At 36.2% G+C, this 72,089-nt stretch overlaps 2 protein-coding genes and 2 pseudogenes across 2 annotated transcripts; all 4 read right to left on the reverse strand.

The window, feature by feature from the left end:
* Positions 1-32: 32 nt before the first annotated feature.
* On the reverse strand, positions 33-1,001 carry LOC140513642 (olfactory receptor 4F15-like). The gene has a single exon (XM_072623494.1). It carries the CDS (start codon positions 969-971, stop codon positions 33-35), a length of 939 nt encoding a protein of 312 aa, XP_072479595.1. The 5' UTR covers positions 972-1,001.
* A 10,093-nt stretch (positions 1,002-11,094) lies between these two features.
* Positions 11,095-12,034, reverse strand: LOC140514623 (olfactory receptor 4F6-like; annotated as a pseudogene).
* Positions 12,035-40,390: 28,356 nt separating this feature from the next.
* Positions 40,391-41,329, reverse strand: LOC140513310 (olfactory receptor 4F6-like). Its single transcript, XM_072622921.1, has one exon. The coding sequence runs from the start codon at positions 41,327-41,329 to the stop codon at positions 40,391-40,393; it is 939 nt and encodes a 312-aa protein (XP_072479022.1).
* Positions 41,330-61,842: 20,513 nt separating this feature from the next.
* Positions 61,843-62,781, reverse strand: LOC140513692 (olfactory receptor 4F15-like; annotated as a pseudogene).
* Between the last annotated feature and the right edge of the window lie 9,308 nt (positions 62,782-72,089).

Raw genomic sequence — 72,089 nt, forward strand, 5'->3', positions numbered from 1 at the left:
AGTTTAACATATTCTGGGAATTTTTGAATTATTTACAAATTTTTCCTGGAACTTCCGAGTTGAGTGATCAGCCTCTTCATGGCAACTTTCATCTCTTTGTTCCTGAATGTATATATAGAAGGATTTAGGACAGGGGTGACAATAAAATCAAGAATAAAAAGAAATTTATCCACTGGCATTGTGGGAAATGGCCACACGTAGACAAAGATACACGGACCAAAAAATAAGACAACTACAGTCATGTGAGCTGACAAAGTAGAGAGAGCCTTGGACAAACCATTTGAAGAGCGTTTCTTGACAATAAACAAGATATATATGTAGGAGATGATCAAGAGGAAAAAGGTGCCTATGCAAATGAAACCACTGTTACCAGCAACCATGAGCTCCAGCTTGTAGGTGTCTGCACAGGCCAATCTGATCAAGCGAGGAAGATCACAATAAAAACTGTCAATTTCATTAGGGCCACAAAAAGGCAAGTTTACCACAAAAGCTAATTGGGTCAGTGCGTGTAAGAGACCAATGATCCAAGAACCAACTATGAGAAAAATACACATTCTTGGATTCATAATGGTCAGATAGTGAAGAGGTTTACATATGGCAACATATCTGTCAAAGCCCATGGAAAGCAGCAGCATCAACTCAGTTCCTCCAAAGTTATGAATGAAGAATATCTGCATAAGGCAACCCAGGAATGATATGGTTTTATGTTCACAAAAAAGGTCATAAATCATCTTGGGAACAGAAACAGAAGAGAAGCACAGGTCAATGAGAGAGAGGTTAGACAATAGAAGATACATGGGAGAATGTAAGTGAGGGTCAAAGATGACTGTGAACATAATGAGGAAGTTCCCCAGCACAATGGCCACATAGAACATGAAGGAGAATACCAGGAGGAAAAGTTGCATGGCCCATGACCTGGAAATCCCCAAGAACACAAATTCATACACCATGGATTTATTCACTTCATTCATTGCCCTGAGTAAAATGTTACCTGAAGAGAAAGAATTGAAAGAGAACTATTGTGAAAAAGTGTTTCTTTTTTAAATTTTACTATTCAAAATAGTTCTTCTTGGTGGTTCAGAGAGCTTTTAAACATCTTTAAGTTATGCAAAGCTTGGAATGCCTATATTTTACACATTATAGAGAAAAAATCATTTCAACGAATTCTATATTTAGATATGTATGCATCCCTAAAGAACTTTCACAATCATCCTACCTTTGAGATCTCAGAAGTGACTTTATCTTATGATCACTTAACCCAAGGTCTTATGGATTTCCATCCTACCACAACTTAAAACAGTCCTTTGCCCTACACTTGAATCAAAGGTTCTTTCGTCTTTTTTGCAGTGGTTCTGTTGTTCAACTATATCAAAGTGTTCCTAACTCCAAGGACTTATCGATGTCCTATTCTTGCCAAAGATACTGGCATAGTTTGCCATTTACTTCTCCAGTGATCCCCATTTGATTAGCTAGTAAAAGAAGCAAATAGAGATTAAGTGATTTGCCCAGCATCACACACCTAGCATCTGAAGTCAAATTTTAACTCAGATCTTCTTGACTCCACACATGGTACTCTATATGCTGCACCACATATCTTTCTTCCTAGCTCTCCATTTTCACCACTTATTCATGTTCTGTAGCCTAATACGCAACTCTAACTAGATGAGGGAACCATAAGGGGCAGGTGTTTCAGTTGAGGAGTAAAGTTAGGCTGCATCATGAGGGGAATTAAGAAGGGGTCGTTTTGGGAAAGCATCATTCATGCTGGCATTATTTGATCTTGACACAGTTATGAAGATATAAGGGAAAGGAAAACAATTTCAAGGATGCAACAGGAAACAGGGTCAGATGTACATCTTCAAAGATGATGAATGGTTAACACTTGATCTGCAGCTAAGGAGGCCAATGCATTGCAAAGAAATACAGTTAAAATACAGCTCAATAAACAAACGTGCAAACAATGAAACTAAACAGGAAATGAAGCTTCATTAGTATGAAACTGATTAACCAAGCTGTCAAAACATCCATAAAGATTATGTGAAGCTCTGAACAAGGAACTTGCCTGTGAAACACATATTAACCTAGATATTATTCTTTCCTGTGAGAAGCAACTTTCCACAACTTCACTCTCAGAAATATGTCCAAACCAATATTCAAGACTTTGCCTGCATCAGACAAACCCCAACTGCAGTCCAGAATGTTTGTATTTTTCTTCCAAGATACTATACAGAGTACCAAGTTGAAAACAGAGATCTCTGGATATCGTGCAAACTCAAAATATCCTGTATGGATATTCCTCCTAAACTCTTTTCTACTTGTTTGTTGCTGGTAAATGTTTAACAATCAGCTTTCAAAAAAAATACACACATGCAGGATAGCCCCTGAAGTGTAACTGTCATTATTAACATTTTCTCCATAATTGTCTTAAGATTAAGCAATTAACAAAGCAATGATTAAAGCCCCGATTTGTAGTGTTTCCTGATTTCTGATGTACAAACACATTGAAAATTAAATAATAAGCTTTTTTCAGTTTTTGCTGATTCCAGCATATCACTGCCCCTTGGTCAATTAGGAATTTTTAGCAAATTAAATGGTTCTGACAAGTATCAGGATCTTTTCTTAGATTCCAGTGAATGAATTAATGAAATTAATGTTTTCTTTTATTCAATGCCAATATTTTTAACTGGTAAGAAGTGATTTATTATAAATGATAAGATCCTTATGAGTTCTCTTACCCTTTGACCTTTTGTCCTATTATCCCCATCATGAGTCACACATTTCACTCATACTGTTTTACTCACCATTTCCCAGACTTGCTTCAATTCATTTAATGAAACCATCTCCTTGACTGAACCCCCTTTACCCTGTTCTTTTCCAATCTAATTCCTTGTTTTTTCTCAAAGACTACCTCAAATTATTCTGTCAAGCCTTCCTTGATAAACCCAGATCTCAGTGAATTCTCTTGCCATAGTACTTAATGTCTGAACCACTGATTTGGTGCATCAGAAATGCTAGACTATATCACTGTGTGTACATATCCTGCTTTTCTACATATGTTATAATATCTTTATAGTCAAGGTCATGACTCTTTCTTCTCTCATTCATCTCAGCCTTCATCACTTTGATATGGCTGCAGTAAACATTTAATAAATATAAATGGACAATATTTTCATAAATCCCTTAATACAAAGTAAAGAAATGGAAAGGTGAAATGAAAGTAATGGGGAAAGTCAGAAAATAAAAGGAAGCTAAAGAAAGAATATGTGGGAAAAGGACTTATATCAAATAAAGGAGAGGAGAGGTTTTATGGCCAAAGGACATATTATTTATAAGGTGCTTATCATAGTGCCTAGCACTTATTAGGCAATTTAATGCTTATTTCCTTCCTTGTAAAATTATTAGTGAAAATTGAAACATAGGACATAGAACTCTGCTAAAACTGAAAATTTTATTAAATGGAATTTTTTTTCTATTCCTCATGACTACCATAGCTAATACTCATATAAGGAGATGCAAGTAAAGCTCCATATGGGTTGGCAATCCATGAGAATCATCTGAAGGGACTCTGTATCACAATAGAACACTGGTAATGGCATTTAACTTACCCATGACAATGGACTGAATAAACTCATCTTGTTCAGTTCAGAACAGAGATTACAAAAGAAGATCTAGCCTCCACTTATCCTATACAAGATCTTCTACTTTAAATGACACTCTCCCTTGTAGCAGATTTGGCTGTATCAGTTAGGGTCTGGGAACTTTAGCAGTAAATGCAATGAGACAGAATCTCAAGTTTGGAAGGAACCTAAGCAGCCACCCAATTCAACCTACACCAACACAAGAATCTTTATGTCAACATTCTCTCAAGTTTTTGTGCATCCACCAGTTCAGTAATTCTATGAATGAAGTCTCTATTATCTTCTAGGGCATCACATAACACTCTGGAAAAACTTTATTGGGACTTTAAACAAATTTAGGACACTCCTCTTAGTTCTAAAATCAGAGTTTGTTTCCAGATATGACTGTCTACAAAGACTTGAATATTTTCATCAAGTCTTTTATTACCTCAGTCTAGAATTTCTCTCTTCATTCAACTAATCTTCATATCACATCATTTTAAGTCCCCTTACCATTTTCGGTACCTTTCACTGGATGATGTCTAGCTCATCAAAATCCATGCTAGAATATGACACTGAAAAATTGAATGTTACATTCCAAATGTAATCTTACTGGGTAAAAGGATCATCACCACTGTCATCCAGGACCCTATGTTTCTCCTAATTGAAAGGACTAGCTTTTTTGACAGCCCTGTTACAAAATTAACTCATCTAGAAGTACAATGTTGGGATTTATTTTCCACAGGATTTCTTGTTTAGCCACAATTTTCCCTACATCCTCAGTTCTGAACTCTTATAGTCAAATTTTGACCCCAAATATGGGACTTAATGTCTATCTCTATTTAATTTTTTTATTCAACCATCATTTGAACCATTTGAGATCTTTTACATACCATAAGCATAACTAAACATGTTAAACATCACTTCTAATGTATGTTCTGCAAATTTGATAGTAATGGTAGAATTTTTCAGCAAAAGATATCTCAAGAGCTATAGGTCAGAAAACTGAGTTGGAATTACACCTTTTTCTAGTATAGTGGTGTGAACCTATATGAAATCGGGAATTTTCTAGGGCATTTGTACATTTACTACGTTCAACTTTCAAACATGCATCTCTCAACTATTCCTGAATTGTGTTTTATTTATTCTCTTAAGTCTCTATTTTCTATTGTCACATAAGTGTCTGCCTCTGACTTTATCTCCGTGACAACTTTTCCTGTCTCTAAATCGTTTTAGATCGCACTTTGTCTACACATTCAAAAGTGTTTTATCTGTTTCAATTAAACTGAACAATAAATGAGACATAAAGTGACTACTAAATAGTTATTTTATTTAACTGTCTTGTCTCTTAGGTGATGAAAATATCCTATAATCATAGTAATAATACCTCATCCTTCATCACATAGCCATTCTCCAGCAGGTTATCATGACCGTCCAGCCAGGTGCTGTCAGCATTGACTTCACAGCCAACTTCAACATATTATTTGTGTACATACATTTCTCCAAAGTCTCCTCTTCAAAAAATGAAATCGCTTTCCTAGGATCTGTTGCCACATTTTTCATACTCCCCTAGATGATGATGATCCTTGGTCACTTAAATGCCATCATATTAAAACCAAACTAAATTTGCAAGTCATAAAGTCAATGCCTCACCTCTAGAACAATTTAAATATCAGTGTCATTTTTATTTGCCACAAGCCACAGAGAAATGTGCTGGACTTCAAGATACAAGCAAAAATCAGTTTGTCTCCAATCCAGAACAAATACTACTCTTACATGTGTCCCAAACCTATCAGGAGACCTTAGAATAAATTCTTATAAGTTATGAGAATTTAGTAGAAGTTGGGCATTGATTTATTTTGAGACTATCTGCAACTGGTGTATAGCTAAAAATAAGTACATCATTGTTTAGATAAAGTCTAGTAAAAGACCTCAGATTCTATCTTCCTCTACCCTTGGGTTGTGGTTGAAAGAACAAAATCAACCTACAAGCCAGTCTGTCCTCTAAATCTTCAGGGGCAGGCTGGTTTACAGGATTCGAGGTTATAGATCTGGTAACCCACAGTCATTCTTGTCTCTGCCAAAGTGGTCCTGAGAACCCATGAACCTGTCTCAACCATCTTCAAAGCAAAGGGTACATTCTAATTAGGCATTTGAAGTCACTGAGCCAAATACAATATGCTGGCATGGACCTCTCTAATCCTGAGAGGAACATAGTTTCTTTCCCTCAAAACAATTGTAAATTCATCACTCCTACCTACCTATTTGGAAGAAGAACATGAAGAACATAGTATTATAACATCTTCACAGATTTCTGATGCATTTTTAAAGATATGAGTAATGATTGGACATGGCTAACAGGATTAAGTACAACTCCCACACCGACATCAGTGATGCATCCCTAGGCACAACATGGCCACCATGAGAATTCTCTCCCTTGAGAAACTTTGTATTTTCCCAGAACTACTAAAGTAAACTTTCAAATTTTGGACACATTCTAGACAGGTACCCCAAGAAGAACACAAGTAAAAGAAAAAGACAACTTCCTTATGCCTTCCTAAATGTTTACAGAAGCATATTTTGTGGCACTAAAAAAACCTGGGAACAACGAATTTCAGTTTGACTACAAAAAGTGTGGCCTGTAAATATAATGGCATATTACTGTGCTCTAAAAAACTGCTAATATGATGAACAAAGAGAAGAATGGAAAGACAAGAACTGATGTTGAGTGAAGTAAACAGAAGCAAGAGAACCATATGCAATTTAAATGAGAACTGACAAAATAATGGAAAGTGAAAATTGCAAAACTACAAGGAAAATAGTGGCCCCAAAGAAAAGAAATAAGAATACATTCCATCCCTTTGCAGAGGAAGTCACAGGAACATTACATCCATATTCAGAAAAAATAATTGTATAGCTCTATTTTGTTGATTTTTTTCTCTTTCTGGTTTTCTCATGCTGATCACCAAGGATACAACAAAAGATTAAAGACAATCCTTGCTTTCAAACATCTTGTATTCTAATGAGGAAGGCAGTGTACAAACACCTATGAACAAACAATACATAAAGATGATAAATTGGGGGAAATCTCATATGGAAGACAGTAAGGGGAATGACAAAAGCATTTTTGCATAAGTGGAACTTTAGCTGGGCCTCGAAGAACACCAGGGAAACTAGAAGGCAGAGATGAGGAAACAGAGTTTTTCTGGCAGGACAGACAACCAACGAAAATGCTCAGAATCAGAAAATGAAATGTCTTGTGCAAGGAACAGCAAGGAGGCCATTGTCACTGGGGAGGTATGAAGTATAAGTGCATTGGAAAAGTAGAAAGGGACTAGGTTATGCGTAGGGAAAGAATGCTTCATAAGCAAAAACAAAAGCATTTTCTGTTTGATCCAGGAGGAAATAGGAATCCAGTGGAGTTGATTGACTGAATTGGGAAGGATGGAACACGCTCAGTCTTGCACATTAAGAAGACCAACTTGATAGCAAAGTAGCAAATGGACTAGACTGGAGACATAGTTAAATCATGGCATAAAATAGTCCAGCAATAAGGTGATGAGGGCATCTACCAGGATGATGACTATCTCAGAAGGGAGATTAGGCATATGAGATGTTTCAGAAGTAGAAACAACAAGACTTAGCAATCAGCTGCATGTGAGAAGTGAGACAGCATAAGGATTTAAGGACGACACCAAGGTCACAAACCTAGACAACTAGGGGAACAGTGGTACTGTCTTTTTAAAAAATCAATAAAAAATTGTTTTAGAAAAGAAAGTTTGATCCATATAACTCATAATGATGCACACACTACCTTCTACCTCAATAGTTTCCTAATTGGACTTTCTTCCTCAAAAATCTCTCTGCTTAAATCCAAGTTTCTCAGCATTATCAAATTGATATTTTTAAAAATTCATATCTCACCATGTCACCCCCTTAATACAAATGATAACAATAAATATGGACAAATTAATGGAGGAATACATAACTAAAATATACATCGATAAATAAATAGCAAGACAGATAAATAGATAAATAAAAGAATGAATTAATAGTACTCTGTTGCTTTCACCTAAAATACAAACATCTAATCTGGTATTTAGTGTCTCCACATTCTAGCTACCACCCACATTTTCCTGACATATAATTCTCCTTTGCAAAAACTTTGTCAATTTCGCCTAGCTATTACTACAGACACATGACATTCTATCTCCTACACTTACTTATTTGCAACTGGGGTAATCCCTGTCTAGAGTGAATTATTTCCTCAACTCACCCTCATATAATCTGTAATTTATACATAGTACATTTCAAGCACAACTTCCTAAAATTTTGCTAACAAATTGTTAATTGGCTTCCAGTGATATTTAGTGGCCTTTCCTGCTTTAAGTTGCTTTCTATGTATTTCTATTTCCTTTTGCACAAAGTGTATTTTTCCCTCCACCAAAAAATATAAACTTCTTAAAGGCCACTCTAGCACAGGTATCAGGAATCTATCATCAAGTGATATAGCTCTGATCTAAGTCTCACTGACATGTTCACTGTAGGCATTCTAGCTTTGTATTGGCCTTTTGCTCAGAATTTCAAAGAAAAATAGCACTGAAAATGTGTTCCAGAGACGAAAAGATGTAGAATATCAATATGGGGTAAAGTTTTGGAGAGGGGAATGAGGTACTGTGATAGGGATAAAGTCAGACAGGAAATTACATCCCAAATACTGTACTAACTCATTATGCAACATTTATGGGTAAAAAAATCAAAGCAAGAAGACCCTTACCTCTTGCTAGTTGGATAGTCTTAGGCACCTTCTTTTACCTCATGGTCTCATTTTATCTATGGTCCCATTCATTTTACTTCTTTTTGTCATTGGTACTGACAGTACAGATATGCAAAAAGTGATAGGGAAATCTTTCATGAATGTTTGCCCCTTGGGAACACGCTTTAAAATCATTCAACTTCTTAGTCAACCTTACAGAATGAAAGCCATCTACCTTGGCCTTAAACTTCACAGAATCACTACTGATGAAAAAAGTAAGGCATCTATAAAATAGTTCCTTCCCAATTAAATTCACACATAGTTAATCCTCTCTTTTCAGTGCCATGGATAGCATAGAGAAATTGAGGGGAAAGATGGCATTGAATTGTGTGGGATAAAAGGCCAACTCATGACAAACTATAAAATAGATGTCTGTCTTTCATGTCTCCACTCCTTTACATGATTGCTTCTGCTTTACACAACACACACACACACACACACACACACACACACACACACATGCATACTCTCAACTCCAAATATAACATATATATATATATATATTATACTCCCTGGCATCTCGCCACAGCACTGGTGGTGACTATGGTATGCCAGCATAGTACTCAAACATAAAGTATGAAAGAGTCTCCACATAGAAGGCAGAAGAAAACCATTTATTTAGACACCAGAAGGCCAAATTCCAGAACCAGGAAGCTAATTTGTCCTGATGACCAAGAAGCTAATAAACATGATCATTGCAGGGGACAAAGCCATTCCCAAGCCTCTTTTCCTCTGCCAGTGCCTTCTCACAAGCAAGCACTCAGGAGCCTGAGCCTTGCCATACCTGCCTGTCTGACTGAGTCCTCTCTTCTCTGCCCTGACCTTGATCACTCACTTCCTCCCACTTCTCTATCACCCTTCCTATTCCTCCTGTTCAACAAGCTCCTCCCATCACATGTGACTTAGTCTTCCATATGATTTAAGCAGGTCTTATGGGCCTATTAATGAATAAGAAAGATCTTTCCATTTAAATTGCTAATGCATTCAGCCCCAACACTTTCTTATTCATTGCATAGCTGGGTGGGGAAACAGATATCAACAGAATTGTAACAGGAATAACAGAAAACAAGCTTATAAAACACTATCTTAGGTAAAGGGTGTCATTGGAACTTTACAACAGTATAACAGGGATAACACAAAAAGAGCACATAAGACAATTTCTTAGATTTCAGCACAAGCACTCCATCAACCTCCTTGAAACAACTGGGGCTTAAAATTGTGGGGTAAGGGACAAAGGTCTCTTCTTCCATAGCTTCTTCTAACTGAAATTGATGTAAAGCTGTCCCTGCCCCAAGAGATCCTATCTGAGAGATCTGTTCTTTAGCTAGCATCTGGAGCTTGATTGACTTCAGGTCCAGAGATGATACATCACAGCCTTGGATAGGGGGTGACATTCAGCTTAAGCCATCAGTCATCATCTGCAGGTGCAGGGTACTAACCCTATGGGAAGCAAATCTAGCAAACAAGTTTAACAGACAAAAAGACGAAAAAGGAATAAGGAGACAATAACTAGAAGCAGGGTGGATATAGGGGCAGCCAAGCTTCTGGAGTCCATGAACATACTATCATAGCCTCATTCACAGTAAAATATATGAGATAAGGGTACAATTTGGTCATCATCCTCTCCTGAATAAACAACAGTTATGATACTATTTTTCCCATGTGCTATAAATTCTGTGACCTTCTGAACATCATCTGGCTTCCTTTAACCCATACTTTAGCTCCTAATTTTATCCTATCAGTAGAATCCAATCTTTCAGTTCCTCTGCTAATTATTGAAGAAGGAGGTTCAACTTTCACAAGTGGTATTACTTCACAAGGAATGATAATCACTAGAACTATTCTACGAGTTTTACAAAACTGTATGTGTTCATCACCTAAATTTTGGAATGTCACAATAATTTCTCCTTGATAATTAGAATCTATCATTCAAACCAATAAATGTGTTTCTCAAGCTGATAATCCTGATTTAAACAATATTTGTCCAAAATTATTCTTAAGGATTCTCATACATATTCCACTAGAAATTGTTCTTATTTCTTCCCTATCTCACCAAAAGTACTCTAAACAATGTAAATCATATACTGCCAAATCATGTGTCCTTAGATATGGTGCTGGGACTCGCAATCCAGTATTCAACATTTGGGATCTTATGTGTTTGGTGTTTACTAATATGCAGATTTGGGGACATCATTCTGGCTAGAGGTGTAATTCCTCCCAATTATTTAAATTACACAAAGCAATGAACAAATTATCTTTCCAATGTTGACAAGAATTATTAGAACTTACTTAACTGTTCTTTCAATAATCAGTTCATTCTTTCTATTAACCCAAATGCTTCTGGATAATATGGAATGATATATCCATTCTGTTTTGTTTCACACATAATATCTCTTCATTTCAATACCTTTTAAATGTGAAACAGTGTCAGTTTGAATCCGCATTGAGTTTGTAACCAAAGGAAAATACTTAATATTTGGTTACTTTTTTTACAGATGCATCGGGAGTCAATGTGACTTTTGACCCACGAAAAGAATCTTCAGATGAATGTAAAGAGGATTGAAATGGAATATGTTGTCATTTTTAGCCCCAGAATGGAATGCAGTCATCCGCATGTTGCATGGTGTTCAATTACACATACTCTGTTACTCTGAGAGTTATTTACAATTTTTTTGAGTTGAATTTGAGTTGAGTGATCAGCCTCTTCATGGCAACTTTCATCTCTTTGTTCCTGAATGTGTATATAGAAGGATTTAGAACAGGGGTGATAACAAAATCAAGAATAAAAAGAAACTTATCCACTGGCATTGTGGGGAATGGCCACACATAGTTAAAGATATATGGACCAAAAAATAAGACAACCACAGTTATGTGAGCTGACAAAGTGGAGAGAGCCTTGAACAAACCATTTGAAGAGTGTTTCTGAACAGTAATCAAGATATATATGTAGGAGATAATCAACAGCAAGAAGGTGCCCATGGAAATGAAACCACTGTTAGCAGTGACCATGAACTCCAACTTGTAGGTATCTGCACAGGCCAATCTGATCAAGCGAGGAAGATCACAATAAAAACTGTCAATTTCATTAGGGCCACAGAAAGGCAAGTTCACCACAGAAGTTAATTGGGTCAATGAATGTATGAGGCCAATGACCCAAGAACACAGTATGAGAAGAATACACATTCTTGGATTCATAATGGTCAGATAGTGAAGAGGCTTACATATAGCAACATATCTGTCGAAGGCCATGGAAATTAGCAGCACCATCTCAGTTCCTCCAAAGATATGAATGAAGCATATCTGGGTGATACAATCCTGGAAAGATATGACTTTGTGTTCAAAAAAAAGGTCATAAATCATCTTAGGAACACAAACAGAAGAAAGGCACAAGTCTATGAAAGAGAGGTTAGACAATAGAAGATACATGGGAGAATGTAAATGAGGGTCAAAGATAACTGTGAACATAACGAGAAAGTTTCCCAGCACAATGGCCACATAGAACACAAAGGAGAATATCAGAAGGGAAAGTTGCATAGTCCATAAACTGGAAATCCCCAAAGAACACGAATTCATTTACCATGGAATGATTCACTTCATTCATTGCCCTGAATATGATGTTACCTGAAGAGAAAGAATTGAAAAAGAACTGTTGCAATAAAGTGTCTCAATTTAAAATTTAGTAAATTTTAGAAAAATATTATTCTTGACAATTTAGGGTGCTTTCAAATATCTTTTAGTTATTTAAAGCTTGAAAGATATATATTTTCCATGTAGTGGAGGAAAAAAATTATTTCAATGAATTCTGTATTTAGACATGAATACATCCCAAAAGAACTTCCACAATCACCCTACCTTTGAGACCTCAGAAGAGAGTTTGTCTTATAATCACTTACCCAACGTCTTATAGATTACTATCCTATCACCAGCTGAAACTGCTCTTTGTCCTAAACTGGACTCAAAGCTGCTTTCTTCTGTTTTGTTATTGGTGGATCCAATTCTTCACGACTCCATGAACCAGTCCTAGGGGTTTTCTTTGGCAAAGATGCCAGAGTAGTTTACCATTTCCTTCTTCAGTGATCCCCATTTTGCAAGTGAATGAAAGAGTCAAATAGAAATGAAGTGACTTACTCAGGATGACACAGCTAGTATCTGATGCCACGTTTTAACTCAGGTCTTCCTGACTCCACACATGGTACTCTAGCCATTGCACCACATATCTTTCTTCCTAGCTCTCCATTTTCACCACTTAGCCATGTTCTCTAGCCTAACACCAAACACTAACTAGATGAGGGAACCATAAGAGGCAGGTATTCCAATTGAAGGGTAAAGCTTCATTGCTTCATCAGGGGATATAAGAAGGGATCCTTATGTGAGAGCATCACTCATGCTGACATTGTTTGCTCTTGACATAATCATGAAACCATTAGGAAAAAGGTACCAATTCCAAGGACTCAACAGGAACCAGAATCAGGCATGTATCTTCAAAGACGATTAGTGGTTAACACTACATATGCAAGTAAGTAGGCAAATGCGTTGAAAAGGAATACAGCTGAAATACAGCTGAATACATTTGTGAAATAAACACACCTGCAGACTTTCAAACAAAACAGGAAATGAAACATTGTTAATATGAAAATAAGTAAGTTGTCAAAACATTCCTAAAGATATAGGAAGCCCCCCAATAAGGAACTTAACTGTGAAATAAATATTACTTTAGATATTCTATCCTTTTAAAAACAATCTTCCAGAACCGCGCTCTCAGAAATATGTCCAAACCAATAGTCCAGAATATCCCCATACCAGGAAATCCCATCTGGATCCAGAATGTTTGCATGTTTCTTCCAAGATGACACACAGAATACCAAGTTGAAAACAGAAATCTTTGGATATCACAATTACTTCAAAATATCCTGTATGAATATTCCTCCTAAATTCTCTTCTCCTTGTTTCTTGCTGGTAAATGTTTAGCAATTAGCTTTAAAAAATATATATGCGAGATATCCTTTGAAGTTTAACTCTTATTCCTAACATTTTCTCTGTCACTTTCCTAAGACCTGGTAATTAGAAAAACAACAAAGCTGTGGTTTTTACTGTTTCCTGATATCTAATGTGCAAAATAATTAAATGTGTAAATGCACTGAAAATTAAACAATAAGCTTTTATCAGGCTGTGCCAATTCCAACATAGCACTGCCCCTGGACCCATTAGGAATTTTTAGCAAATTAAATGGTTCTGACAAGTACCTTGATCTTTTCTCAGACTGCAGCAAATGAAGTATGTAAATGATGTTTTGTTTCATTCAATGGTAACATATTTAATTGCTTAGGAGTGATTTATAATGAATGATAAGTTATTAATAAGTTCTCTCTTACCTTTTGAACTTTTCTCCTACTATCCCCATCATGAACCACATACTTTGGTAACACTGTTTTACTCACCATTTTCAGACTTATTTGAACCCATTTGTTCAGACCGTTCTCCTTGCCTCAACCTTCTCTCCCCTACTCTTTCCAATCTAAATCCCACCTATTACTCAAAGACTAGATCAAACTCTTCACTGAAGCCTTCCTTGATAAACCCAGATCTCAGTGAATTCTCTGTCCTTTGAGTTCATATACTATGTAATATCTGAGCCACCAATTTGGTGACCAAAACAGAATATTTGAAAAGTATTTATCACAGTGCCTGGCACATAGGAAGCACTTTAATGTTTGTTTTCTTCCTTTTAAAATTATTATTGAAAACTGAAACATAGCATAAAAGACTCTGGTAAAACTGAAAACTTTATAAAAAGGAATGTTTTTTATTCCTTATGGCTGACTCTACCATAGCTTATGTTCATATACTAAGATGCAACTAAATCTCCATATGAGTTAGCAATCCAGGATAATCATTTGAAGGGACTCAGTATCACAAAAGAACATTGGTAAGGGCATTTACCTTACACATGGCAATGAACTAAATAAACCCCCTCATGTTCTGCCTAATTCACAGTGATCACAATGGAATATATTGCCCCATTTATCCTATGGAGGATCTTCTACCTTGAATCACCCCCTTGTACCAGGTTTGACTGTATCAGTGAGGGTCTGGGAACTTTAGTAGTAAATGCAGTATGACAGCATCTCATGTTTGAATGGAACCTCAGCAGCCACCCAATTCAACCCACATCAACACAAGAATCTTTTTGTCAGCATTCTGTCAAGTTTTCATGCAGTCACCAATTCAGTAATTCTAAGGATGAAGACTCCATTATCTTTTAGGGCCTCACATTCCACTTTGGGACAATTTTGTTGGGACCTTGAACAAATTTAACCCACTTCTCTTAGTTCTAATGTCTGAGACTGTTTCTACGTATAACAGCTCAACAAATATTTGAAGATGTCCATCAGGCTAGAATTTCTCTGTTCCTTCAACTGACATTCACATCAAATCATTTTAGTAACCCTAAATAGTTTGGGTGTCTTCCACTGAAGATCTCTACTTCATCTAAATCCATGCTAGAATGATACTCAAAATTGAATGTTGTATTTCAGATGTAATCTTACTGGGTGAAGGGATCATCACCATTATCATCCAGGACCCTATGTCTCTCCTAACTAAAGGGACTAACTTTTTAGGTAATCCTGTTGTGCAATGAATTCATCCTGAGCTAAAACTTTGGGATCATTTTCCCCACAGGATTTGTTGTCTAGCCACAACTTTTCCCTACTTCCTCAATTCTGATATCTTACGGTCAAATTTTGACTCCAAATATAAGATGTAGTATGTATCCCTATTTAAGTATATTTTATTAGACTATCTTTTTAGCCAATTAAGATCTTTTTACATACCATAGCTATAATGCAATGTACAAAATATCAATCTGAAAGTGTGCTCTGCAAATTTGATAATTACTGCAGAATATTTCAGCAAAAGGTCTCTCCAGAGCTAGGGTTTGGAAAACTGCATTTGAATTGCATGTCTCTCTAATATGGTGGTATGAACCTATATGGAATCAAGACTTTTCTAGGGCATTTTTAACCTTTACCATGTTCTCCTTTCAAACATGCATCTCTCAATTAGTCATGAATTGTGGGTTACTTACTCTCTTAAGTCTCTATTTTCTATTGTCATATAAGTTTCTGCCTCTGGCTTTATCTCAATGACTGCTGTTCCTCTCTGTAAATCATTTTAGGTCAGACTATGTCTACACTTTCAAATGTATTTTATCTGTTTCAATTAAACTGAACAATAAATGAGACATAAAGTGATTACTAAATGGTTATTTTACTTAACTGTCTTGTCTCTTAGGTAATGAAAAAATTATATAATCCCAGTCATAATACCTCATCCTCTCATCACTTAAACATTCTCCAGCTGGTTATAATGCCTCTCCAGTCAGGTGCTGATGTCACTGCCTTCACAACTAACTTCCTCATAAAATACATGTACATACTTTATTGAAGTCTCCTCCAAAAAATAAAATCCCTTTCCCAGGATCTCATTTTCTGCATTCTTCTTCCTCTCCTAGTTGATAATGATCTTTAGTAACTTACCTCCCATTATATTATTACCAAACTCAATTTGCATGTCATTAGGTCAATGATTCACCTTCTGGAACAATTTAAATACCAATGCCACTGTTCTTTTTCACATGCTACTGAGAAGTCTGCTGGATTTGAAGCTTCAATCAAAAATAAATTTGTCTCCAATCCAGACTAAAAGCTACATATATGCCCATCTCAAACCTATCAGGAAGCCTTAGTCAGAATAAATTCTTATAGATTATGAGAGTTTAGTGGACGTTGGGTGTTCATTCAGTTCGAGGTTTTCTGCAAGTGGTGTATGATGAAAAATAAGTACATCTTAGTTTAAATAAAATCTAGGAAAAGACCTCAGGTTCTAATTTCCTCGATGTTTGGACTGCAGTTGAAAGAGCAAGATCAACCCTTACTGTCCTCTAATCTTCACTTGCACAATGATTTACAGGAGAACACTCTAGGATGCATCTGGTAACTCATACTCATACTTGTTCCTACCAAAGTGGCCCTGAGAGCACCTGAACCATTCTAAACCTTCCTCAAAACAAAGGTACATTCTAACAATGTATTTGGAGTCACTGAGTCAAACACAGTATGTTGGCATAGACCTCTCCAATCCTTAGAGGAAAAAACTATGTTGTAGTTTCTTTCCATCAAACCAATTTTAAATTCATCTCTCCTACATACCTAACTGGAAGAACAAAGTTGATCAGCCTTCACAGATTTCTGATGCATTTTCAAAGACATGAGTAGTGCTTGGAAGAGGCCAAAAGTATTAACTACAGTTTCCACGTTGACATCAGGGCTCAGTGACTAATTGATGCATCCCTGGGCTCAACATGGCCACCATGGGAATTCTCTCTCTGAAAAAATTTATATTTTCCCAGAACTACTAAAGTTCACTTTCAAAATCTGGACCTATTCTAGACAGGTACCTCAAGGACATCACTAATAAAATAAAAACACAGCCTCCTTATGCCAAAAATGTTTATATAAACATTTTTTGTGCCAGCAAAAAAAAAAAAAAACGAACTGGAAACAATGAATTTGGGAATGACTAAATAAATTGTGCCATGTGAATATGATGGAATATTACTGTGCTCTAAGAAATTATAAATATGAAACATGTAGATAAGAATGGAAGGGCAAGAACTGATGTTCACTGAAATAAACAGAAGCAAGAAAATCATATGCACAATGATAAAAACAATTCAAAAGGAAAACAGATAAAATAATAGAAAGTAAAAGTTGCACACCTACAAAGAAAAAGCATGGCCCCAAAGAAGAGACATAAGAAGACATTCTACTCCTTTAAAGAGGGGGATGGTCACAGTAACATTGCATGCATTTTCTGAAAAAAAATTTTAGACAGATCAGTTTTGCTAATGTTTTTCCTTTTTAATTTTCTCTTTTCTATTTTATTTTTTGTTTTGAGCATAGCTCTCTGAGAGGCAAAGGGAAAGAGATATACGCAGAATTTAAGTTATATCAGTGAATCAGTGAACCTACTGTATGCCAGACACTGTGGTAACCACTAAGGATACAACAAAAGATAAAAGACAAACCTTGCTTTCAAATATCTTGTATTCTAATGAGGTACATAGTATGCAAGCAACTAAGTACAAGCAATATATAAAAAGGATACATTGGGGAAAATCTCATAGGGAAGGCATTAAAGGGAATGAGAAAAGCCTTCTTCCATAATATTGAACTGTAGCTGAGACTTGAAGAAAACCAGGGAAGCTAGAAGGCAGAGATGAGGAAATGAGTGTTCCTGGCAGGAAGTACAACCTGGGAAAATGCTCAGAATCAGGAGATGGAATGTCTTGTGCTAGCAACAGCAAGGAGGCCAACATCACTGGGGAGGTATGAAGTATAAGTAGATTGGCAATGTTAGAAGGGACTAGGTTATGTGCGAGGAAAGAATGCTTCATAAGCTCAATAGAGCATTTTTTTCTATTTTATCTTTGAGGAAATAGGAATTCCCTGGAGTTGATTGAATGAAGTGGGAAGGATGAGATATGGTGTAAGGGACATTCAGATGAAGGTATCTAAAAACCAACCTGGAACCAAAATTCAGAAAAAGAATAGATTTTGGTGTCATCTCTGTGGGGATTTTAATTGAACTAATAACATGGATAGGATCACTAAGAGATAAAGTGAGAAGCACTGAGTTTTGGGGAATAGCGAAAATTAGGAGCTGATAAATGAATAATGTAGAGGGAGACTGAGGTGGACAGGGCAGACATGTAGGAGGAGAGCCACAAGAAAGCACTGTATCATGGACATGAAGGGAGGCAATACCTAAGACGAGCTAATTGTCTGCAGTATCTTAACTGCAGTAAGATATGGACTGCAAAAAATCCAAGCAATTTTTTTTGATCCAAAAAGTGAGTTCCACTTCTCAATTTTTTCATAATACCAGAGAAATTTTTTATTGTCTACACTTGTCATCCACTGATCCCATTTTCTTTCATGTTGCAATTATTTGTGCATGTGTCTTAGCTTCTTTATTGTATCATATAAACTCCTTATGGTTATAGTCAACATTTCATATCTCTGTATCCTTCACACACCTGCCAAAATTTCTTGTATATATTCCAACATTTCGTAGAACTATGACTTCATTTGGTACTCCCATCAAAGAGGTGGAGCTTAGACCTTTTATAACACAGGAAATGGATTTTGAGGGATGTAGTGGCTGAAAATTTTACCATTCTGCAGCCAAACTGAAGACATTTGATAATATTTTTTGAATAAAATTGTTGAAACTAGTCCAACAACTATTAAAGTCATAAATCTTTTCGTATCACATTCCTGTAGTGCCCCAAATTAGGCACAATATTCTAGATGTAATCTGACTTTGACAGTGTTCAAAGGTATTATAACCTCCATTTTCTAGACATTTTAGGGGATTAGGCCTGGACTTCTAATTTCCTTAATACAGAGAATTTCTAAACTAATATGCCTCTATCAGTGCAAGACAACAAGAATATGGTTGATCCTCTTGTCCATTTCCATCCTTTCTTATCTCATATATGTTCAGTCCCTTTGTAGATATGAGCTCTCCATCACTTGAACTGATTTGTGTCTGCTGTAACAGCTACAACATAAATCATCCTGTCACACCCTTCTGAGTTCTCTCCCTATTACATAAACTTGAATGATTTAATACAACAAACACATCTGAAATTAGGTCCAAGGGACTGGAAAACAGGCTAAGTTATTTTCAGATAAATTGGAGGCTGCCCCACATGATTAAAAGAGTACATTAACAAGAACAAAGTTCTTATCTCAATTTTTCTACTTAGTACTTCTTAGACTTTGGGAGGTTTGCTCTATCTCTGGTTTCAGTTGCTTCCTACAAAGTAAGGAAACGGACTTGATGAAATAAATTACTTTTAAGCTCCAGTACTCTAGGATTCTATGAATTTTCCTCTGAAGCTTTCCTATATACTTGCTGGCAACCAGGTGATAACCATTTAATATAAATTTTGGACTTTAATAAGGGCCACAGCTTGAATTAATCAATCAGAAGAAGAGCCTGGACCTAACAGTCTCTTTGTTCTCTGAAGTAAACTCAGAGAACTCATCTTCCTATGTTAACAAGGCCACATAGGGCTGACTTAGCATTCCTTATGAGACCTTGAACCTGAGACACTCACTATGTTGAATAGTGGGACTTTTTTATTATCTTGTGGACATGTACTGTGTTATGATAGGTTAATGATAGAGAAAACACAGATGTCCTGAGTTGTAATTTCCCTGGACACTTTGTCAATTCTCTTATCTTATTGTATTTAGAACCTATCCAATTAAGAAATTTCTTTCTTGTGATATAGTTAATCACTCATGGAGACCATAAATCTGAAGGTCACAGACACCCTTGGATAGTCCTAAAACAAATTTAAGCCTGGTCATTCTTGTATTAGTCAGTCAGAAGTTTTTCTGGCTCCATGATTATGTAACTGCTAGCTTTAAGGTAATAAACTATATGCATTTAGTCTATTTGCCTTTTTTAGCCAAATTTGCAGGTCAACAGTTTTGATGCCATGACTCAGATTGGAACTAATGGACTATGATGGAACAGCTTCCCACCTTGCCAAAGCCAAAGACTTAAACATCTCAGGATTCTTTTTTCTTGAAGTCTGAAACCTTGATGGGGTGAGATAAGTTCTATTCCCAGCTTCCCAAGGACTCCCATTAGTTTGGTTGAAGTCTGAAATTTCCATTTAAGGCTAACTCAGGGGGCAGGGATCAAGTCTGTGGTCAAAGTCTCTCTATACACCCTCTGTACTGATCAATCTCCGGAAAAATTAACATAAGTATTGATAGCACTAGTGTCAGTCAACTAAAGATACCCCAAATTATGTTGGCCATGATAAGGCTCTTTTGAACTGGTCAAAGTTACTTTATCTTGAAGCCAAATTAAGTTTAAAAGCCAACAAAACATCTAGCCAGAAGTGGGAATGTTTCATCTTGGGCTTGCTGGCATGGCTGAGGGAGAACAAAAGGCAGGAGCCTCTCCCTTAAGGCTCCCAAAGCTGCTTCAGTACTAGCCAACTACTGACTAACTCCCTCTATCCCAAGGGCCCCAGCCTGTCCCCTTTTACTTCCTCAACCTTATTCCTCTGGTTCCTTCCTCCCCTTCCCTTAGACTTTGATATGAGGAGGATGGCACTGCCTAGTCTTTATCTCCTCCCTCCTTGCTTTCCTTTGCCTGCTCTAGCCCTGAGGAGGACAACTTTTTTCAGCCTCGATTGCCTCCTCCTCCTTCCCCCTCCCTGCTTTCCCTTAAGGGCTCTGGTCTTGAAGAGGATAGTTACAATACACCTACAGACTAGAGGCCTGAACCTATTCCCATGGGGCCTATTTCTTTAAGATAGTTAGTCAGAAACTTCGAGGCACCATGACTTTCCAGCCCTCCAACGACCATAGGGGTGCTCTGAGCAAAGGTTGCAGGATCCACTCCTTATTCTGTCAGGTCTTGAATCTTTGCAACCCCCTTTCCTCAGAATAAAATGGGCAATTCACAATGGGGATTTCTAACAAGTTTTTAATTGCCCCCTTCTCTGTTGTTGACTGTGAATTCTGTTTGTATTTATCCTGTTGTTAATTGTCCATTTGTCTGTCAGTGTATGTCCCTGTCCATATCATGTGTGCTGTGAATGAGTCTGCTATCTTGCAAGCAGCCAGAGACTTCTAAGGGCTGCAGCTACGGAAATAAAAAACAAAACTTTACACTTTTCCTTGTTCTTTGTCTGGACAACCTGGAATTATAATGGAAAGTTAGACGATCTTAGCTAAAATCATCTTAGTAGATTTTGTAGGCTGTGAGATTAATCATTAAAAGTTTGGAAACTAATCATTTGGAATTACTGGAAAAACAGAAACAAAACTCCTAAGACAGTGGATAGCTCCAGGAGCTCACCTTGCTAAAACATCCCCTCCCAATCCTGGTCACTTAGCATTCCCCACTCCCTCCCAGAATTAAGAGAGTATCTCAGAATGGGGATTTTTAACAGCCACAAGGGTTCATGTTAACCCCTCTCATCCCAGATCTCATCATGGAGAAGAGAGTTAGGAGAAGTGTAGGGACAGCAATTTGCAGACTGCAATGATTCTAACAGTCCTGTGCCTTTGGGCACCTTGTAGCCCACCCTTCTAGGTAAAGTTTGGAAATGTCACTTACGTCCTATACATTCTGCCCACCTTGTCCCAGCAACTGAAGCCACCCCAGGCTTAGTATATTCTGCAGCTGTGGGGGAAGGAGAGATGGATGGATCAGGCTTGTGGGAAACATTAACTAAGCTCTGTCTACAAGAATCATCACCATTGAGACATCAGCCTCTCTGTTCTTGATAAACTTCACTTCTCTGTTCTAGTTGCAAAAAATGTATTTTATCTCTGATCTGTTTTCTGATTTGTAAAATGAAAAATAATAATAGTTGTTGTTACGGGATCAAAATGATAAAATGACTGCAAAATGCTTAACATAATGACTAGCTTGTGTTACATACAATATTATTCTTATATCTCTCTAATGAAATTGTTAACTTAGAAGTGGCTTTAATTACCAAAAGTAATAAGATGAATAATTTCTAAATGTGATAATCTGGAAATATAATTGACTTCATATGACATATACCGTTGTGTTAAAACTGTATTTCTAAGATTGCATTTCTGAATTTCTTCAAGATTGTGAAATTTGAGAGACCATTGTGAGGTAGAAATGTTGTCAAAACAATTTTATTTTGGATCTTCTTGCATATGAATTGGGCTTCTTAAAGGATATGATGAAATTAGATGATTTTACATTTACTATGTTAGCAGATTTTCCCATTTGAAATCTTGGCTGTTATGAAAATATATGGTGCTTTAATTTAAGTCATGTCAGTCAATCAATCAACTGACTGCACACCAGATACTGGGCTAACCACTAAGGATACAAGAAAAGATAAAGGAAAATCCCTGCTTTCAAATATCTTGTGTGATAATGAGGAAGATAGTGCACAACTATGCACAAACAAAATATAAAGAGGACAAATTGGGGGAAATGTCATAGGGAAGACATTAAGTGGAATCAAAAAAGACTTCATGCATAAGGTGAGACATGAAGAAAACCAGGGAAAATGCTCAGAATCAGAAGATGGAATGTTTTGTGCAAAGATCAGTAAGGAGACCAATGACACTGGGGAGGTATGAAATATAAGTAGATTGGAAAGGTAGGAAGGGACTAGGTTACAGGTGGGGGAAGAATGTTTCATAAGCACAATAGAGCATTTTTTATTTGATCCTGGAGGCAATAGGGGTCCACTGGAGTTGATTGAGCGAAGTGGGAAGGATAGGATATGGTCAGTCTTGCACATTAAGAAGAGAAGTTTGACAACTGAGTGGAAAATGCACTAGACTGGAGACATAATAAAAACAGGAGCATTACAATAGTTCAGCAATAAGCTGATGAGTGCCTCTACCAGGGTGATGACTATCTCAGAAGAGAGAGAATGGGGGTGGCTTATGAGATGTTTCAGAAGTAGAAATAACAAGACTTAGCCATCAGCTGGCTATGAAAAGTGAGAGAGCATAAGGATTTGAGGATGACACCTAGGTTGCAAACCTCGTCAACTAGGAAAAAAGCAATAAAAATTTATTTTAGAAAAGAAATATGGTCTCTATAACACATAAAGAATGACATACACCCTACCTTTTACCCCACATTTGGCATAACATCTAAAGCATCTTGTTTAGGTTTCCATTAAAAAAATGGGAAAAAAATAGATGTGCATTGGTTGGGAAATGGCTGACCAAATTATTACATATGAATAGGATAGAACATTATTGTGCTATAATAAGCAATGAACTTGAGGAATTGAGTGAAACAACGATGTAAATGGAATAAAGCAGAACGCTGGAAAGAAGCAGAAAAAGTAGAATAATATACATATTGACTAAAATAATATAATATAAAAGAGTAGCAAATAATGCCAAGCATTGAGTAGTTATAAAAATTAGCTCAAGTCCCAGAGAAGAAATAAGGATATACACCTCTCTCTTTTGGATCATGTGGGAATGGGAGAAATGAGTAAGGAATGTGAGAGAGAGAGAGAGAGAGAGAGAGAGAGAGCACTCTAATTGGATGACAGCTAAGTGGGAACTCAGTTACTCCATTATGTTATCACAAATTGGAAAAAAAATGGAAAATACTCATCAAAAACACCCTCTCAGCCTCCTTGAAGGAATCCATTCAACCCAAATTATTCTGTACACACTCTTTCTCAAACATTAACCTTATGTAGAATTCCTAATAATTACATATTAGAAAAAGATTCTGAAGGGGCATAAAAATGAGAAGTAATCCTAATTCATCCCACAAAATTTTTTATACTCCCATGACAATGGACTTTAACAGACAGATGCTGTAAAATAAATGAAGAACTCATTCAATTTCTGTTACAATGATTTGGGTGCATGTCTGTTCGGAAATAAGACATTAATTAGGTATGCTGTTCAAGGAAAGTCGAACTGGGGTGCTCCTAGAGCCATAGAATTTAGAATTAGAAGAGACTTTGATGATACTTAACTGACAAGTAACCCTAAACATCTCACCTAGGTCATGAGAAGTGGAAATAGGGAGTAAATGTATGATTTTATTGGTATAGGGAAGTCCATGTGAAGAAACCCTCCACCAGTGTTGATCAGTTCTTTTTCTGCTAATTGGAATCCTTCTTTAACCTGTGTGAGTTATGAGACACCTGCAATTAAGTGGGGAAAAAAGATAAAAGACAAGATGAAAGACAATTAGATAATAAATGATTTTGCTGAGGGATATTGAACTCTGGTAAGTGTATATGTGGTCATTTGGTGGCACTCTGATTTTCACATTTTGAAATTGAAATTGCATAATCTTTCATTGTGATCCATTGAGTCAAAATATGTATTTAAAAATCAAACATATACATATACATATATATATATATTAATGGGACAGTTGATATCAAAATTTTTTCAACTGCAACAACCAGCCTTTTTTCTTTTGATATGAATCCTCCAAAAACTGAAATTTTCATTATATAGAAGTACACAAAACTGTTTTCAAAATAGAATGACATAATTTGTTCATGAATACCAAGACTCCCACAATCATTTAAACTATTTTAAAAATAAAACCTGTTTCCTGAAATCCAGTCCTTTCTTATCCAATGTCTATGGAGCAGCTCTACCTAGACCTGCAACTCAAACTGCACATAACCAAAAAGGATCTCATATTCCACCCGTGTCCCTGCAAGTCCATACTCTAAGCTACTTGAGAGATCTGGGCTGAGTTTATTTGGTTTTTCTTTTTCATTTTGTGTGAGGATGGCATTTATGTTTGTTTGAGTTTTTTTTGTTTTTGCCTTTCATTGTATACCTAGGATTTAGCACAGTGATCAGCAGAGAGTAGGAACTTAATAAATACAAGTGAACTGAGAGACTTCCTACAAACTTTTCCACTTGCATAAATGAAATCCTCATTCTTCTGATCACCTAAGTTTGCAACCATGGAGTTGTCTTGGATATTTCCCTCTCTTTCAACGTGATAGAGTCATAATAGAGCTGCCCCCAGTCCCAATATTACCGACCTAGCCACCTGCCAATGGCCTAACTTCTTCATATATGCCTCACTACTCATTAGAACAATAGGTGTGTTCCTGAACTCATAGGTCTCACAGAAACAGCAGGCATGTCTATATGATGGGATACAAACCACTGACTCCAGACTCATTCCCACAGAAACAGATGTGTTCTTGTACTCAACCACAATTACATCATTCATTTAATCCAAGACAGATCCACAGTACCTAATAATCCATCTTGACTAGACAAGACCACCATAGCTAGCCAGTCAGAAGACAGCACCACCAGGATGGAGAGAACAGGATGCTTGGCCACCAAACCATAGAAGGGACTCATTTTAGGATAGTGTCTGCTCAATATTAGTAAATGACTGACCTAGGATGAACTTAGAGAGGTTGATTATAATATCATTACCAAGTATACATACCTCCCCCAGTTGCATGCATTATGAGCAATGCCATGCATAGCTCCACCGAGACAGGAACTACTCCATTATCTAACCCTTTAAGAAATTCCTCCTGTCTGTTAAGTTTAATCATATTCCTATATTCTATGTAAACTTTACTTGTGCAATCAGAATTATATTCTCTATAAAATAGTTTGTCTTGCCTTAATGAAATTGTTAAGTTCCTCTAAAGAACTTAGCCATTTTTCTGAGTATGAAACCTCAAAAGTGTAATAAATCTTTCCAACTGGCTTGCTGCTAATCTGAGTCTTTGAAATTCCTTAGGAATGTCCCTCTGCAACTCTACTTGAAAATCGTCAATCCTTCATATAAAATAAATTGCTAGGTTTGGTCAATACTATCTTCATAAACTCTCCTGTATCTATTTCCATTTCTACATTCAGTACAATCTCTTTTCTAGTTCAAGTCTTCATCACCTCTTTCATATTCTACATTAGTAGTTTCTTAATTGGACTTTCTTCCTCCAAACTCTCTCTCCTTAAATCCAAAGTTCTTACCATTATCAAATTGATATATTTTTTTTAATTCACTACTCACCATGTCACTACCTCAATAAAATAATAACAATAAATATAGATAGATAAAAGATTGGATGAACAGATGACTAAAATGTAGATAGATACAGCTAGACAGAGAAATGAATGAATGAAAATACTCTGTTGTCTTCAGATAAAATATAAACTACCCAAACTGACATTTAGAGTCTCTACATTCTAGCTTTCTCTGATTTTCCTAACATATCATGTTATTCTCCTTGGCTAACAATTTCAGTCAATTTCCCCCATTGGTACCACAGATACACAGTATTCGATCTCCTACCCTTATATCTTTGCACCAGTGGTACCCCCTGTCTAAAATGAAATTCTTTCTCACATCATCCTCATGTAATCTTTAGCTAGCTAAATAATATATTTAGGCACAACTTCCCAAAATTAAATAAATGCATCCTTGATTGTCTGCCATTAATTTAGCAACCTCTGCCCCTTTAAATTGCTTTGTATGTATTTGCATTTACTTACTGTTGCACAAACTGTATTTCCTCCTCCTCTCAAAGAATATAAGCTTCTTAAGGGCAGCTCTAGGACTAGTATTAGGAATCTATCATCAATTGATAGAGTTGTGATCTAAGTGTCAATAGTGTCACTTAGTATCACTCTAGGCATTCTATATTTGTATCTCTTTGCATTTTCCCCAGAACTACAAGGAAAAAAACACTCTGAAAGTGTAGTCCAGAGACCAAAAGATGTAGAATATCAGTATGGGGTTAAGTTTTGGAGAGGAGAACCAGGTAGTGTGGCAGAGATAAAACCAGAGAGGACATTAGGTTCCAAACACTACAAAAACTCATTATGCAACATTTGGGGGTAGAAAACCAAAGCAAGAACACTCTTACCTCTTGCTAGTTGTATAATTGTAGGCACCATCTTTTACCTCATGGTCACACTTTATTTATGAACCCTTTCATTTTACTTCCTATTTTCATTGGTCCTGATAGCACCGATACTCACAGTGTAATAGAGAAATCCTTCATGAGCGTCTGGGCCCTTGGGAACACCCTTTAAAATCATTCATCTTCTAAATTCACCCCAGGCATGAAAGCCATCTAGCTTGACCACGAAATTGTGAGAATCATCACTGATGAAAAAGTAAGAGATCTATAGAATAGTTTCTTTCCAACTTTATTCGCATCCAATTAATCTTTTTTTGATAGTGCCAGAGACAACAATGGGAAATGGAGGTGAAAGATGACACAATTATGTAGGATAAAAGGCCAAACCATGAGAAACTATGAAATGGAAGTCTGTCTTTTATGTTCCTACTCCTTTAAATGATTGCTTCTGCACACACACACACACGCACACACACACGCACACACACACACACCCTCAACTCCAACCATAATATATATTTATTGTGTTGTCTGACAACTCAGGCCACCTATTAAAATAATCCAGCTAAATCTTCCCTGCTCAGGTACAATCACATTTTGAGGAGTGGCTTGGTAGAGAGCAAAGAACACTGTCTTTGGAGTCAGGAGCTTTGTATTTCTCTTCTGGTTTTGCTGCTTAATAGTTATATATTTGTCCTTGAACTACGCACTTCAAATTTCTGATTCCTGGTATGCTCATCTATAAGGTGAAAGGGTCAGAATAGATGATCTATAGCATGCCTTCTAGCTTTATATATGCAGCCTAATGACTTTTGATTCTTTGACATTTTTCAAACTTCTCCTCAAAAAATATCGCAAATATGTTGTGCTTCATCCCCACTGCTCCATTTTCTGATAGAAAATCTTTTTAAAAATTATTACTCTTGGGATGGTTTAGCCCAAAGTGTTTGCTTTCCTGACTTTATTTGCTTTGAGAGGTGGGTCGAAGTAGATGATCTCTGATAGAACTCAAACCAGTGTTTGGGGAGGAGGAATAGAGAGAGAGAGACCTGGACTCTACTAGATATCTGATAGGAAGGCCACTCTTAGTGCACAGTAGAGTAAGGAAAGCAATAAAGAGTCTCTCTTGTGTACTGTGTGCCCTGTTGAAGACCTTTATGTCACATTACTGTCTTTCATTCAAAATAATAACTCACACAATCCTCCCCACATTGGGGAAGGTTGCACTGGGGGATGGCAACACATCCCTGAGACATCCAAGTCTATATGTCATTGTGATAGTTGGTGACACCCAGAACCAAGTTTAGAAAAGACAGAATATTGGGCAAAATGAACAAGACAAAATATAGTAAGAAAAAATGTGAGATCTTGCACTGAAGTTTAAAAAAGCAATTGCACAAGAAAAAGCACTAGGAAAATATAGTACAGAAGTTGACAAAAAGTAGTTAAGTACTTAAAATATTTACAAATTCAAAGTAAGTCAAATGTTTAGCATATCTGTCAAAAAACTAGAGCAAAACTTGGGTCTACTGATAGAATAATAGTTAACAGAACAGAGTAATAGTCTTAATTTTGCAAGTTCTAATAGCATCTCACACTTTTTGTTCCAATCTTGGCATAGTTTTTCAAGAGACATATCAACAAATAATCACTTTCACAGGAGACTAAACAGCATTCTGGAAACTCTGTTATAAAAAGAACAATTGAAGACATTTCAGTTTTGTTTTTTTTTTAATGAGAGGAAAGACTTGAGGCAGAAATGAAGACTGCCTTTGATCAACTGGAGGAATGGCCTGTGCAGAAGAAATTTGACTTAATCTGTTTAGATCCAACATGTAATTGGAATCAATTGGCACAACCTAGAGGAAGTTATGGGGAGGCAAATTTCAATGCAATATAATCATGAACTTTGTAATAGTTAGAGTGATACAAATACCATTTTGATGCCTTCTAAAGAAGTTGCCTACTCATCCTGGGAAGTGTACAATGTCAGGACAATTTATATAGTTGATTTCATAGTATAATATCAGGCTCTATCAATGAATAATCTAAATAATCAATGCTTCCCTAATACTTGGTTAAAAAAACACAAAAATCTAATTATAAGATACATGCCATGGAAATGTCATTTTTCTAACTGAGACAATATTTAAACTCACATACACACAACACAAATAAACTAGAAAAAGAAATCAATTATTCATTCTTATTGTAGATTTAATCTCAGTATTATGGGATAAACACAAATGCAAAAGTGCAATATTTGCATTTGATCATATGTTGTCACATATTTTGGTCACAATATCTGGCAAAAAAGAATGATCCTTCCATAAAGAAATTAGTTGTGTAGATTAAAAGAATGTCTGTTCCAAGCACAACTCCAAGCAGAATTGGTAGATGAGGACAATTTGTTCCAACAGTCAGGAAGGAAAATGAAGCACATGCTGGAGAGTACTTAGAGCCTGAAGAGACATTGAAGATGCAAACATTATCCAATGCATCCCAGTGCATTTGTCAGTTATGTTGACTTTTATACCATCACTGGACTCTGAAATTGACTCTGAAAGAGAGGCTGACAACTTTGCTTCATTTAAATCCAATTCGTAGCAAATGAAGAGATCACCCCATGATGTCATTGTTCCTCTTTGGAAACAAGGAACAAATTCACATTCAGAGAAAGAAGTATGAAATTGGAACACAAAAGGAAGCAGACTATTTTCTTTTGTTATGTTTTGGTTTGGTTTGGTTTTTCTCATAGTTTATCTCATTCATTTTAATTTTTCTGTGTAACATGATTGAAGTGAAAATGTGTTTAATAAGAATGTATGTGCAAAATTCGTATAAGATTGCAAGCTGTCTCACAGAGCGAGGGTAGAGGGAGGAGAAGAAAATTTAAGACATATGAAAGTGCTTATTGAAAACAGAAAACAATTAAGTTAATGAAATTTTTTAAAAATTATTTCAAATTAAAAAATCTTATATAAGGGGAAAAAATACAAAGGACAAACAAAAATAAGTATGGAGTAAAATTGGGCAAACCCTGGAATCATGAAATCATCAACCAAGAAGCAACTGTAGAGATGATATAGGGATTACTAGGCAGGAAAATATGTCAAGAACGTCTTAATCCGTACAAAGTTTTTGTTAAGCTCTCTTCTAACAATGCAAATTAGGAACTTCATGTAACATTTGAGATTAGCAATTACTCTTCAATTAATAATCTTATAACATTTCAAGGATAACATGTTTTGAGTCAAACCAATATGTGTCTAAGAAGGATTTGAATTAAGGTCTTCATGACAGAGGCCACCTCTCTAGACCCAATACCATTTTCCAACTCATGTAAGATTATGTATATATTTAATTTAATGAGTTCTGATAAGGTATACAGAGAGAGCTTTTCTCACAGAATTTTCTGATAAAAATAGAAGGTCCTATTGCATCCTCTGTAGTTGACAAGATAGTCCTACACCTGATAGAAAGATAATTGGAATCCTGTGAATTAATCAAGAGAGTCAATCTATGAATTTGTATATAAACTTATAAGTAGAAGAACATGATTTACTTTCCGTTTTCACAGTATATTTCCTCTTACAGATTTGAATATAATTTTAGGAATTATACAAAGGTACATCTTAAAATCTGAACCAAAATAAATCTTTCTAACCAAAGAAAACAAACAACACTTTATTTTTTCCTTCTTTTTTAACAGATGCAGCAGCAGTCTATGTGCCTTTTGACACATGGCAAGAGCCTTCAGATGAAAATGAACAACATTAAAATGGAATAAGGTGTCATCGTTAGTTCCAGATTGGAATTCAGTCATCCACATCTTAAACAGTGGGCCATTTAACACACTCATTACACTTAGAGTTATTTACAAATTTTTCCTGGAACTTCCTAGTTGACTGAACAGCCTCTTCATGGCAACTTTCATCTCTTTCTTCCTGAATGTGTATATAGAAGGATTCAGGACAGGGGTGATAACAAAATAAAAAATAAAAAGGAATTTATCTACAGGAATTGTGGGAAATGGCCACACATAGACAAAGATACATGGACAAAAAAACAAGACTACCACAGAGATGTGAGCTGGCAAAACCATTTGAAGAGTGTTTCTGAACAGTGACCAGATATAGATAGAGAGATAGATAGATAGATAGATAGATAGATAGATAGATAGATAGATAGATGATAGATAGATAGATATAGATATAGATACAGATACAGATATAGATATGTAGGAGATGATCAACAGGAATAAAGTGCCCATGAGATACTATATGGAGTACCTAGTTGAAAACATGGATTTCTGGATATCATGCATACTTCATAATATCCTGTATGGATATTCCTACTTAACTGTGTTCTTCTTTGTTGCTGGTAAATATTTAACAGTTACCTTTCAAAAAAAAAATGAGTGCAGGATATCGCTTGAAATTTAACTCTCATTATTAACAATTTCTCCAAAATTTTCTTAATATGTCAATAAACAAAGCAATAATTAAGGCCCTGATCTGTAACGTTTCCTGATTTCTGATGTGTAAATACAATGAAAATTGAAAAATACGCACTTATCAATTTGTCTGGCTATGGCACATCACTGCCACTTGAGCCATTAGGATTTTTTAGCAAATTAAATGGTTCTGACAAGTACCAAGATCTTTTCCTAGATTCCAGTGAATAAAGTTTGAAAATAGTGTTTTCTTTATTCAATGCCAATATTTTTAACTGTTAGTAAGTGATTAATTATGAAAGATAAGGTAATAATTTGTTCTTATGCCCTATGACCTTTTCTCCTACTATCCCCTTCGTGAACCAATTTAGTAGTATTGTTTTACTGAACTTCTCCAGAATTGTTTAACTCATTTACTCAACCCATTCTCCTTGTCTGAACCTCCTCTCCCCTATTCTTTTCCAATGCAAGTCCTGCCTATTTCTCAGAGTCTAGCTCAAATTCCTCTGTGAAGCCTTCCTTGATAAACCCAGATCTCAGTGAATTCTCTCTCCCTTCAGTTCTCGTAGAATTTAGTAACTGAACCACCAATTTGGTCCATCAAACAAGTTAGACCATATTTATCACTTCGTGTATGCATATCCTGCTTTTCTAAATATATTGTAATATGTTAGGGATCAAGGTCATACCACTTTCATTCTCTCATTCATCTCAGCCTTTTTTTCACTTTGATATGTCTGCAGTAAATTTCTAATAAATATTAACGGACAATATTTTCATAAATCACTTGATACAAAGAAAATAAGTGGAAAGGGGAAATGAAAGTAATGGGGACAGTGAGAAAGTAAGAAGACATGAAGGAAAGAAAATATGGGAAAAGGCGGTAGATCAAATAAAGAAAATGAGAGGTTTAATGACCAGAGGAGGTAATACTTATAATGTGGTCATCATAGTGTCTGGCACATAGTAGCCATTTAATGCTTATTTTCTTCTTTATAAACTTATTAGTTAAAATTGAAATGTAGGACATAGGACTCTGCTAAAACCGAAAGTTTTATCCAAGAAATTTTTTTTATTCCTCGTGGCTGGCTCTACCATAGCTTATGTCCATATGATGAGGTGCAACTAAAGTTCCATATGGGTTGACAATCCAGCATAATCATCTGAAGGGACTCAGTATCACAATAGAACATTGGGGCTTAGCTTACCCATGACAATGGAATGAATAAACTCATCTTGTTCAGTCCAATATGAATAGTGATTACAATCTAGCCGCCATTTTTTCTATGCAGAATCTTCTACCTAAAATCAACCCCCTTGTAGCAGATCTAGCTGTATCAGTTAGGGTCTGGAAACTTTAGCGGTAAGTACAATGTGACAGAGTCTCAAGTTTGGATGGAACCCCAGCAGCCACTCAATTCAGCCCATATCAACACAAAAATGTTTTTATCAACATTCTCTCAAGTTTTCACGCATCCACCAACTCAGTAATTCTATGGATGAAGGCTCTATTATCTTCTAGGGCATCACATTCCACTTTGGGAAAGCTTTGTTGGGACTTTAAACAAATTTAGGACATTGTTCTTAGTTCTAAAATCTGAATTTGTTTCCATATATGAGAGCTGTACAAAGAGTTGAAGATTTATATCAAGTCTTTTATTCCCTCAGCCTAGAATTTCTCTCTTCATTCCACTAATCTTTATATCACTTCATTTTAAGTCCCCTTACCATCTTGGGAGCCTTCCACTGGGTGATCTCTAATTCATCAAAATCCAAGCTAGAATACGACACTCGAAATTGGGTGTTGTATTTCAGATGTGTTCGTAATGGGTAAAAAGAACATCACCACCCTCATCCAAGACTATGTCTTTCCTAATTAAAAGGATTAGCTTTTGGCAGTCTTGTTGCACAATTAATTCATCTTGAGTTAAAACGTTGTGATTTTTTTCCTCACAGGATTTATTGTCTAGTCACAATTTTCCCTACATCCTCAATTCTGTACAATTACAATCAAATTTTGACTCCAAATATAAGTCTTAATATGTATTCCTATTTAGTTTTATTTTATTAGACCATCATTTGAACCAACTGAGACTTTTTACATACCATAAGCATAACTCAATGTGTTAACTATCACTCCTAATGTGTACTTGACAAATTTGATAATTATGGCAGAATATTTCAGCAAAAGGTCTCTCCAGAGCCAGAATTCAGAAAACTGAATTCGAATTACACCTCTTTCTAATACAGTGGTATGGACCTATATGGAATCAGGAGTATTGTAGGATATTCTTACCTTTACCACGTTCTCCTTTCAAACATGCCTTTCTCAACCATTCCTGAACTGTAGGTTACTTACTCTCTTAAGTCTCTAATTTCTATTGTAGTATGAGTTTCTGCCTCTGGCTTTATCTCAGTGCCAACTGTTGCTCTTTTTAAATCATTTCAGATCACACCATGTCTATACATACAAAAGTATTTTGTCTCTTTCAATTAAAATGAACAATAAATGAGACACAACATGACTACAAGTAGTTATTCTACTTCACTGTCTTGTTGAAGATGAAAAAATTCTATAATCACAGTCATAATACCTCATCCTGCCATCACCTCACCATTCTCCAGTTGGTTATAATGACTATCTAGCCAGGCATTGACACCACTTTCTTCACAGCTAACTTCCATATAAAACAGATCTACATTCTTTTCTCTAAAGTCCCCTTTCCAAAAAATAAAGTCCTTTTCCTAGAATATGATTTTCCACATTCTTCTTCCTCTCCTAGAGAATGATGATCCTTAGTAATTTACATACCATTATACTGCTACCAAACTATATCTGCACATCATTAGTTCAATGATTCACCTTCTAGAACAATTTAAACAGCAGTGCCACTTTTCTTTTTCACGTGCCACAGAGAAATCTGCTGGACTTCAAGCTCCAGGCAAAAACACATCTGTCTCCCATCTGGAACAAACGCTACTCATACCCCCATCACAAAAATATCAGGAGGTCTTAAGTCAGAATAAATTCTTATAGGTCATGGGAGTTTGGTGGAGTTTGGGCATTGATTCAATTCGGGACTGTCTGCAAGTTGTGTATGGTTAAAAATAAGTATGCCTACTTTAAATAAAATCTGGAAAATGACCTCAGTTTCCCTCTTCCTCTACCTGTGGATTGTGGCTCAAAGAGCAAAATCAATTCACAAGCCTTGCTGTCTTCTAAATCTTCAAGGAAAGACTGGTTTACAGGAGGACATTCCAGGTTATAGATCTGGTAACCCATACTCATCCTTGTCCCTAAGAAAGTGGTCCTGAGAGAGCCTGAACCTTTCTAAACTTTCCTCAAAGAGTATATTATCATTATGCATTTGCAGTCACTGAGCCAAATACAGCATTCTGGCATAGAGCTCTCCAATATTTAGGGGAAAGAAACTACTGTGCAGTGTCTTTCCATAAAATCAATTTTAAATTCATGTCTCCTACCTACCTATTTGGAAGAAGAACAGAATATAGCAATGTCTTTACAAATTTCTAATGCATTTTTAAAGATATGAGTAGTGCTTGGAAGAGGCTAAAAGAATTAAGTACAACTCCCACACTGACATTAGGGCTCAGTGACCAATGGATGCATCCCTGGGCTCAACATGGGCTCCATAGGAATTCTGTCTCTGTGAAACTTTGTATTTTCATAGAATTACTAAAGTAAACTTTCAAAATCTGGACATTTGCTAGGCAGGCACCCCAAGGAGATCACAAGCAAAAGAAAAAGACAACCTCCTTATGCTCAAAAAGTTTACAGAAGTATATTTCATGTCAGCAAAAAAACAACCATGAAAATAACAAATTTGGGAATGACTACATAAAATGTAGCCTGTGAATATAAGGGCATATAACTGTGCTCTAAGAAATTATTAATGTGATGAATAAAAAGAAAAATGGAAAGAAAAGAACTGATGTTGAGTGAAGTAAACAGAAGCAAGAAAACCATATCATAGATCATAGAAATGGGAAAGAGAACCATGCGTACAAAAATATTTACAACATCTCTCTTTGTGGTGACCAAAAACCAGAAATCAACAGAATGTCCATCAATTGGGGAATGGCTGAACAGGTGGTGGTACATGAATGTAATGGAATACTATTGTGCTATGAGAAACAATGAACAAGAAGGCTTCAGAGAAACCTGGAAAGACTTATATGAACTCATGCTGAGGGAAAGGAGCAGAACCAGGAGAATGCTGTACGCAGCAACAACCACAGTGTGAGAGTAATTTTTCTGATAGACTTAGTACTTCATTGAATTACACGGACTTATAAAATTTCCAAGGAAATCTTGATACAAAATGCCTTCCACATCCAGAAAAAGAACTATGGAATTGGATTATAGATAGAAACAGACCACTTATTTTGTATTATGTTTTGTTCTGTGCTATGGTTTCTCCCTTTCATTTTAATTCTTTTACGCAACGTGCATTTAATAGGAATGTACCTGTAGAACCTACACAAGATTGTATGTTGTCTCAGAGAGGGAGTGGGAAAGGAGGGGAAACAAGGGGGAGGGAAGGAAAAAATCTAACATATATGGAAGTGATTGTCAAACACTGAAAACAATTAAAATAATTCAATTAAAATTTTTTGAAAAATATACAAAAAATTAATAAATAAATAAAAGAGAAGAAGGAAAAGACAAGAACTGATGTTGAGTGAAGTAAACAGAAACAAAAAAATCATATGCACAATGTATAAAACAGTTTAAATGGAAAACTGACAAAATAATAGAAAGTAAAAGTTGCAAAATTACAAGGAAAAAGAATGACTCCAAAGAAGAGATATAAGGACATTTCATACCTTTGCAGAGGTGGGAGGTCATAGGAACATTACATCCATTTTCAGGAAAAAAAATTTATATAGATCAATTTTGCTGATTTTTTTTTCTCTTTCAATATACATATATATTCTTATATATATATATATATATATATATATATATATATATATATATATACATATGTGTATATGTATATATATATTTGGGGGCATAGTTCTCTGAGACAGAAAGGGAAACAGACAGATGGAGGATTTCAGTCATATCACTCAATCAGTCACTCTACTAAATGAGACACGCTGTGCTAATCACTAAGGATGCAAGAAAAGTAAAAGACAATCCCCGCTTTCAAATATCATGTATTCTAATGAGGAAGACAGTGTACAAGCAACTATGTACAAGCTATATAAAAAGAGGATAAACTGGGGAAAATCTAATAGGAAATACATTGAGGGGAATGAGAAAAAGCTTCTTGCATAAAATGGAAATTCTGCTGGGATTTGAAGAACTCCAGGGAAACTAGAAGGCAGAGATGAAGAAATAGAGTGTTCCTGGCAGGGCAGACAACCAGGGAAAATGCTTGGAATTGGAAGATGAAATGTCTTCTGCAAGAAAGATCAAGGAGGTCAATGTTACTGGAGAGGTATGAAGTATGAGTACATTGGAAATGTAGAAAGGGACTAGGTTATGTGCGTGGGAAGAATGATTCGTAAGCACAATAGAGCACTTTCTATTTGATCCTGAAGGCAATAGAGATCCACTGGAGTTGACTGAATGAAGTGGGAAGGATGGGACATAGTCAGTCTTGCAAATTAAGAAGACCAACTTGACAGCTAAGTGGCAAATGGAGTAGACTGGAGACATAGTTAAACCAGGGCATTACAATAGTCCAACAATAAGGTGATGAAGGCTTCTACCAGGGTGATGACTATCCCCAGAATTACAAAAAAAAAACCCACTCTGAACATGTAGTCCAGTGACCAAAAGATGTAGAATATCAATATGGAGCAAAGCTTTGGACAGGGGAATGAGGTACTATGATAGAGATAAAACGAGACAGGAAATTAGGTCCCAAATATTATACTAATTCATTCTTCAAAATTCATGGATAAAAAATCAAAGCAAGAAGATCTTACCTCTTGCTAGCTGGGTAATCTTAGGCACCTTCTTTTGCCTCATGGACTCTATTTATGGCCACATTCATTTTACATACTTTTGTCATTTGTCCTGATAGCACAGATATTCAAAAATATGATAGAGAAATCTTTCATGAGTGTTTGTCCCCTTTGGAAAACCCTTTAAAATCATTCATCTTCTTAATCAGTCCTACATTATGAAAGCCATCTAGCTTGACCTCAAACTTTGGGAAATCATCACTGATGAAAAGAGTAAGGCATCTATAGAATAGTTTCTTTCCAACTAAAATTCATACTCAATTAATCCTTTCTCGGTATTGCCAGAGATAGCATAGGGAAACTGAGGGAAAAGATGGCATTGAATTGTACAGGATAAAAGGTCAATCCATGGCAAACTATGAAATAGAGGTTAGTCTTTTATGTTCCCACTCCTTTATATGATTTCTTCTGCTTTACACAAACACACATACACACACACACACACACACACACATGCATGCACACTCTCAACTCCAAACATAATATACATTTATTATATACCCTGGTGTCTCACCACAGCATTGGTGGTGACTATGAATATGCCAGCATAGTACTTAGACATAAAGTATGCAAGAGTCTCCATACAGAAGGCAGAAGAAAAACATTTATTTAGACATCAGAAGACCAGATTCCAGAACCAGAAAGCTAATCTGTCCTGGTGACCAAGAAGCAAATAAACATGATCATTGCAGAGGGCAAAGCCATTCCCAAGCCTCTTTTCCTCTGCCAGTGCCTTCTCACAAGCAAGCACTCAGGAGCCTGAGCCTTGCCATACCTGCCTACCTGACTGAGTCCTCTCTTCTCTGCCCTGACCTTGATCACTCACTTCCTCCCACTTCTCTATCACCCTTCCTATTCCTCCTGTTCAACAAGCTCCTCCCATCACATGTGACTTAGTCTTCCATATGATTTAAGAAGGTCTTATGGGCCTATTAATGAATAAGAAAGATCTTTCCATTTAAATTGCTATTACATTCAGCCCCAAGATCTTTTTATTCATTACATAGGTTGGTAGGGTGACAGGTATCAACAGAATTGTAACAGAGGTAACAGAAAATAAGCATATAAAACACTATCTTAGGTAACTGGTGTCATTGGAACCTTACAACAGGATAACAGGGATCAGACAAAAAGAGCCCAAAGAACATTATTATAGGGTGGGGCTTGAGCAAATGCAACCCATCATTTTCCCCTCAAAGGAATGGGGCCCAAAATCATGGGGTAAGGGGTATAAGTTTCTTCTTCCATAGCTACTTCCTGTTGAAATTGGATGTAGAGCTGTCACTGCCCCAAGAGATTTCATTTGAGAGATGAGTTATTTAGCTGGCATCTGGAGTTTGATCAACTTCAAGTCCAGAGATGACACATCACAGTCTTGGATAGGGGTGACATCTGGCTTAAGGGATCAGGCATCTGCAGGTGGAGGGTACTAAGCCTATGGAAAGCAAATCTAGCAAAAAGTTTCAGAGACAAAAAGTAAAAAAGAAACAAGGAGACAGTAACTAGAAGATATAGGCTCAGCCAAGCTTCTGGAGTGCATGAACACACTATATAGCTTCATTCACAGTAGAAAATATGAGGTAAGGGTACAACTTGGCAATCATCCTCTCCTGAATAAACAACAGTTATGGTATTATGATTCCTATGTGCTATAATTTCTGTAACCTTTGGGACATCATCCATCTTCCGTTTAACCCATACTTTAGCTCCCATGGACAGTTAGGTGATCCAGTGGATAGAGCACCAGTGCAGGACTCAGGAGGACCTGAGTTCAAATTTCACCTCAGATACTTGATACTCACCAGCTGTGTGCAAGTCAGTTAACCCCAATTACCTCATCCTGGATCATCTCCAGTCACCCTCATGAATATCTGGTAACTGGATTCAGAGGGCTCTGGAGGAGAAGTGAGGCTGGTGCCCTGCACAGCCCTCCCTGTCTCAAAACAAAGTCAAGTGTAAGGCATGTTATTATTTCTCTGATGGCATGGTCTTCTTCAGCAATAAAGGACAAACACACACACACACACACACACACACACACACACACACACTTTAGCTCTCAATGTTATCAGTAGAACCTAACCCTTAAGTTCCTCTGCTAGTTATTTCAGAAGGAGATTCAATTTTCACAAGTGGTATTGTTTCACAAGGAATAATAAGCACTTCTGCTATTGTATCATTTTTGCAAAATTATATGGGTTCATAGCCTAAATTTTGGAATGTCACCGTTATTTCTACTTAATAATTAGAATCTATCATTCAAGCCAATACATGTATTCCTTAAGCTGCTAATACTGATTTAGATACTATCCATCCAAAATGATTCTTAGGGATTCTCATACATATTCCAGTAGAAATTGTTCTTATTTCTTTCCTATCTCACCAAAAGTCCTTATCCTGCAGAACCCGGTGTCTCTGTTAAACGGTGCTGGGACTTCTGACTTCATGGTAAAATATTCAAGATTTAGGATCACATGTGTTTGTTGTTTTCTGATATGCAGGTTTAGGGTCATCATTCTGACTAGAGTTGTAATTTCTCCCAGTGGTCTATTATTCAAATTACATAATGCAATGAACAAATTGTCTTTTCAGAGTTGACAAGAATTATTAGAACTGAACTTCCATAACTATTCTTTCCATATTCCACTAATTCTTTCAATTAATCCAAATGTTTGTGGATAATATGGAATATGACATATCCATTCTATGTCATTTAACACACAATATCTCTTCATTTCATTACCTTTGAAATGTGAAACATTTTCACTTTGAATCTGCATTGGTGTTGTAACCCAAGGAGAACAACAAAATTGAATATTTGCTTTCTTTTTATCAGACGCATCAGGAGTCAAGGTGCCTTGTAGAGCATGGAAAGAGACTTCAGAGGAATGTAAAGAACATTAAAATGAAATACGATGTCACCGTTAGCCCCAGATTGAAATACAGTAATCTACATGTGACATGGTATTCAATTACACATACACATACTAAGTTACTCTTAGAGTTATTTACAAATTTTTCCTGGAACTTCCGAGTTGAGTGATCAGCCTCTTCATGGCAACTTTCATCTCTTTGTTCCTGAATGTATATATAGAAGGATTTAGGACAGGGGTGATGACAAAGTTAAGAATAAAAAGAAATTTATCAACTGGCATCGTGGGAAATGGCCACACAAAGACAAAGATACATGGACCAAAAAATAAGACCACCACAGTGATGTGAGCAGACAAAGTAGAGAGAGCCTTGGACAAACCATTTGAAGAGTGTTTCTGAACAGTGACCAACATATATACATAGGAGATGATCAACATGACAAAGGTTCCTATGGAAATGAAACCACTGTTAGCAGTTACCATGAACTCCAGCTTGTAGGTGTCTGCACAGGCCAATCTGATAAAGCGAGGAAGATCACAATAAAAACTGTCAATTTCATTAGGGCCACAGAAAGGTAAGTTTACCACAAAAGCTAATTGGGTCAGTGCATGGATGAGGCCAAGGACCCAAGAACACACTATGAGAAGAATACATATTCTTGGATTCATAATGGTCAGATAGTGAAGAGGCTTACATATGGCAACATATCTGTCAAAGGCCATGGAAATTAGCAGCACCATCTCAGTTCCTCCAAAGATATGAATGAAGCATATCTGGGTGATACAACCCTGGAAAGATATGACTTTGTGTTCAAAAAAAAGGTCATAAATCATCTTAGGAACAGAAACAGAAGAAACGCATAAGTCTATGAGGGAGAGGTTAGACAATAGAATATACATGGGAGAATGTAAGTGAGGGTCAAAAATAACTGTGAACATAATGAGGAAATTTCCCAGCACAATAATCACATAAAACATGAAGGAGAATATCAGGAGGAAAAGTTGCATGGTCCATGAACTTGAAATCCCCAAGAATACAAATTCATATACCATGGAATGATTCTTTTCATTCATCGCCGTAAATATGATGTTACCTAAAGAGAAAGAATTGAAGGAGAACTGTTGTGTCTGATTTTTAAATTTTAATATTGAAAAAAGGTCTTCTTGATGGTTCAGGGTGCCTTTAAATATCTTTTAGTGATTTAAACTTTGGAAGATATATATTTTACCTGTAGTGGATGAAAAATTATTTCAATGAATTCTCTATTTAGACATGAATGCATCCCAAAAGAACTTCCACAATCACCCTACTTTTTAGACTTCTGAAGAGACTTTGTGTTATAATCACTTAACTCAAGGCCTTTTATATTACTATCCTATAACCAACTGAAACTGCTCTTTGTCCTACACCTGACTCAAATCTGCTTGCTTCTTTTTTGCTGCCGATGATTTCTTCAATTGGGTCCAATTGTTCTTGACTCCATGGACCAATCTATGGGGTCTTCTTGGCAAAGATGCTGCAGTAGTTTGCCATTTCCTTCCTCAGTGATCCCCATTTGGCAAGTTAATAAAATAGTCAAATAGAGATTTAGTGACTTACCCAGGGTGACAAAGCTAGTGTCTGAAACCACATTTTAACTCAGACTTTCCTGACTCTACACATAGTACACTCCATTGCACCACTTAACTTTCTTTCTAAATCTCCATTTTCACGACTTAGCAATGTGCTCTACCCTAACACCCAACACTAACTAGATGAGGGAACCAAAAGGGGTAGGTATTCCAGTTGAGGAGTAAAGCTCAGTTGCTTCATCAAGAGAATTAAGAAGGGATCCTTATGTGAGAGCATCACTCATACTGACCCTATTTAGCCTTGACATAACCATGAAGACATTGGGAAAAATGTATCAATTGCAAGGATGCAACATGAAGCAGAGGCAGGCACGTATGTTCAAAGAGGTCGACTGCTTAACACTACATCTGCAAGTAAGTAGGCAAGTGCATTGGAAAGAAATACAGTTAAAATACAGCTGAATATAATTATGAAATAAACACACCTGCACACTTTGAAACAATACTGGAAATGAAGCTTTGTTAATATGAAAATTACTTTGCAAGTTATCAAAACATTCCTAAAGATATAGGAAGTCCCCAAAAAGGTACTTAACTGTGAAACAAATATTACTTTAGATATTCTTCTATCCATTTGTAAACAACCTTCTAGAACCACACTTTCAGAAATATATGCCAACCAATACTGAGAACTATCCCTACAGCAGGCAAATCCCAACTCGAGTTCAGAGGGCTTGCACTTTTCTTCCAAGATACTGTATAGAGTACCAAGGTGAAAACAGGGATCTTTGCATATCATGCACACTTGAAAATATACTGTATGGAAATTCCTACTAAGCTCCCTTCTCCAGGTTTTTGGCTGGTAACTGTTTAACAATCAGCTTTTTAAAAACTTTTGCAAGATATCCCTTGAAGTTTAAGTCTTATTATTAATATTCTGTCTATCACTTTCTTAAGACTGGGCAATTGGCAAAACAATAAATAAAACCCTGGTTTGTAGTGTTTCCTGATTTCTAATGTATACATACACTGATAATTTAAGCTCTTGTTAGTTTCAGCTGCCTCCAACACATTACTGCCCCTTGACCCATTAGGAATTTTTAATAACCTTAAATGATTCTAATAAGTACCTTGATCTTTTCTAAGGTTGCAGTAAATGAAGTTTGTAAATGATGTTTGGTTTTATTCAATGCTAATATTTTAAATTGCTTACAAGTGATTCATGATGAAAGATAAGTTATTAATGACATCTCTTACCTTTTAACCTTTTCTGTAACTTTCCCCATCATGAACCACACACTTCAGTTGTACTGTTTTACTCGTCGTTTCCAGACGTGTTTCAATCTGTCTATTCAGACCATTCTCCTTGCCTGAAACTTCTCTTTCCTGTTCTCCAAACTAAATGCTACGTATTTCGCAAAGACTAGCTCAAATTTTTCTGCGAAGACTTCCTTAATAAACCCACATCTCAGTGAATTCTCTCTCCTTTGAGTTCTCACAGTATGCAATGTCTGTCACCAATTTGATTCATCAAACAACCTAGACTCTATCACTTTGTGTGTGCATATCCTGCATTTGTAAACATGCTGCAATAATTTTGGGGTAAAGGTCATGCCTCTTTCATTCTCTCATTCATCTCAACCTTTATCACTTTAACATGTCTGCAGCAAATGTTTAATGAATATTAATGGATGATATTTTTATTAATAACTTGATACAAAGAAAAGAAGTGGAAAAAGTAAGTGAAAGTAATGGGGAAAGTGAGAAAGTAAGAGGAAGCTAAGGAAAGAAAATATGGGAAAAAGACTTAGATTAAATAGAGGAGAGGTTTTATGACCAAAAGAGAATATTAGGGAAGTGTTTATCATAGTGGTTGGCACATAGTAGGCATGTTGATGCTTATTTCTTTCCTTTTAAAATTATTAGTTAAAACTAAAACTTAGGATATAGGACTCTGCTAAAACTGAAAACTTTTTAAAGGGGAATGATTTTTATTCCTCATGGCTGACTCTAAGATAGCTTATGTCCATATAATGAGGTGCAATTGAAGCTCCATATGGTTTAGCAATCCAGAATAATCACCTGAAGGGACTCAATATCCCAAAGGAACACAGGTAAGGGCATTTACCTTGCTACAATGGACTGAGTAAACACCTCATGTTCTGCCTAATGAAGACTGATTACAATAGATCATATTGCCCCTATTTATCCTATTCAGGATCTTCAACTCTAAATCACCCCCTTGTACCAGGTCTGACTGTATCACTGAGGGTCTGGGAACTTTAGTAGGAAATGCAATGTGACAAGAATCTCAAGTTGGTATGGAACCTCAGCAGCCACCCAATTCAACACACATCAACACAAGAATCTCTTTGTCAACATTCTCTCACGTTTTCATGCAGCCTCCAATTCAGTAATTTTATGGATGAAGTCTCCATTATTTTCTAGGGCATCACATTTCACTTTGGGACTGCTTTGTCGGGGCTGGGAACACATATAGCCCATTCCTCTTAGTTCTAAAATTGGAGACTGTTTCTACATATGACAGCTCTACAAATATTTGAAGACTTCCATCAAGTCTTTTTCTCATCCAGGTTAGAACTTCTCTCTTCCTTCAACTGATATTCACATCAAATCATTTTACTAATCCTTAACATTTTGGGTGCCTTCCACTGGGAGATTTCTAGCTCATCAAAATCCATGCTAGAATATAACACTCAAAATTGAATGATATATTTCCGATGTAATCTTTAAGGAGTATAATCACCCAAATTCAGGACCATATGTCTTTTTTGTTAAAAGGACTACCTATTTTGGTAATCCTGTTATGCAATTAATTCATCTTGACTTAAAACTTTGAGATTTTTTTTCCATAGGATTTATTGTCTAGCCATAATTTTTCCCTACTTTCTCAATTCTGATCCCTTACAGTCAAATTTTGACTCCAAATATAGGATGTAGTATGTATCCCTATTTAAGTGTATTTTATTAGACCATGTTTTAGCCAATTGAGACCTTTATGGATACCATAGCTATAATTCAGTGTACTAACTATCAATCCCAACATGTGCTCTACAGATTTGATATTTATGACAGAATATTTCAGCCAAAGATTTCTCCAGAGCTAGAGTTCAGAAAACTGACTTTAAATTACACCTCTTTCTAATATGGTGATGTGAACCTATATGGAATCAGGAGTTTTCTAGTGCATTTTTAACCTTTACCACGTTCTCCTTTCAAGCATGCGTCTCTCAAATAGTCCTGAATTATGGGTTACTTAATTTCTCAAGTCTCTATTTTTCTCTTTCCACATAAATTTCTTTCTCTGGCTTTATCTCAATGCCTATTGTCCCTCTCTGTAAATCATTTTAGGTCAAACTTTATTTACACATTCAAATGTATTTTATCTGTTTCCATTAAACTGAGCAATGAATGAGACAAAAGGTAACTACTAAATAATTATTTTACTTAGCTGTCTTGTCTGTTAGGTGACGAAAAAATTCTATACTCACAGTCTAAATAACTCATCCTACTATCACTTAGCCATTTTCCAGCTGGTTATAATGCCTCTTCAGCCAGGTGTTGATGCCACTGCCTTCCTACCTAACTTCCACATAAAATACATGTACATACTTTTTTCTAGTCTCCTCTCCAAAAAATGAAATCCCGTTCCTATACCTGATTTCACACATCTTTCTTCCTCTCCTAGTTGACAATGATCCTTAGTAATTTCCTTGCCATTATATTATTGCCAAACTAAATTTGCATGTCGTTAGGTCAATGATTCATCTCCTAGCACAATTTTAAAACCAATTTTCTTTTTCACATGCCACAGAGAAATCTGGTGGATTTCAATCTCCAGGCAAAAACAAACTAGTCTCCAATTCAGAACAAATGCTATGTATACCCCCATCCCAAACCTATCAGGAAGCCTTAGTCAGAATAAATTCTTATAGGTTATGAGATTTCAGCTCAGGTTGAGAATTCATTCAGTTCAAGGCAAGCTGGAAGTGGTGTGTGACTAAAAACCAGTACATCACTGATTAAAGAAAATCGAGGAAAAACCTCAGGTTCTGTCTTCCTCTACTCTCGAATTGTGGTTGAAAAAACAAAATCAACCCACAAGACTGTCTGTCCTTTGAATCTTAAAAAGCAAACTGGTTTTCAGGAGAACATTCTAGGTTATAAATCTGGCACCCCACACTCATCTTTCTCCCTACCAAAGTGGTTCTGAGAGAGCCTGAACCTTTCTAAACCTTCCTCAAAATCAAGAGTATATTCTAATGATGCATTTGGAGTCACTGAGCCAAACACAGCACGCTGGCAAAGACTTCTCCAATCCCCAGGAGAAACAAACTATGTTGTTTCTTTCCATCACACCAATTTTAAATTCATCTCTCCTACATACCTATTTGGAAGAAGAATAAAGTCTAGCAACGTCTTCACAGATTTCTACTGCATTCTTAAAGATATGAGTAGTGCTCGGAAGAGGCTGAAAGGATTAACTACAACTCCCATACTGGCATCAGGGCTCAGTGACCAATTGATGTATCCCTGGGCTCAACATGGCCATCATGGGAATTCTCTCTCTGAGAAAATTTATATGTTCCCCAAACTCCTAAATTGCACTTTCAAAAATTGGACCTATTCTAGACAGATACCCCAAGGAGATCACTAATTTAAAAAAACAGCCTTCTTATGCCCAAAATGTGTTTAGAAATATTTTTGATGCCAGTAAAAAAGAAACTGAAAACAATAAATTTGAAAATGGGAAAATAAATTGTGGCATGTGAGTATAAGGGAATGATACTGTTCTCTAAGGAATGATAAATATGATAAATGTAGATAAGAATAGAAAGACAAGAACTGATGTTGAGTGATGTAACAGAAGCAAGAAAATCATATCCCCAATGAATGAAACAATTCAAATGGAAAACAGACAAAATAATAGAAAGTGAAAGTTGAACAACTACAAAGAAAAAGCATGGCCCCAAAGAAAAGACATAAGAAGACATTCCACTACTTTACAAAGGGGGGAGATGGCAGGAACATTACATCCATTTTCAGAAAAAAAAAATTTATATACATTAGTTTTGCTCTTTTTTCTCTATTTCTAGTTTTCTTCCTTTTATATTGATTTTTTTTTTGTTTTAGAGCATAGCTCTGTGAGAGGCAAAGGAAAGGAGATATAAGGAGAATTTAAGTCATATCAGTCAACGATTCAACCTATTCCACATCAGATACTGTGGTAACCACTAAGGATGCAACAAAAGATAAAAGACAATCCCTGCTTTCAAATATCTTTTAATCTAATGAGGTAGACAGCGTACAATCAACTATGTGCAAACAATATAGAAAGAGGATATATTGGGGAAAATCTCATAGGGAAGGCATTAATGGGAATGAGAAAACGCTTCTTGCATAAGATGACAAAGCTTCAGAGAAACCAATAAGATATGGAGTGCAAATATTCAGCAAACTTTTTTGATGCAAAAAGAGAGTTCCACTTCTCAATGTTTTCATAGTACCAGACAAATTTTTCATTACCTATACTACTGTCACTCACTTACTCAATTTTCTGTCATGTTGTAATTATTTGTGCATGTATCTTAGATTCTTTATTTTGTCATACAAGCTCCTTAAGGTTATAGCCAATGTATCATACCTCTGTATCCTCCACACACCTACCAAAATTCCTTGTATGTATTCCAACGTTTCATGGAACTATGACTTCATTTGGTACTCCAATCAAAGAGGTAGAGCTTAAACCTTTTATAACACAGTAAATGGATTTTGAGGGATGCAGTGGGTTGAAATTTCACCATTCTGCAACCAAACTGAAGACATTTAAAAATATTCATTGAATGAAATTGTTCAAGCTACTACAATACCTATTCAAATCACAAATCTTTATATATTACATTCTTGTAGTGCCCCAAATTACTTACGCACAATATTCTAGATGTAATATGACTTTGACAGTGTTCAAAGGTATTATAGCCTCCATTTTCTGGACATTTTTGGCATTAGGCCTTGACTTATGATTTCATTAATATAGAGAATTTCTCAATAAAGAAACTTCCTCTATCAATGTAACACAACAAGGGTGTGATTGATCCTCTTGTCCATTTCCATCCTTTCTTATCTCATGTATGCTCAGAATCTTTGTAAACATGAGCTCTCCAGCACTTGAACTGGTTAGTGCCTGCTGTAGCAGCTACAACATAAATCAGCCCATCATACCCTTCCAGACTCTCTCGCTTGTACACAAACTTGCATGGTCTAATTCAACAAACACATACAGAATTTTGACCAAGGGACTGGAAAACAGGTTATGTTGTTTTCAGATACATTGGAGACTGCCTCACATAATTAAAAGAGCACATTAATGATAACAAAGTTCTTATCTCAGCTTTGCTACTTACTACTTCTTAGGCTCTGGGAGATTCCTTCTGTCTCTGGCTTCAGTTACTACCTATAAAGTAAGGAAATGGACTTGATGAAAAAAAATACTTTTAAACTCCAATAGTCTAGGATTCTATGAATTTTCCTCTGAAACTTTTCTATATAGTTGCTGGGAACCAGGTTTGTGTAAGCAAATGAGTAAGCTAACTACTTAGCCAAACACAGTGAATCTGACCAATTCAGAGCACTGCTTATGCTCTCATTAGCTCAGAATGATCTTCAATGACTTTTGAGAATAAAACATGAAGCTGGGATAAAAATGATACCTTCCTTGAACAAATTAATTTAATCTCAATCAATTAAGACTTCAGGATAGAACAATATTGCTAAGAACTTCATGGTAATTATTTGAGGAGAACAAACAGAATCACTGCTTTATAAAGCAACTTTATAACTAATACTTGTGAAGATGAACTTAAGCGTTCAGCTGTCACCATGGTGAATATATTTAGATATAGATATGTATAAAGGAATATAGGGAAAAATTCTATTGAGCAGCAAAGGAGTCTCACAAGTTATGAAAGAAAGAGAAGCCTGATAACTATCCAGGATCTTAAGGACACACAAATAATATCAATCATTCTATGTTAGAAAGCCAGTGTTACATCACTGAACGTGGAGTTAAGAGTTCTGTACTACCAGACCCCAAGGCCAGTACTTACTCTGTGAGTGTGTGTGTGTGTGTGTGTGTGTGTGTAATGACATATTTGTTGCAAGGGCTTTTGCTTTTCAATTGAAAAGCTATTTATGTGTCTGTGTGTATTCATATATGGAGAGACAGAGAGAGAGACAGAAAGAGAGAGAGAGAGAGAGAGAAAGAGAGAGTCTTTATTTGGAGGTAAGAAACTGAATGAAAGAAGGAAAATTTGGGTTCATTGAAAAAAATACAATTCAATTTAAAAAAAAGAAAAAATTTAAAGATTCTTGTTGACTACAAGGTTATTATAGGTCAGTAATATGGCATAGTTGTCAAAGACTAGCCCAATCTCAGCATGTACTAATAACATAAGAATGTATAAAACAAAAGGGATAATTTGCTGAAGTTGCACATTCTGACCATCAAGCATGTTTGTTTCTGTTTTTTTTTGTTTTTGTTTTTTTTTTTGCACAATATTTTAAGGGAAACATTAGCAAGTTGAAATACTTTTGCAGGAAGGTGAGCAGAAGCCTAGAAATCCTATCATATGAAAAACAATTGAAAAAACTTGGGATTTTTATCCAGAAGAAAAGCAACTTTTCAGGGAATCATATTAGCTGTTTTCAAATCCTGAAAGAATTGTCACTTATAGATGGGATTTGATTTACTCCGTGTAGTTCCAGAGCACAGAACTGGAATCAAATAGTATATCTTACAGAGAGAGCAAGAAGATCGCAGTTCAGTTTAAGTAAGAATTTTTTCATAACTAAACCATCAAAAAATTGTGTGTGTTCCTTTGTAGAGTAATGAGTTTCATATTCCCAGGAGCATTTAATAAAATTCTTGACGACTGGAGAAAAAAGATAGATAAAAATGAGAGAGATTAAAATAGAGACATATACTGTATATTGGAGGAGCTAGGTGGTATGCTGGATAAAGTAACCTCATTATGGTTTTCCTAGCAAAGTGACTGTAGGGCTCGGCCATTTTCTTCTAGAGCTCATTTTAAACATGAGGGAGAGTGAATGCAAATGGAAATTATATCTGTTCTGGTCAGAAATTCTGAGGGTCTTCTCCTACCAGAAAGACTCTCTTATGAAGGCAAACTAGGCCATCTTTGGCCTCAATTTTTATGTAGCCTTTAATTACTGAGTGGGCAGTACCTCAGATGAAATGAGACCTGGGAGAGATCTTTAAAAGGCCAAGTTACCCCAATGCATCCAGGGCCATTGCCAGAAGTCTTGACCTATGTCTAGACATTGGATTCTGATGACTCTGGAGGAGAATGAGGCTCATGACTTTGCACGGCTCTGATTCAACTAAATCTAAGTAACTTAGAAGTCCAGACATCACTCTCCCGATCACATTGGCCATCTCTGAGACAAAAGAACAAACAACAATAAACATGAGGAAACCTACAAGGGTAAGTGACTTGCCCAGGGTCACACATCTAGTAAGTGTCTGAGGCAACATTTGAACTCAGGGAAATGATGCTTCCTTAACATATATAGATCCATACATCTAGGTATATAGAAAAGAGACATAGCCTGGGAAAGGGCAGTCCCTGATACACTTGTATTCACATTTTCTATCTATCATCATTCTATCATTCTATCTCTCTATCTGTCTGTCTATCTTTCTAGTTACAGGGGAAAAAATGAATACAAGTTCAGCACAGACTGCTGTCTGGCCCAGGATATCTCACTGTGTGGGGATTTGATCAACCAACATGAATTCACATTGTAAGGTGGAGTTTATTAATATTAACAGGTGCTATAATTACGTTCAAGATTCCTAATACTGTAGCTCCTGAACCCCAGTGAGGTTTTTCCAATGAATGAATCAGGAAGATGACAGAAATACAGTTTTAACAAAAAATGTTTATTCAAAAGACAAAATAGAAATGCTAATTACTCATCATCACACCCATAGACTTCTTGCTGTTCAACAAGACCATAATGAGTGCTTTTTGACTGATTGTTTGATTCTTAAAGATACAAGGTGCTTTTGACCATTTTTTACTCACCAGTAGGTTAAAAACCAGTGTTTTTTTCTTATGTTTTCTCTTCTTCATCTGTTGTCCAAATAATTGTTTTTCTTATTTCAGTTTCTCTTCTTTGTCACTTTACTTTCCCTTCCAGTTTTTCATTCTTTATATATTGTTTAATTTTTTCATCTCTCATAACATCACAAGCATCCCTTTGACCAATCCTGATTTTCAAAGAGTCATTTTCTTCTTTAAGATTCTGGATCTGCCTTTCTAGTTGGATGACTTTCTATTCATAATCTTCATGTTTTTCTTGGGTTGTTCTTATTTTATTTATAATTTTTTTCTCAATCTCTGTCCTTTGATTTTTAAGTCTTTTATTAAGTTCTTCTACCAATGCTTTTTGGGAAGGTGACCATTTAACATTATTCTTTCGGGTAGGAGAGTGTTTGAGGATGTGGCACTGGAATAGTCATTTAACAGTTGGATATATTGAAACTCTCACATCTGGATGAAGTGCTAAGAGTTCTTCACACCATATTTCCTTCCCAACTTCTATAATCTTGTTTGTTGAAAGTTAGATGCACATAGATATCTACTGACTTTGAAGAATAAAATATATCACAAGGTCTCCCAGAAGCTCATAATTTGGCTATTCGGTCTTCTCATTGCCATCACAATATCATTATTCCTTAGTGGAAAGGGGAAGAAATGACAAGAGTTTAAAATGAAACAAGAATGGTAATGGATAAAGGAGGAGAGTGAAACAAGAAAAGTATAAATGAGAAAAAAAGGAAAAAAGAAAGAAAATAACAGCTACAAAGGAGACAATAGACGACAGGCGATAGTTGAATATTGCAAATAAATAATTACATAGCACTTAGGTAAAATACTCGCATGTTATGAAAAAATCTGAGTATGCAATAATGTTATTAGTTTCAACATTCCCTTTGTCAATTTACATTTAGTTAGAAGGATTGACACTATTAGCAACAATGATAGAGAATGGCAAGTTTGAGTTTGTGTGACTGAGAGACAGACAGAAAGATAGAAAGAGAAAGAAAGATAGACAGAGAGAGAGAGAGAGTTCAATATGCACACACTGATTGGATATGTGCAGGTGTGAATGACAATGAAGTGAAAACCCAGTTACTCCCTTATGATGTTCCAGCAACTGGATTGTGTCACAAATTGAAAAAAACAAATGGAAAACATTACTCAAAAGCATCATTTCAGCCTCCTTGGAGGAATGCTTTCAACCCAAGGCATTCTGTACACACTGTTTCTTAAATATTAGCCATATATAGAATTTCAAATAATTTAAATTAAAAAAATATTCTGAAGGGGGCATAAAAATGAAAAATCATCCTGATTAATGCCACAGATTTTTTTACTCCCATGAAAATGGACTTTGACCTGGAAATGCTGTAAATAAATGAAGAGCACAATCAATTTGTTACAATGATCTGGATCCAGGTCTGTTCAGAAATAAGGCATTAGTTAGGTATGGTGTTCAAGAAAAGTCAAACTGTGGTACTCCTAGAGCTATAGAATTTAGAATTAGAAGAGACCTTGATGATACTTAGCTAATAAGTAACCATAAACATCTCACCTATGTCATGCGAGGGGGAAATATGGACTCAATGTGTGATTTTATTGGGATAGGAAAGTACATGTGAAGAAACCCTCCAACAATGTTGATCAGCTGTTTTTCTGTTAATCATAATGCTTCATTGACCTCTGTGAGCAATGAGATACCTGAAATTAAGTGGAAAAATGATAAAAGACAAGATTAAAAACATTAGATAATAAATCATATTGCTGAAGGTTATTGAACAATGGTTAGGTGTATATGTGTATATAGGTGTATTTGTGGCACGTTTATTTTCAGATATTGAAATTTGGGACTGCATAATCTTTCATTATCATTCATTGATTTAAAATATTTATTTAAAATCAAATATGTGTATATATTATGCTACAACTGATACCACATTTTTTCAGCTGCAAAAAACAACCTTCCTTCTTCTGAGATGAATCCTCCAAAAAGTGAAATTTTCATTACGTAGAAGTACACAAAATTGTTGTCAAATTGGAATGATAAAATTTGTTCATGGGGAGCCAAGATGGTGGAGTAGAAAGATGCACATACTCTAGCTCTTCCCCCACAGCCCATAAAACATCTGTAAAGAATGACTCTCAACAAATTCTAGAGCAGCAGAAGCCACAGAACGATGGAGCAAGGAGATTTCCAGCCCAAGGTGACCTGGAAGGCTGACAGGAAAAGTCTGTCACACCAGATGCAGAGTGGAGCACAACAGAGCCTTGGCCACACAGCACCAGGAGGAGCAGGAACAGAGCAGGCCTAGAGAGCAGATTTTCCCATCAGCAGCTGATGTTATCAGATCCCTGAACACACAAAAACCAGAGGAAGCTTCAAAGGTCAGTGAGAAAGCTTTGTCACCTCAGTGACAAGGGAGCATGGTCCTCCTCTAGCCCTGGCCCCAGGCACTGGTAGCTGCGACAGCAGCAGCAAGTGGAGGTGGCTTAGGTGTCATTGGTTGCAGCAAGGAGCAGCCAGAATCCATTGTTGGAGCCCTCAGTTTAAAGCCCCTGGGGGAATTGAGCAACTGGTTTTAATCTCCCACTGAGTGGTGGCCTGGCCCTGGGAACACTCTGCCTAAAGCCCCTGGGGGAATTGAGCAGTTAATCTGAATCTCAGCCCTGAGCACAGTCCTGGGGTAAGGAGCTGGAGCCTCCTGAGGAGTAAATACCTCTCCCTCAAATGTATCACTTTGGAGGAACTGAGAAGTTACAGGTCCCCAGAGTATACCCTACTCTTGACAAAGGGGACTCAAAAGTCAAGTAACTGTCTGAGAAAATGCCCAAAAAAAGGGGGAAAAAAATAAGACTATAGAAGGTTACTTTCTTGGTGAACAGATATTTTCTCCCATCCTATCAGATGAGGAAGAACAATGCTTACCATCAGAGGAAGAGAAAAAAGTCAAGGCTTGTGCATCCCAAACATCCAAAATTAATATTCAATGGTCTTAAGCCATGGAAGAGCTCAAAAAGGATTTTGAAAATCAAGTAAGAGAGGTGGAGGAAAAATTGGGAAGAGAAATGAAAGTGATGCAAGAAAAACATGAAAGCGAGTCAACAGTTTGCTAAAGAGATACCAAAAAATGCTGAGGAAAATACCATCTTTAAAAATAGGATAGCTCAGTTGACAAGAGATCCAAAAAGCTAATGAGGAGAAGGATGCTTTAAAAAGCAGAATTGGCCAAATGGAAAAGAAGGTTCAAAAGCTCACTGAACAAAATAGTTCTTTAAAAATTAGAATGCAACAGATAGCAGCTAATAACTTTATGAGAAACCAAGAAATTACAAAACAAAAGCAAAAGAATGAAAAAATGAAAGAAAATGTGAAATATCTCATGGGAAAAACAATTGACCTGGAAATGGATCCAGGAGAGACAATTTAAAAATTATGAGACTACATGAAAGGAATGATGAAAAAAATAGCCAAGACATCATGCTTCATGATATTATCAAGGAAAACTACCCTGATATTCTAGAACCAGAGGGAAAAATAAATATTAAAAGAATACACCAATCAACTCCTGAAAGAGATCAAACATAGAAACCCCTACAAATGCTGTAGGGAAATTCTACAGTTCCCAGGTCAAGAAGAAAATATTGAAAGTAGCTAGAAAGAATCAATTTGAGTACTGTGGAAATGCAATCAGGATAATACAAGATCTAGCAGCTTCTGTATTAAAGGATCAAAGCACTTGGAATATGACATTTCAGAAGTCAGAGGAACAAGGATTAAAACCAAGAATCACCTACCCAGCAAAACTGAGTATAATATCTCAGGGGAAAAAATTATCATTCAATGAAATAGGGACTTTCCAGCATTCTTGATGAAAAGGTCAGAACTGAGAAGAAAATTTGACTTTCAAACACAAGAATCAGAGAGGCATGAAAAGGAAAACGGGAAAGAGAAATCACAAGGGTCTTACTAAAGGTGAACTCTTATATTCCTACACAGAATGATAATATTTGGAACTCTTGAAAATTTTCTCAGTATCTGGGTAGTTGGAGGGATTACACACACACACACACACACACACACACACACATACACACACACGTGTGTGTAGAGAGAGAGTCACACAGAGAGAGAGACATAGAGAGAGAGAGAGACAGTGAGCACAGGGTTAGTTGAATAGGAAGGGATCATACCTAAAACAATAAAATTAAGGGGTGAACGAGGAATATATTGGGAGGAGAAAGGGAGAAATGGAATGGGGCAAATTACCTCTCATAAAAGAGGCAAGAAAAGCTTTTCCAATGGAGGGGAAAAGGGGAGAGGAGAGAGGGAAAAAGTGAAGCTTACTCTCATCACATTTGACTCGAGGAAGGAATAACATACACACTCAGTTTCTTGTGAAAACCTATCTTATGCTACAGGAAAGTAGGGGAGAAGGAAATAAGCAGAGTGAGGAATGATGGAAGGGATGGCAAATGGGAGGAGGGAGCAATCAAAAATAAACACTCTAGGGGAGGGACAAGAGCAAAAGAGAGAATAGAAGGAATAGGGGGGCAGGATAGGATGGAGGGAAACATAGTTAGTCCAACACAGCATGACTATGAAGGAAGTCATTTACAAAACTACACGTATGTATAACCTATATTGAATTGCTTGCTTTCTCAGTGGAGATGGGGAGGGAGGGAAGAAAGCAGAGAAGTTGTAACTGAAAGTTTTAGGAATAAATGTTGAGAATTGTTTCGTTTTGTTTTGTTTTTCATACAACTGGGAAATAAGAAATACAGTTAATGGGGTATAGAAATGTATCTTGCCTTACAGGACAAGAGAGAAGATGGGGATAAGGGAAGGGAGGGGTGTTAGAAGGGAGGGCAGATTGGTGGAAGAGGTAATCAGAATGCAATGCATTTTGGGGAGGGGGAGGACAGAGATGGGGAGAAAATTTGAAACTCAAACTTTTGCAGAAATGAATGTTGAAAACTTAAAATAAATAAAACAATAATAAAAAATACAATAAGACCAAGACACATGATCATTTAAAACAACCTCAAAGATAAAATTTGTCTTCTGCAGTCCAGTCTTATGTTATACAATATCTACTGAGCAGCCCTACCTAGACCTGCAACTCAAACTCCACTTGACCAAAAAAATCTCATTTTCCAACTCTTTCCCTGTAAGCCCATACTCTAAGCTCCTTGAGAGATGAGGGATGGGTTTAATTTTTTTTCCTATTTTGGGTGCAGGTTGGGGAAAAGATGGCTTTTCTGTTTGTTTCAGTGTTTTGTTTTTGCCTTTCATTGTATACCTAGGATTTAGCATAGTAACTGACAGAGAGCAGGAACTTCATAAATACAAGTGCACTCAGAGACTTCCTAAAAACTTTTTCATTTACATAAATGAAATCCCCATTCTTCTAATCACCTGAGTTTGCAACCATGGAGTTGTCCTTCATGTTTCCCTCTACTTCAACTTGATGGAGTCCTAATAGAGCTGTGTCTAGCCCCAATATTACCTGCCTAACCCTCCTACCAATGTCCTAACTTTATATATGCCTCACTGCTCACTAGAACCACATGGTGCACTAGAATTCTTAGTTCCCACAGAAGCAGCAAGCATGTCTATATGTTGTGATCCCAACCACTGACCATTCCCACAGAAACAGATGTGTTCTTGTACTCAACCACAATCACATCATTCATTTAGTCCAAGATAAGACCACAATACCTAATAATCCATCTTGATGAGGGGGGACCACAATAGCCAGCCAATCAGAAGACAGGATGATCAGGATATATGGAGAACAGGATGCTTCACCACCAAAACATAAAAGCATTCACCTTACTGTAGTGCCTGTGCAGTATTGGTAAAGAACTGACCTAAAATGAACTTAAAATGGTTTATTATAATAACATTACCATGCATACATACCCCCCCAACTGCATGCATTATGGGCAAACCCATGCACAGTTACCCTGAGGCAGGGACAACTGCTTCATTCCCTAGTGCTTTAACAAATTCCTCTTGTCTTTTAATATTAATTATATTCTTATATTCTGTGTAAATGTTGATTGTGTAATTGGCATCATATTGTCTATAAAACTGTATGTCTTCCATTACTGAAATTGCTAAATTACTCCAATGGACTTAGCCATTCGTCAGAGCTCCAAACCTCAAAACCATAATAAATATTTACAACTGGTGTGGAGCTGACCTGAGTCTTTGAAATTCCTTGGAGATGTCCCACTGCAACTCTACCTGAACCTCATCAATCCTTCAGCTTCAATAAATTGCCGAGTTTTGTCAGTCCTGTCTTCATAAAATCTCTTGTATCTATCTCCATTTCTACATTCAATACAATCTCTTTTCTAGTTCAAGTGTTCATCACCTCTTTCCTATTCTACCTCATTATTTTCCTGATAGGACTTTCTTCCACCAAACTCACTCCCCTTAAATACTAAGTTCTCACTATTATCAAATTGATACTTTTTTAAAAATTCTTATCTCACCATCTCCTCTCTAAATAAAAACAATAATTACAATAAATATAGATAGATACATGACTGGTTGAATAGATGACTAAATGTGGATAGATGAATAGGTAGCTAGACAGATAAATAAATGAATAAATGAATACACTCTATTGCCTTCGGATAAAATACAGAATACCCAATCTGGCAGTGAAGGTTTCTACATTCTAGCTTCCACTGACATTTTCTGACACATCATGTTATTCTCCTTTGCTAACAATTTCAGTAAATTTCTCCTATCTGCTACCACAGACACACAGCATTCTATCTCCTACTCTTACATCTTTGCAACAGTAGTACCCTCCGTCTAAAATGAATTTCTTCCTCATCTCAACCTCTCATAATCTTTGGTTTGCTAAATAGTACATTTCAGGCACAACTTCCTAAAATTTAATAAATTTACCCTTAATTGCTTGCCAATAATATTTAACAGGCTCTTCCTTTTTAATCGTTTGTATATATTTGTATTTACTTACTTTTTCACAAACTATATTACCTTCTCCTCTCAAAGAATATTCAGGTTTTTTAAGGGCAGATCTAGCACAGGTATCAGGAATCTATCATCAAGTGATATAGCTCTGATCTAAGTGCCTCTAGTGTCACTAAGGCATTCTATCTTTATATCTCTTTGCATTTTCCCAGAATTAGAAAGAAAAGAACCACTATGGAAATGTGATCCAGAGACCACAAGATGCAGAATATCAGTATAGGGTAAAGTTATGGAGGGGAGAATGAGGTAATGTGATAGAGAGAGAACCAGACAGGAAATTAGGTCCCAAACACTACAGTAACTCATTATGCAACAATTGTGAGTAGAAAATAAAAGTAAGATCTTACCTCTTGCTATTTGTATAATCTTAGGCACTTTCTTTTACCTAACGGTCTCACTTCATTTATGGTCCCTTTCATTTTACTTCCCTTTTTCGTTGCTTCTGACAGCACAGACACTCCTAATGTTATAGAGAAATGTTTCTTGAGTGTTTGCTCCCTTGGGAACACCCTTTTAAATTATTTATCCTCTTTATCAACCCTATGGTATGAAAGCCATATAGCTTGACCACAAACTTGGGAGGATCATGAGCAATGAAAAAGTAAGGGATCTACAGAATAGTTTCTTTCCAACTTTATTCCCACCTAATTTGTCCTCTCCTAATAGTGCAAGAGGAAACATAGGAAAATTGAGGGGAAAGATGGCGTTGAATTACGTAGGATGAAAGGCCAAGTCATGACAAGCTATGAAATAGAAGAGTATCTTTTACGTTCCCACTATTTACATGATTGCTTCTACTTTACACAAACACACACACATATCCACATGTAAACACACACACACACACACACACACATCAACTCCAACCACACTACATATTTATTGTATCATCTGGTAACTAAGACCACCTATTAAAATAATCCAACTGAATCTTTCCTCCTCAGCCAGAATCCCATTTTAGGGGAGTGATATGGTAGAGTACGAAGAACATTGTCTTTTGAGTCAGGAAACCTGCATTTCAATTCTGGTTTTGCAGCTTATTAGTTATATATTTGGCCTTGAAATACTCACTTCAACTTGCAGATTCCTTGTATCTTCATCTATAAAGTGAAAGGGTTGAAATAGATGATCTATAAGATACCTTTTACCTCGATATGTAATCTGATGACCTTTGATTCTTTGACTGTTCTCATTGTTCTCCTTACATAATATCATAAATATATTGTGCTTCATACTCACTGCTCCATTTTCTGATTGGAAATATTTGCAACAAATAAGATTCTTGGGATGCTTTAGCACAGAGTTTTTACTTTCCTGAATTTGCTTGCTTTTAGTTTTGGGTTGAAGGAGATGATCCCTGATAGAACTAAAACCAGTGCATTGGGAGGTGGAAAAGAGACAGAGACCTGGATTCCACTAGATATCTGATAAGAAGGCCTCTAGTAGTGCATGCAATAGAGTCAGGCAAGCAAAAATACTGTGTGCTCTCTTGAAGACCTTTATGTCACATTGCCCTCCTTCATTCAAAAACAAAAATCACACAGCCCTTCCCACTTTGGATAAGGTTCCACTGGGGAAGTAGCAACACATCCCTGAGACAGCTAGATTTATTTCTCACTGTGATTGTTGGTGACCACCAGAACGCAAGTCTATAAAATATAGAACAAAGGGCAAACAATCAAGATGAAATATACTAAGGAAAAATGTAAGATCTTGCACTAAAGTTTAAAAAGCAATTGCAGAAGAAAAAGGACTAAGCAAATATAGTACAGAAGTTGACATTAGAAAGATATAGTGGATTTGAATTGACTACAGATTCAAAGTAAGCCACATGTTTAGCATATCTGTCAAAAAAACTAAAGCTAACTTTGGGTGCACTTATGGAATGTTAGCTAATAGAACAGAAGAGATAGTCTTAATTTTGCAAGTTCTATTAGCATGTAACATTTTGTATTCCAATCTTGGCATAGTTTTTCAAGAGAGCTATTAACAGATAAACACTTTCACAGAAGACTAAACAGCACTCTGGAAACTCAGTCATATAAGGAAGAATTCAAGAAACTGTAGATTTTTTTTTTACCAAAAGAGAAAAGACTTGGGGCAGGAAAAATAATTGCCTTTGATTAATTGGAGGACTGGCCTATGAAGAAGGAATTGACTTAATCTATTTAGAACCAACATGTAACTGGAACCAATGGGCACAACATAGAGGAAGTTATGGGGAGGCAAATTTCAACACAATATAATCATAAACTTTATAATAATTAGAGTGATACAAATATCGTTTAGATACCTTCTACACAAGTTAACCTCTCAACCCTGAAAGTGTACAATGTCAAGAAAATTAACGTGGTTAACCTCATACTACAGTATGAGGCTGTATACACAAGCTTCCTTAATAATTAGATAAAAAACACAAAAAACTAAGTTCCAATTTTCTGTCAGAGACGATAGTAAAATTCACAGACACAGAGCATAAATAAAATAGAAAAAGAAATGAATTATTCATTCTTACTATAGATTTAATCTCAATGTTATGGGTTGAACAAAAATGCAAAAGTGTCATATTTGCATTTGATTATATTGTCACATATTTTGGCCACAATATCTGGCAACAAAGAACGACCCTTGCATAAAGACATTAATTGCAGACATTAAGGTGTTGTCTACTCCAAGCATACGAAGTCTGCTCCAAGCAAAATTGGTGGATAAGAATAATTTGTTCCAAAAGCCATGAACGCAGCTGAAGCAGATGCTGGGGAGTACTTAGGGCTTAAACAGACATTGAGGATACACTAAGGTCATTGAATGTGTCACTGTCGATTTGTCAGTTGTGTTGACTTTTGTCCAGCCACTGGACTTAATTGCCTCTGAAAGAGAGACTGAAAACTCTGCTTCATTTAAATCCAATTCATGGCAGTTCAAGAGATCGCACCATGATGTCACTGGTCCTCTTTCAAAACAAAGGTCAAGCAACAAGAGTTGTGCAGCAAAAGTGGGCAAATCCTGGAGTCATGAAATCATCAACCAAGAAACAACTGTAGAGATGATCTAGGGACCACTAGACAGGAAAATATCTCTAGAACATCTACAATCTAGGAGTTTTATTCTATACAAAGTTTTCATTAAGCTCTCCTCTAACAATGCAAATTAGCAATTTTTTGAAACATTTGAGATTAACAATTGCTCTTCAATTAATAGTGTTGTAAAGTTTCAAGAATAAGCGAAATGTTCTGACTCACATAGACAATATATGTCCGAGTAAGGATTTGAATTAAGGTCTTCATAACTGAGGTCAACTCTCTACACCTATTCTCTCACTCATGTAAGATTATGTATATATTTAATTTAGTGAGTTCTGATAAGTTATATAGGGGAGAATTTTTCTCACACAATTTTCAGATAATAATAGGAGGTACAGTTGAATCCTTTGTGATTGATAAGATATCCAAATCCTGAGAAAAAGAAAATTTGTGTCCTGTGAATAAATCAAGACACATAATATGTGCATTTGCATATAAACTTAAGTAGAACCATAAGGTTTACTTTCTTTTTTAAGTCTATTTCCTCTTACATATTTGAATATAAATTAAGAAATTATAAAAGATAGCTCTGAAAAACATAAGCAAAATAGAGTTTTCCAACCAAAGGAGACCAACAATACTTTATTTCTTTGTTTTGTATTACACAGATGCAGGAGAAGTTAATTTACCTTTTAGTCCATGGAAACAGGCTTCACATCAATGTAAAGAACATTAAAATGAAATATATTGTCGTCTTTAGAACCAGATTGGAATGCAGTTATCCACATGTTGCATGGTGGTCGACTAAACATGCTCTGTAACTCTTAAAGTTGTTTACAAATTTTTCCTGGAACTTCCTAGTCGACTGACCAGCCTCTTCATGGCAACTTTCATCTCTTTGTTTCTGAATGTATATATAGAAGAATTTAGGAAAGGGGTGATAACAAAATCAAGTATAAAAAGGAATTTATCCACTGGCATTGTGGGGAATGGCCACACATAGACAAAGATACATGGACCAAAAAATAAAACAACCACAGTGATGTGAGCAGACAAAGTAGAGAGAGCCTTAGACAAACCATTTGAAGAGTGATTTTGAACAGTGACCAAGATATATATGTAGGAGATGACCAAAAGGAATAAGATGCCAATGGAAAAGAAACCACTGTTAGCAGTGACCATGAACTCCAATTTATAGGTGTCTGCACAGGCCAATCTGATCAAACGAGGAAGATCACAATAAAAACTGTCAATTTCATTAGGACCACAGAAAGGCAAGTTTACCACAAAACCTAACTAGATCAGTGCGTGTATGAGGCCAATGACCCAAGAACACACTATAAGAAAAAAGCACATTCTTGGATTCATAATGATCAGATAGTGAAGAGGCTTACATATGGCAACATATCTGTCAAATGCCATGAAAATTAGAAGCACCATCTCAGTTCCTCCAAAGATATGAATGAAGAATATCTGGGTGATACAGCCATGGAATGATATGGTTTTGTGTTCAAAAAAAAGGTCATAAATCATCTTAGGAACAGAAACAGAAGAAATGCACAGGTCAATGAGAGAGAGGTTGGACAATAGAATATACATGGGAGAATGTAAATTAGGGTCAAAGATGACTGTGAACAAAATGAGGAAATTTCCCAGCATAATGACCACATAGAACAGGAAGGAGAATATCAAGAGGAAAAGTTGTGTGGCCCATGACCTGGAAATCCCCAAGAATACAAATCCATACACCATGGAATGATTCACTTCATTCATTTTCCTGAATATGATATTACCTAAAGACTGAAAGAGAACTGTTGTGATAAAGTGACTCACTTCGAAATTTTAGTATTCGAAAAAGTCTTCTTGATGTTTCAGTGTGCTTTTAAATGTCTTTGATGATTTAAAGCTTGGAAAACATGTATTTTACATGTACTGGAGAAAAATAATTATTTCAATTAATTCTGTATTTAGACATGAAGAAATCCCAAAAGAACTTCTACAATCACCCTGGCTTTGAAATCTCAGAAGAGATTTTGTCTTATTTATAATCACTTAACCCCAGGTCTTATAGCTTACTATGCTATCACAACTTGAAGCAACTCTTTTTCCTACAACTGACTCAAAGCTGCTTTCTTCTTTTTTTGCTGTTTATCATTTCTTCAATGGGATCCAAATGTTCATGACTCCATGGACCTGTCTGAGATTTTCTTGGCAAAGATGCAGGAGTAGCTTGCCATTTCCTTCTTCAGTGATTACAATTTGGCAAATTAATAAAAGAGTCAAATAAAGATTAATGACTTGACCAGGGTAACACATCTAGTGTCTGAAGACAGATTTTAACTCAGATCTTCCTGACTCCACACATGGTACTCTATCCACTTCACCACTTAACTTTCTTCCTAGCTCTCCATTTTCACCACTTAGCCATGTTCTCCACCCTATCACCCAACACTAACTAGATGAGGGAACAACAAAGGGCAGGTGTTCCAGTTGAGGAGTAAAGTTAGGTTGTATCATCAAGGGAATGAAGAAGGGATCCTTATGTGACATCAACATTCATGCTGACATTGTTTGGTGTTGACATAACCATGAAGACATTAGAGAAAAGGTATCAACTCTAAGGATGCAACAAGAAGCAGAGTCAGGTATGCATCTTCAAAGATGATGAGTGGTTAACTACATCTGCAAGTAAGTAGGCAAACGCACTGGAAAGGAATGCAGTTAAAATACAGCTCAATATAGTTGTGAAATAAACACACCTGCAAACTTTGAAATAATACAGGAAATGCAGCTTCAAGTTTTAAAATTATGAAGCAAGTTATAAAAACATCCCTAAAGATATAGGAAGTTCCCAACAAGGAACTTATCTGTGAAACACATATTACCTTAGATATTTCTTATCCTTCTACCAACAACCTTGCAGAGCCACAATCTCAGAAATATATCCCAATAAATACTCTAGACTAACCTTACACCAGGTAAACCCCAACTGCAGTCCACAATGTTTATACTTTTCTTCCGAGATGCTACACAGAGCACCTACCAAGTTGAAAAAAGAGATCTGAGGATGCCATGCATATTTCAAAATTTCCTCTATGAATATTCCTCCTAAACTGTCTTCTCCTGGTGTGTTGCTGGTAAATGTTTAACAATCAGTTTTCAAAAAAAATGTATGCAGGATATCCTTTGAATTTTAACTCGCTAGTAACATATCTTCCATCACTTTCTTAAAAACAGGCAATTAACAAAATAATAAATAAAGCCCTGGTTTGTAGAGTTTCCTTATTTCTAAAGTGGAAACACATTGAAAATTTAACAAAAAGCTCTTATCAGTCTATGCTGACTCCAATTCATCACTGCCTCTTGATCCATTAGGAACTTTTAGCAAACTAAATGGTACTTACAACTATAAAGATCTTTTCTCAGATTCCGGTGAATGAAGTGTGAAAGCAACGTTTTCTTTCATTCAATGTCAATATTTTTAATAGGTAGGAAGTGATTTATGATGAATGATAAGGTTCTAATGAGTTCTCTTACCATTTGACCTTTTCTTCTACTATTTCCTTCATGAACAACACACTTCAGTCATATTGTTTCCCAGACTTGCTTCTACCCATTTATTCAAACCATCATCCTTGCCTGAGTTCCTCTCCCCTACTCTTTTTCAGTCTAAATCCTGTCTATTTCTCAAACGCTAGCTCAAATTCTCTTGTGAAGCCTTCCTTGATAAAACCAGATCTCAGTGATTCTATCTCCTTTGAGTTCCCATAGTATGTAATGTGTGAAGCACCAGCTTGGTGCATCAAACAAACTATTTATCACTTTGTGTGTGCATATCCTGTTTTTCTAAATATATTGTAATATCTTTGTGGTCAAGTCATGCCTCTTTCATTCTCTCATTCCTCTTAGGCTTTATCACTTTGATATGCCTGCAGTAATGTTTAATAAATATTAATGGACATTGTTTTGTTAAATAACTTGTTACAAAGAAGAGAAGTAGAAAGGGGAAATGAAAGGAATGAGGTAAGCAAGAAAGTCAGAGGAAACTAAGGAAAGAAAATATGGGGAAAAGGACTTAGTTCAAATAAAGGAGAGGAGAGGTTTTATGACCAAAGGAGATAATATTTATAAAGTGTTAATCATGGTGTCTGGCACACAGTAGGCACTTCAATGTTTATTTCCATCCTTTTAAAATTATTAGTTAAAATTGAAATTTAGGATATAGGACTCTGACAAAACTGAAAGTTTTATCAAAGGGAGTTATTTTTTATTCCTCATGGCTGACATTACCATAGTTTATCTCCATATGATGAAGTGCAATTAAAGCTCCATATGGGTTGGCAATCCAGGATAATCATCTGAAAAGACTCAGAATCACAAAAGAACACTGGCAAGGGCATTTAGCTTACCCAGGACAAGAGACTGAATAAACCCCTCATGTGCTGCTCAGTGTTCAGTGATTACAATGGAATTTCTAACCACCATTTATCCTATGCGGGATCATCTACCTTAAATCAATCCATTTAGCACTTGTGACTGTTAGGCTTTGGGAACTTTAGCAGTAAATGCAATGTGACAGAGTCTCAAGTTTGGAGGGAACCTCAGCACCCACCCAGTTCAACCCACACCAACACAACAATCTTTTTGTCAACATTCTCTCAAGCTTTCATACAGTCGCCAATTCAGGAATTCTATGGATGAAGATTCCATTTTCTTCTAGAGCACCACACTCCGCTCTGGGTCAGCTTTGATGGGATCTTCAACAAATTTAATCTATGCTCCTTAGTTCTAGTATCTGACATTATTTCTATATATGGCATCTCTACAAATAGTTGATGATTTGTATCAAGTATTTTTCTCCTTCAGGCTAGAATTTCTCTCTTCCTTCAGATGAACTTTATATCACGTCATTTTGAATTCCACCTTGGGTATCTTCCACTGGATGATCTCTAGCTCATCAAAATCCATACCAGAATATAACACTGAAATTGGATGTCACATTTCAAATGTAATCTTATGAGGTAAAAGGATCATCACCACCATCATCCAAGACCATATGTCTCTCATAATTAAAAGGACTGACTTTTTTCTAGTTCTATTACACAATTAATTCACCCTGAGTTATAAATTTGTGATTTTTTTTCCACGTGATTTAATGTCTAACCACAACTTTTCCCTACTTCTTCAATTCTGAACTCTTATAGTGAAATTTTGACTCCAAATATAGGACTTAATGTGTATCCCTATTTAATTATATTTTATTAGACCATCATTTTAGCCAACTGAGACCTTTTATATACCATAAGTACAATTCAATGTGCTATCACTCCTAATGTGTCCTCTGCAAATTTGATAATTATGACAGAATCTTTCAGCGAAAAATCTCTCCAGAGTTAGAGTTCAGAAAAGTGGCTTTGAATTACAGCTCTTTCTTATATGGTGGTGTGAACCGACATGGAATCAGGAGTTTTCTACGCCATTTTTAATCTTTACCATGTTTTCCTTCCAAACATTCATCTCTCAACTAGTCCTGAATTGTGGGTGACTTATTCTCTTAAGTCTCTATTTTCTATTGTCACATAAGTTTCCACCTCTAGCTTTATCGCGGTGCCAACTGTTCCTCTCTGTAAATCATTTTAAGACAGACTATATCTACACATAAAAGAATTTTTCTATCTATTTCAGTTAAACTGAACAACAAATGAGACGTAAAGTGACTGCTAAATAGTTATATTACTTAACTGTCTTGTCACTTAGGTGATGAAAAGTTGTATGATCACAGTCACAATACCCCATCCGACCATCAGTTAACCATTCTCCATCTAACAATAATGACTGCTCAGCCAAGTGTTGACACCACTGCCTTCACAGCTAACTTCAACATAAAATATATTTACATAGTTTTCTCTAAAGTCTCCTCTCCAAACCTGAAATCCCTTTCCTAGGATCTGATTTTCCACATTCTTCCTCCTCTCCTAGATGACAATGATCCTTAGCAATTTACACACCATTATATTATTATCAAACTAAATTTGCATGTCATTAGTACAATAATTCACCTCCTGGAACAATTTAAATATCAGTGTCAGTTTTATTTTTCACATGCCACAGAGAAATCTGCTGGACTTCAAGCTCCAGGCAAAAACAAATTTGTCTCCAATCCAGAACAAATGCTATTCATACCCTCACCCCAAACTTATCACAAGGCTTAGTCAGAATAAATTTTTATAGGTTATGGGAGTTTGGTGGAGGTTGGGCATTGTTTCAGTTTGAGACTGTCTGTAAGTTGTGTATGGTTAAAAAAAAGTACAGTCTAGTTTAAATATGATCCACGAAAAGACTTCATATTCTATCTTGCTCTACCTTTGGATTGTGGTTGAAAGAACAAAAATAACCCACAAGTCTTACTGTCCTCTAAACCTCCAACGGCAGACTGGTTTGCAGGAGAACATTCTAGGTTTTAGATCTGGTTACCCATACTCATCCTTGTCCCTACCAACGTGGTCCTGAGAGCACCTGAACCTTTCTAAACCTTCCTCAAAGCAAAGGGTATATTCTACTTATCCATTTGGAATCACTGAGCCAAATACAATATTCTGGCATGGATCTCTCCAATCCTTACATGAAAGAAAATATGTGGTAATTATTTCTATAAAACCAATTTTAATTCATCTCTTTTACCTACCTATTTGGAGCAAGAACAAAATCTAGCAATGTCTTCACAGATTTCTGATGCATTTTTAAAGATATGAGTAGTGCTTGGAAGAGGTTAAAGGGATTAAATACAACTCCCACGCTGATATAAGGGCTCAGTGACCAATTGATGCATCCCTGGACTCAACATAGTCACTATGGGAATTCTCTCTCTGAGAAACTTTATATTTTCCCAGAACTTCTAAAGTAAACTTAAAGTTTGGACCCATTCTAGACAGGTACCCCAAGGAGATCACTAATAAAAAAGACAGTCTCCTTATGTTTATAGAAGTATTTTTGTGACAACAACAGGAAAAAAACAGAAAACCATGAATTTGGAAATGAGTAAATAAATTGTGGCAGGTGAATATAATGGCATATTACTGTGCCCTATGAAATTATTAATATGATGAGCAAAGAAAAAAATGGAAAAATAATAACTGATGTTGAGTGAAGTAACAGAAGCAAAAAAATCATATGCACAATGAATAAAACAATTTAAATGGAAAACTGAAAAAATTATAGAAAATGAAAGTTGAAAAACTACAAAGAAAAAACACAGCACCAAAGAAGAGACATAAGAAAACACTCCATTCCTTTACAGACGTGTGGTCACAGGAACATTACATCCATTTTCAGGAAAAAAAAATTTCTATAGATAGGTATTGCTGATATTTTCCCTTTCTAGTTTTCTTTTTTGTATTTTTTTTTTGTTTCATGACCTAGTTATCTGAGAGGGAAAGGGAAAGAGATAGATGGAGAATTTCAGTCATGTCAGTCAATCAATCAACCAACTACCAGTCAGATACTGGGCTAACCACTAAGGATGCAAAAAAAAAGATAAAAGACAATTCCTGCTTTCAAATATATTTTATTATAATAAGGAAGAGAGTGTACAAACTACTATGTACTAACAACATATAAGGAGGATAAATTGGGGGAAAAGTCACAGGGAAGACATTAAGTGGAATCAGAAAAAAGCTTCTTGCATAAGATGAGACTTGAACAAAACCAGGGAAACCAGAAGACAGAGATGAGGAAATAGAGAGTTCCTGGCATGAAGAATAACCAGTGAAAAAACTCAGAATCAGAAGATGGAATGTCTTGTGCAAGGAACAGTAAGGAGACCACTTTCACTGGGGAGGTATGAAGTATAACTAGATTGGAAAGTTAGGAAGGGACTAGGTTATGGGTGGGGGAAGAATGCTTCATAAGCACAATAGAGCATTTTCTATTTCATCCTGCAGGCAATAGGGGTCCACTGCAGTTGACTGAGTGAAGTGCGAAGGATGTAACATGGTCAGTCTTGAACATTAAGAAGATCAATTTGACAACTGAGTGGAAAATGTACCAGACTGGAGACATAATTTAAGCAGGAGAATTTCAACAGTACAGGAGTAAGGGGATGAGGGCCTCTACCAGAGTATGACTATCTCAGAAGAGAGACAACCGGGGTGGCATAGGAGATGTTTCAGAAGTAGAAACAACAACACTTAACTATCAGCTGGATATGAGACGTGACACACCATAAGGATTTGACAATGACACCTAGGTCACAAACCTAGATAACTAGGAAAAAATCAATAAAAATTTATTTTAGAAAAGAAAGTTTGATCTCTATAACTCATAAAGAATGACACACACCCTACTTCTTACCCCACATTTTGCATAACATTGAAAGCATCTTGTTTTGTTTTCCATTAAAGAACTGGAAAAAAATAGATGTCCGATGATTGGGAGATGGCTAAAGAAATTATTACATGTGAATGGGATAGAACATTATTGTGCCATAATGAGCAATGAACATGAAAACTTGAGAGAAGCAGAGATGTAAATGGAATGGAGCAGAAAGCTGGAAAGAAGCAGAAAAAGTAAAATAATATACACATTGACTAAAATAAGGTAATTTAAAAGAATAGCAAATAATGCGAAACATTGAGTAGTTATAAAAATTAGCTCAGGTTCCAGAAAAGAAACAAAGACATACATCTCTCTCTTTTTCATCATTTGGGAATGGGGGGAATGAGTAAAGAATATGACAGAGAGAGAGAGAGAGAGAGAGAGAGAGAGAGAGAGAGAGAGAGAGAGAGAGAGAGAGAGAGAGAGAGAGAGAGAGAGGAGAGCACACTAATTGGATACGTGGAGGTGTGGTTGACAGCTAAGTGGGAACCCAGTTACTCCATTATTTTGTTCCATCAATTTGATTGTATCACAAATTGTAAGAAAAAAAAACTTGGAAAACAGAAATCAAAAGCACCTCCTCAGCATCCTTAGAGGGATCCTTTCAACCCAAAGCATTCTGTACATAGTCTTTCTCAAAATTTGTGTGTGTTCGTCCGTTGCCAAAGAAAACCATGTCATCAGAGATGTAATGATAGGACTTGCATTTGACTTTGTTTTGTGTGAGGGAGGGCTGTGCAGGTCACCAGCCTCACTTCTCCTCCAGAGCCTTCTGAATCCAGTGACCAGACAGTCATCAAGATGACTAGAGAAGGCCCTAGAATGAGGCACTTGGGGTTATGTGACTTGCCCAAGGTCGCACAGCTAGTGAATATCAAGTGTCTGAGGTGAGATTTCAACTCAGATCCTCCTGACTCCTTCACTGGTGCTCTATCCACTGCACCACCTAGCTGCCTTCTCAACTTTTAACCATATGTAGAATTCCTAATAATTATGAGAAATAATCCTAATTAATCCCACAAAATTTTTCATGCTTCCATGACAATGGACTTTAACATGCAAATGCTATAAATAGATGAAGAGCTCAATCAATTTCTGTTGCAATGATCTCGGTCCAGGTCTGTTCAGAAATAAGACATTAATTAGGTATGCTGTTCAAGGAAAGTCGAACTGGGATACTCCGAGAGCCATAGAATTCAGAATTAGAAGAGACCTTGATGAAACTTAGCTGGTAAATAACCCTAAACATCTCACCTAGGTCATGAGAAATGGAAATATGGAGTAGATGTGTGATTTTTTTGGTATACGGAAGTCCATGTGAGGAAAATGTCCACCAATATTGATCACTTCCTTTTCTGATAATCAGAATCCTTTCTTAACCTGTCCAAATAATGAGATTCCTGTAATTAAGTGGAAAAAAAAGATAAAAGAAAAGATGAAAGAAAATTAGATAATATGATTTTGCTGAGGGTTATTGAACTCTGGTTAGGTGTATATGTGGTCACTTTGTGGCACTCTGATTTTTCAGATTTTGAAATTTGAAATTACATAATCTTTCATTGTGATTCATTGATTTAAAATATTTATTTAAAAATCAAATATATATACGTGTATGTATGTATGTATTATGGTACAGCTGACAGCACAATTTTTTAAACTGCAACAAGTAACCTTCTTTCTTTTGATGTGAATAACCCAAAAACTGAAATTTTCATTGTACAGAAGTACACAAAACTGTTTTCAAAATAGAATGATATAATTTGTTCATTAATAACAAGACACCCACAATCATTTAAACCATTTTAAAAATAAAACTTGTCTCCTGAAATCCAGTACTGTTTTATCCAATGTCTATTGAGCAGCTCTACCTAGACCTGCAACTCAAGCTCCACATGACCGAAAAGATCTCATATTCCACCCCTGTCCCTACAAGTCCATACTCTAAGCTCCTTGAGAGATTTGGGCTGGGTTTATTTGCTTGTTTGTTTTTTTCATTTTGGGTGGGGGTTAGGGGAAAGGCTGGCTTTTCTGTTTGTTTCAGTGTTTTGTTTTTGTCTTTCATTGTATACCTAGGATTTAGCACAGTGACTGGCAGAGAATAGGAACTTAATAAATACAAATGAACTGAGAGACTTCCTACAAATTTTTGCACTAGCATAAATGGAATCCCCATTCTTCTAATAACCTGAGTCTGCAACCATGGAGTTGTCCTTGATATTTCCCTCTCCTTTAACCTGATGGAGTCCTACTAGAGCTGCCTCCAGCCCAAATATTACCTACCTAGACCTCTTCAAATGACCTAACTTCTTCATATATGCCTCAGTGCTCACTAGAACAACAGGTCCCTGAACTCATAGTTCTCACAGAAGCAACAGGCATGTCTATCTGATGGGATATAAGCCAATAACTCCAGACTCATTCCCACAGAAACAGATGTGTCCTTGTACTCAAACACAATAGTATCATTCTTTTAGTCCAAGAGAGGTCCACCATGCCTAATAATCCATCTTGACCAGACAGGACCACAACAGCTAGCTAATCAGAAGACAGCACCACCAGGATGTAGAAGACAGGATGCTTGTCCACCAAACCGTGGAAGGGGCCCACTTTAGGACAGTATCTGCTCAGTATTAGTAAATAACTGACCTAGAATGAACTTAGAGAGGTTGATTATAATATCATTACCAAGTATATATATCTTCCCCAAC

Source organism: Notamacropus eugenii, chromosome 7 (assembly GCF_028372415.1).
Source record: "Notamacropus eugenii isolate mMacEug1 chromosome 7, mMacEug1.pri_v2, whole genome shotgun sequence".
NCBI classification, from domain to species: Eukaryota; Metazoa; Chordata; class Mammalia; order Diprotodontia; family Macropodidae; genus Notamacropus; species Notamacropus eugenii.

Bases quoted from the DNA above. Each gene is read 5' to 3' on its own strand.
- LOC140513642 (XM_072623494.1), bottom strand. From the start codon at position 971: ATGAATGAAGTGAATAAATCCATGGTGTATGAATTTGTGTTCTTGGGG.
- LOC140513310 (XM_072622921.1), bottom strand. From the start codon at position 41,329: ATGAATGAAAAGAATCATTCCATGGTATATGAATTTGTATTCTTGGGG.